This window comes from Anabrus simplex, chromosome 11 (assembly GCF_040414725.1).
Source record: "Anabrus simplex isolate iqAnaSimp1 chromosome 11, ASM4041472v1, whole genome shotgun sequence".
NCBI classification, from domain to species: domain Eukaryota; kingdom Metazoa; phylum Arthropoda; class Insecta; order Orthoptera; family Tettigoniidae; genus Anabrus; species Anabrus simplex.
The window spans coordinates 61,821,335-61,893,423 of record NC_090275.1 but is presented as its reverse complement, the minus strand read 5'-3'; the positions used below and the strand labels follow the sequence as shown (position 1 = coordinate 61,893,423).

The 72,089-nt window shown below is 39.6% G+C and overlaps 2 protein-coding genes across 2 annotated transcripts in view; one reads left to right on the top strand and one right to left on the bottom strand.

Moving 5' to 3' along the window:
* The window catches only part of LOC136883353 (cuticle protein 16.5), a 21,000-nt gene extending 17,282 nt beyond the window's left edge, over positions 1–3,718 (bottom strand). The window contains exon 1 of the mRNA XM_067155605.2: positions 3,679–3,718. Within this exon, the coding sequence (XP_067011706.2) occupies positions 3,679–3,690 (12 nt within the window). The 5' untranslated portion in view covers positions 3,691–3,718. The remainder of the gene's footprint in view (positions 1–3,678) is intronic.
* A 12,716-nt stretch (positions 3,719–16,434) lies between these two features.
* On the top strand, positions 16,435–60,529 carry LOC136883573 (breast cancer metastasis-suppressor 1-like protein). Its single transcript, XM_067155965.2, has 6 exons — positions 16,435–16,523; positions 16,618–16,929; positions 25,408–25,498; positions 31,153–31,360; positions 49,417–49,708; positions 60,149–60,529. Exons 2-6 carry the CDS (start codon positions 16,800–16,802, stop codon positions 60,157–60,159), a joined length of 732 nt encoding a protein of 243 aa, XP_067012066.1. The 5' UTR covers positions 16,435–16,523; positions 16,618–16,799; the 3' UTR covers positions 60,160–60,529.
* Positions 60,530–72,089: the final 11,560 nt, after the last annotated feature.

The window sequence follows — 72,089 nt, the reverse complement described above, 5'->3', positions numbered from 1 at the left end:
ACAAAGCATAACTGCAAACCCAACATCGAAAACTAGGTGAGCAGGAGCGTATTGCCAACCTTGACGCAAATAAAACACGCTCCCCAATTTCGTGCCTCTTTTTTTAAAGAAAAAAAAGGAAGCGGGGGTTATTCGCGTAAGTAAAATATATAGCTTACTGTAGTGCGCCTGGTGGCCATGATTGATAAGGCGTTGAAGTCTAAAAGGTCTGACACACCGTGGTTAGCCGGTTCGAGTCCCGTTGGTCGCATGGTAGAAGAGGTGGTGGTATACAATTTCTAATCACTAGATTGCGTGCCAAAAGCCTGGATTCAATTCCAAACATCTCCACAGTGCCCATGTGGAGTGAGAGCATGGTGATTCGTCCGTCGGATAGAGACGTTAAACCTTGAGCATACCCCTTGGTGCTATTCGACAGGAGTAGGCTATGTGCAGGCACCGGGTTTCACTCTCTCCCTTCCTAGTATTAGATATCACGTCATTCATTTCATCTCATTAACTCCTCTGATGAGGTTGACGTCAGGAAGGGCATCCGGTCATAAAAACCCGCGACGACAGATTCATCTCACCTCATACCCGATCCCGTAGAGAAACGAGACAAGGGTTGGACAAACAATCAGCTTTACTGTAAGTCGCACCGACACAGAAGGCGACGATAGGATAGGAAGGGACAAGGAGTGGGAAAGAAGCGACCGTGACCTTAATTCAGGTACAGTCCCAGCATTTTCCTGGCGTGAAAATGGGAAACTGCGGAAAACCATCTTCAGGGCTGCCGACGGTGGGGTTCAAATCCACTACCTCCCGAATGCAAGCTGATAGCTACGTGGCCCAAATCGCTCAGACAATTGCTTGGTACTCTAATTATTATTATTATTATTATTATTAGCCAGCCCTGTGTTGTAAAGGTAACGTGCCTGTCTCTTACTCCAAGGCCCTGAGTTCGTTTTCCAGCCAGTTCAAATATCTTAATTCTTGACTGAGAAACAGAACATAGTTCACTTGATACGAGACTGTCTCAACCCCCTGTGGGTGGGGGCGGTAGAATAACACCCACTGTATCTCCTGCCTGTCATAAGAGGCGACTTAAAGGGGCCCTAGCGTCTCTTGACTTGGGAGCGTGGGTTGGAGACCACGGGGCCGACAGCTGAGCCCTGGCATTGCTTTCACTTACTTGTGTCAGGCTTCTCACTTCCATCTATCCTACCAACAATAATGTTATTTGCTTTACGTCCCACTAACTATTTTTACGGTTTCGGAGACGATGAAGTGCCGCAATTTAGTCCCGCAGGAGTTCTTTTACGTGCCAGTAAATATATCGACACGAGTACCTTCAAAAACCACCAGACTGAGCCAGGATCGAACCTGCCAAGTTGGGGTCAGAAGGCAAGCACCTCAACCATCTGAACCACTCAGTCCGTCTTCTATCCTATCCAACCTCCCTTGGTCAACTCTTGTTCTTTTCCGCGCCGACGGTATTAGAGCACTCGACGCCCTTGCCTTTCTTTGGCCGATACCTTCATTTTTCGAAGTGTCTGATCACTTTCATTTTTCCTCTCTAGTTAATGTTAGGCCTATGCAGTGGCGAAGCATGAACTAAGTAAGGGGGTAGACAAAGATTTCTTTTATTTAAACTGTTTAAGTCATATTATTATATAGAATTTTGTTTTCGACGCATACATCTGTATTCAGTATTATATTAATGACTCTGAAAATAAGACAAACCCTATAACAACCTATAAGTTAATCTTGCGTGCACTTGCTTCATTTTAAATATAGACGAAATAGGCCGCAGGAGTTGTCAAATAACAACATACTTTTAGAATAAAAATAGCAATATATTTCATTGTTACCGGTATATAGATTTAATAAGAGAAATAAGAAATAAATAGTTCGTACAAGTCACCTTAAACAATGTTCTTGTAAATCCGCCTGTCCTTCATTCCCGCAAATATATCTATTACTCTCGTCTTGGAGTCAGGCGTCTTGCTAAGATTCCACAGAAATTTCTTCTCTATAGCTTGAGTTCCCAACTTAGACAGTCTCTGGTTGGTCATCCAATTCCTTAAATAGGAACGTTTTAATTCGTTTGAATGCACTCATGGCGCGTTCACTAGAAACTGACTTTAACGGAATATACAGCATCAAGTTAAGCAATTTTTTTCCGTATGCGTACTCTGGAGTACCTTATTAAGACTGGAAGCCAATAGTTGTTGGGGTTATAATACCGCAACTAATATTGGCGGGCAAGAAAATGCACGTACTTGAAGGGTTTTGATGCTGTCATTCATTTATTAGGTGTAAGTTTACTATACTTCGTATTTAAATATTATTCATTTATTTTTAGACGTGTCTTATAATAAAGTAAATTAATAACATTAAAAGCATGTCTAAGATGGTAGCCAATAAGAGCACCTTTATAAAAGAGATCCAAATACTAGCCAATGAGAGCAAGAAGAGACGCTGGTAAGTATGTCTACTGGGCGGAGACATCTCGCTATAGGAAAGTCATAGTTCCACAGTCAGCACCTACAGATAGCGTTAGTGTTGCTCTATCTGAAAGCTTTGAAAATCAGGGGGAAAATACACAGAATGGACAGCGTCTACTTTCGCCTACGTGCTTCGTGTAACTAACGCGAGCCTTAACATTGCCGAAGTGAGACGAAAATAATTAAAGCGGCGAATACAATAATGTCACGAATTTGGAAATAATTTAATGTTCTAAAAAGTAATTGAATTAACTAGACAATATTTCTTTCACAAAATGTTAAGGGTACACGCTGTCTACCCTGTCTCCCCTGATGCTTCGCCCCTGGGCCTATGTAGAGGATGGTTGTCTAGTTGTACTTCCTCTCAAAACAATAATCACCACCACCACGAGATATTCTCAGTTTCTTAGTTACAGGAAGAAGTGCACAGTGGAGTCGATGACCTTAGATGTTAGGCCCCTTTAAACAACAAGCATCATCATCATCATCATCATCATCAAGTGCACAGTGATAAGATGACGGTAATGACATAGATGAATACTGGTTGCCATGGTTACAATGGTGTCGGGAAATCGGCGATGCTAATTCAAGATAGAATCTTCTTCTTCTTTTCCTATTGCTTTTCCCACATCAGTTGGGTCGCGGGTGCGAACTGCGTCGCACATGTGGATTTGGCCCTGTTTTACGGCCGGATGACCTTCCTGACGCCAACCCCATATGGAGGGATGTAATCACTATTGCGTGTTTCTGTGGTGGTTGGTAGTTTGGTATGTTGTCTGAATATGAAAAGGAGAGTGTTGGGACGGACACAAATACTCAATCCTCAACAGAAGGGATTAAAAACCCCGACCCGGCTGGGAATCGAACCCGGGACCCTCTGAACTGAAGGCCAGTACGCTGACCATTCAGCCAACGAGTCGGACTAATTCCAGATAGAATCCCAGTCCAAAAACATATCCATGTTGTTAATCCTGGTCGAGCTGAGTAGTTCAGACGGCAGAGCGTTCGCCTTCTGAGATTAAGTTGGCGGGTTCGGTCCCCGCTGAGTTTAAGAGTATAGATATACGAGTGTATCAGAATGAACCAAAGTTCTAAAAACGCAAAGAAGGCAAAGGTTTGAATAAGGGTTCAGTAATACATTATAGAAACTAGTCTACTTAAGTTCAGATAAAGCAAATAGGTGCTTACTCACCAGAACTTTCATGGTGGAGAAGTGGAGGTATGAACTTGCGTTTGCGGTTCTCACAAGATGAAACTGTGCTTCGAAAGGGACTTGGATGGCTCTTATATACCAGTCTCCCTCACTCTGCCCACCCTATTGGGTACACCCACCACGCCGCCTTGACCGGTCACCGGCGACAGTATGATTTAACACCACATTTCTTACATATGGGAGGCAATTGGAACAACGAGTTTCCACACGGATGTAGCAATTCATCGATAGCAATCTCTTGACTTGGCTGGACCACTGCGGTATCCCGCTGAGAAACACAATGCCAGGTGCAGGAGTATCATTGCCACTTGTGTCAACTTAAATCTTGACTTCTTCCCATATCTTCAGACTGTTCAAGGTCTGGACAACAGGTCAGCAAGGTCTCGGTGTGTATACCGTACCTTTTAGATATCAGAGCTATATTTCACTTCAGAAATCTTTTTTTTTTTTTTTTTTTTTTTTTTTTTTTGCTAGTTGTTTTACGTCGCACCGACACAGATAGGTCTTACGGCGACGATGGGACAGGAAAGGGCTAGGAGTGTGAAGGAAGCGGCCGTGGCCTTAATTAAGGTACAGCCACAGCATTTACCTGGTGTGAAAATGGGAAACCACGGAAAACCTTTTTCAGTGCTGCCGACAGTGGGGTTCGAACCTACTATCTCCCGAATACTAAATACTGGCCGCACTTATACTCCGTACGGCTCTACTTCTAAATTGACGTTTTGGCAGATTTTGGCTCTGTCTGGTGGTTATGCGCTGAAGCATAGACATCCAACCAATCCCAATCTGCCATTCATATCGATTTATATTGGCAGAGCACGATCTCGAAACCTAGTTGCCAACTCTATTATTTATATTCACCACGTGGTTAACCTATCTCGCTCAGCGTCTATGGTATTCGGTACGGTTCGCAATCTTTTGCATTGTCCTTCAATATTTCGTGTGTTTTTTATATTGTTGGAGGGTTCTAGTGACTGAGATCAGTAGAGTGTTCCCTTTGTAGGCCATAACCTCCTTCCTGTGCCAGCCATTAGCCGTTAGTGACGTGTTATTTCCTCATTCTCTTTTATTGTTAATTATATATTCTCTTTTAGTGCCAGACATTGTTAGTAAGTGTAGTTTTTGTGAATTTGTTTTCAATACATATTCATTCGTTTTTCTGAGTACTGTATTACAATTTAAAAGGGCTGTTTACCGCGGTCATATTGCATCAGCTGTTCTCACAGGCGTAGCGCGCTGGCAACAGAGGAAAGGTGATGCTCATTTGTTTTGCGAAACTTCAATTTAGAAGTAAGGCCTGCGGAGTATAAGCGATTGCAGCTATCGAGCTCGGTACTTCAGAAATCACTGGCGAAAAGGAGCGCTGGCCTTCTGAACTTAACCTAGCAGGTTCGATCCTAGCTCAGGCCGGTGATGTTTGAAGGCGCTGAAATACGTCACTCTTGTCAGTAGATTTACTGGCACGTTAAAGAACTCCCGCATGACAACTCTCTGAAAACCGTCAAAGTAGTTAGTTGGATGTAAAACCATTATTATTATTTAATTATATACAATTCACAATTTTACAATCGGGTTTATGTACTTCTTCGGTACAATGTACATAGAAGAAGTACTATTCACAACATACACACACATGGGCGCCCGCAGGATCTTTTCCAGGGGGGGGGGGGGCACATTAACAATTTTCTTGAATATAAAAACCAATATAACGTCAGCAACATTAGATTGTTTACAGAAACTTCCAGTTATAACATATGCTAGATGACTGTCAGTAATTTCAGTTTATGAAATAATCTGGTATGATATTAAACAATTGAACATTAACATCTTTAGAATTCCAGGGGGGGGGGGCAAGTGCCCCCCCTTGCCCCCCCCCCCCTTGCGGGCGCCCATGTACACACATATATATGCTTCATACATACATACATACAATATTGAAAAATAAACTGGATAGATATTTATAGGGTACTAGCTGATGTACCCGTGCTTCGCTACGGGATTCTCAGAAAGACTGACTTTGTGGTTTTCCTAACTGAAATCAACATAGGTCATTACAAAAACGTAAGTATGAATGTAGCGATTAAAAGCAATGCTATCATATAAAATACTCGATCAAATGGAAAGCCGCACGTTTCATCACTTTTAACGAACAGAGCTGCGGTTAGACTGCGGTGCCAATCTAATAGTCCAAAGTTCCAGAGCTGGGATGACCAGGTCGCAGATTGCCATGAACACTCATCTGCCATTATTCCGCTAAATATGCACACTGTTCATTCCAATCAGTGCCTCAGAGTAGGGATTGAATAGCCCAAATGCTATGATGATCGTGTTACGTACCAGTAGTATCATAAAATTTATAAACCAGGGGAATGGCATGCTAAAGAAGAACGTTATCTAACTCCCCAGTTACTTCCCATCAATATTCAGGCAGGCTGTTACACTCTGTACGACAGGGCGAGTTGACCGTGTGGTTAGCGGTGCGCAGCTGTGAGCTTGCATCCGAGAGATAGTGCATTCGAAACCCATTGTCGGCAGCGCTGAAGATGGTATTCCGTGGTTTCCCACTTTCACACCAGTCAAATGCTGGGCCTGTACCTTAATTAAGGCCTAAGGCACTCCTAGCCCTTTCCTATCCCATCGTCGCCATAAAACCTATCTATGTCGGTGCGACGTAAATCAAATAAAAAATACTCTGTACGCAGCAGTAATCCTATCTACCGGAGATGAGGGGCAACAGAAGACACAAACAATGGTCAATGTAATGTTATTGTTGATCAATGTTATGAGCTTTCTATATTGTAGGCCTACACATTTAGTTTTCTTTCGACTCTGTGATTTGTAAAATATTTTATACCGTAAACTGTAGTTTCTTATTCTCCGACTTTACATACCGATTTTCATTAAATACTGTTTACCCATTTTCTCGTTACTCGGCGCTGATATGGACTTACTGTAGTAACAAAACTCCAAATTCATGAATATCTTTGTGATCATAGCCAGTGAGGTAACAATGTATTACCGGGCGAGTTGGCCGTGCGTGTAGAGGCGCGCGGCTGTGAGCTTGCATCCGGGAGATAGTAGGTTCGAATCCCACTATCGGCAGCCCTGAAGATGGTTTTCCGTGGTTTCCCATTTTCACGCCAGGCAAATGCTGGGGCTGTACCTTAATTAAGGCCACGGCCGCTTCCTTCCAACTCCTAGGCCTTTCCTATCCCATCGTCGCCATAAGACCTATCTGTGTCGGTGCGACGTAAAGCCCCTAGCAAAAAAAAAAAAAACAATGTATAAGACATGAATAATAGGAAATTTAATACTGTATAACCTTAGTTATGTAGCATTCATCGATTATACCTCTAATAAAAAATATTTGAGAATTACATTTTAGGCCTTCCCCTAAACTACCATTTCACTCAGCGTGAATAAAATAATTTACAGCCTAGACTATAGCGACTTATTTCCTGACTTTGCATACCGATTTTCGTCACGACAGGACTACTAATAACAATATTTGAGAATTAAATTTTAGGCCTTCCCCTAAACTACCATTTTTCTCAGCGTGAATACAATCATTGACAGCCTAGATTGTAGCAAATTATTCCCCAACTTTGCATACCCATTTTCTTTAAAATACGACCACTGATAGCATAAATAGTTGAGAATTCAATTTTAGGCCTTCCCCTAAACTACCATTTCAGTCAGCGTGAGTAAAATGTTTTATAGCCTAGATTATAGAGGCGCATCCCCCGACTTCACATACCGATTTTCATTAGACCACTAATAGCATAAATAGTTGAGAATTCAATTTTAGGCCTTCCCCTAAACTACCATTTCACTCAGCGCGAGTAAAATGATTTATAGCCTAGATTGTAGAGGCTCATCCCCCGACTTCACATACCGATTTTCATTAAATTCTCTTCAACCGTTTTCTCGTGATGCGTGTACATACATACATACATACATACATACATACATACATACATACAGACAGACAGACAGACAGACAGACAGACAGACAGACAGACAGAAATTACGGAAAAGTAAAAAGTGCATTTTCTTGTTACTATGGACATGACCGATACAGAAATACCATTATATTCAAATTCTGAGCAATGTACAGACAAAACTCTTATTTTATATATATAGATTTAGAATACATAAATATTCAAAATTATTCGTAGTACACGATTTTCGTTAGTCATCTGTATATGGTGGCCGGTTCATGTCAATAAACTTCCTTACCATATAGCAAATGGCTAGGATTGCTACTTTTTTGTAATTCTCTGTGGAGGGTGGAGATTAAGTGCTTCAATGCTCCTGTGTAGTGTCTTTGGTATAACACCATTACATCCAATCACTACCGTAATGATGATAACATTGTCGGTGTCCACATGGCTTTTATTTCTGCACTTAGATCTGTGTACTTGAATGTGATTATTGAAGGTTGTGAGGATTAGGGCAGGCTATGAGATTTACGAAACAGGTTTTCTTGTTTTTATCTACAAAAGGTATATCTGGTCCGTTACAGGTAATATTTTTATCAGTAATGATACTTCTATCCCAGTAAAGTTTCTAATTTTCACTATCTAAGACTGATTGGGGTTTCCTTCCAATATGCTGTAGTACAATGGATTAGGTTATTTGGTCGGGCTAATTTCTGATGAATAATTTTTGGAATTTGGTCATGTCTGTACTTGCAGTCTATATTTGTCATTAATCGACAACCTGCGGTTATGTTATTATTAATGTTATTATTATTATTATTATTATTATTATTATTATTATTATTATTATTATTATTATTATTATTATTATTATTATTATTATTATTATTATTGGTTGGATCCTCAACTGCTCCACCATTAGCTGTGATAGATGGCCTAGGCACCACTGAAAAGATGTACTAGGAAAATGAGGAGTGAGGTGGTATTCCGTTGCTTTCCTCACTGAGCCAGAAGTTGCTATTATATATCAGTCTGCCAATCCCACTGAAATGCATGCATTAACCGTCCCTATCAGCAACATTTTAACATCATTACTGCAGGGACTGACTGCATAAGGAATGACATTACTAGCATCGCTCATACTTCAGTCACTTTCATATTGTCAAAAAATAAAACAGATAATTATTATTATTAATATAGAGCCTGGGCTGCCGACAGTGGGGTTCGAATCCACTATCTCCCGGATGCAAGTTCACAGCTGCGCGCCCTTATCCACACGGACAACTCGCCCGGTCGTACCGAGTGTAAAACCTGCCTGAATATTGGCGGAAGGTAGCTGGGGAGTTAGATAACTTTCTTCTTTAGCATGGCATTTCTCTGGTTTATAAATGTTCTGATACTACTGGCACGTAACACACTGGTCCATCATAGCATGCAAGTTATTCAGTCCCTACTCTGAGGCACTGATTGGAATATGCAGTGTACATATTTAACGGAATAATTGCAGAGGAGTGTTCACGGCTGTCTGCGGCCTGGTCATTCCAGCTCTGGAACTATGGACTGTTAGATCGGCACCGTAGTACTCTTCGTTAAAAGTGAGAAAATTTGTGGTTTTTCATTTGATGGAGTATTTTATATGATGACATTGCTTTTAATCGCTACTGTCGTACTGACGTTTTTGTAATGAATGACCTATGTTGACTTCAGTTAAGAAAACCACTATGCCAGTCTTTCTGAGAATCCCGTAGCGAAGCACGGGTACATTAGCTAGTTTCATTATAAAAATGTGGGGTACTCTGTCGACCATGGGTGGGTCGTAAGAGAGGGGGGGGGGGGGGGGACACTTCCAGCAGTGCATTATTGTATTGATTGTCAACCGGTAGTTGTTTTCTCTTGTTGCCACGAAGATATGCAGCCAGTCTTCATGAGATAAAAAAAAAAAAAACAGGCGTAATCGGCTGAAAGTTTTCGTAAATAAAACGACAAAAATAAAATACGGTGGATTATACAGTAATTTAATTGGAAGTTAAAATTTTTGGGAACAACAGCTCTAGAACCAAAGAAATTGTGTTAAAGAAGAATATGTTGTTAGGGTGACAAACATAAAGCTGATAATTACAGGCCAGTCAGCTTGATATGTGTATTTTGTTAGTTCTGGGAAAGCGTTCTTTCTTATTATATTAGACACATTTGCTAAATTACTAACTGGTTTGATAGAAGGCAGTTCGGGTGTAGGCAAGGTTGTTTCCAGTGAAGCTCAACTTGTGGGATTCCAGCAAGATATAACAGATATTTTAGATTCAGGAGGTCAGTAATGGACTATATCGCTATTGGCCTATCTAAAGCTTTTGGACTAGACAAAATAGTGGTTGATAGAAAATAGAACTCGGAGAACTAGTGTAGGTGAATGTAATGATTAAGAGGAGGATCCCACAGGGCAGTATTATTGGACCTTATATATATATATGATATGAGTAAAGAACTGGAATCAGAGATAAGGCTATTTACAAATGATGTTATACTGTACAGAGTGCCGTAGTAGATGAGTTGCAGGACTGTGAGCAAATGCAGGGGGACTGTTGTCCTCTCCCCTCCCATAACTATGCACTGTTGAGATCGCCGATACATGTTCTGGAAACTTTGCAAGAAGGCTTCCTGTGGGATGGTGTTCAAAAACCTCGTCACGTTTCGTTGGATGTCAGGAATATCGTTAAATCTCTTTCCTTTCAAAGCGAGTTTGAGTCGTGGAATTAAGAAGAAGTCTGGAGGATTGAGATCTGACCTTTTTCCGACGGGGGGATCCCGGAGAACGCCATTCCATGCTTTGCCGTTTCGTTTCAGGGTCGTACCTGAGACACCTGATTTCATCCTCAGTGACGATGGAGTTCTAGAAATTTGGTGCCTCCTCCGCCGTTTCGATAAACTCCTGTGAAGCCTCTAAACGTGCCTGCTTCTGATCGCCAGTCAAGTGATGTGGCACAAGACGAGAACACGTTTTCCTCTTCCCTAATTTCTGGGTAATGATTTGTCGTATGGATTCACGGTTAATCTGCAGTTCATCCGATAGCATGCGCACAATTAATCGCCGATCGTTCGTGATTAATGTCCTCACCTTCTCAATGTTTTCGTCACTGACGGCGGTCGCCGGTCTTCCGCTACGGGGTTGTCAGGAACACTTTCTCGGCCTCCTCGAAAACGGGCGAACCACTCGTACACACACTTCAAGGACAGTGCTCGATCTTCATAAACACGTACCAGCATCGCATGCGTTTCTTTCGGTGTCTTTCCGAGCTTAAAACAAAACTGTACATTGATCTTTTGGCCGTTCATGTTCCTGTTCGCAGTTCAGAACCAACGCACTGAGCACGCGCTGTGGCAAACAGGTTTACACGGCACACACACGATGCTCAACTGAACAACGTTCGGAGCAGGTGGTCAAAACCTTGCTACTCAGGTGCAGCGTTGCGTGTCGCCAGTGTTGTCGGATCGACCGCTCTGACTTCATTCACCGAACTTTATTGTCACAGGTTGTATTATTCAATAGTATTGTTAAACGGACAGCAGACAATGGCATGAATGTAAATGGAATGAAAAGTCAAGTTGTTAGTTTTAAAAAGACGAAAAGTCCTCTCAGTTTTAATTATTCTGTTGATGTGGGTGACAGTACTGTACCTCATGGGGAACACAGAAATTACCTAGGTGTTAATATACGGAATGATCTTCCTTGTAGTAATCATATTAACGAGGTTGTTAAGAAAGGTTGCAGATCTCTTCACATGGTTATGAGAGTATTTAGGGGTTGTAGAAAGGCTGTAAAGAAGACGACGCAGGCCTATAAATCTGTGATAACACCGCAGTTAGAATATGGTTCCAGTGTACGAGTCCCACACTAGGACTACTTGATACGAGAACTAGAAAAAATTCAAAGGACGGTTTGTTCTGGGTGATTTCCGACAAAGGAGTAGGCCTAGTGTTACGAAAATGTCACAAACTTTGGGCTGGGAAGCAGCAGCGTAGCCAGGATTTCAGTTTTTTATGGGGGGGGGGGGGGGGACATTAAGGTAGTTCTTCATCCAGAATTTTATTTGAATAGGTGTCCAGACTTCCAGAGTTTAGGTGGTATAGAATACCGTACCTAAAAGGGAAATGAGTGTCCTTGGATCCAAGTAAGAGTGGTGGATTCGTGCGGATTCCAGAAGCTGATAATAATATACATTATATATAAGAGGCCTAATAAAAGTACATTAGTTAAAACTCCTGGGGTGTCTGGACTCCTTGCACTACAGCACCCCCGCCCCGCCAGTCTCTGTTATTCCCGTCCCAACATAGCTGCAGAATTTTATTTATTCTAGGTATAAGTGAAATGACTACAAGAATAAATAGTTTGAGTAAAGATGAAATATTCTGGTTTTAATATGGTAATAATAATTTCGAATGTTGGGGACAGCACAAACACCCAGCCCCAGGGCTACTGGTATTAACCAATGAAGGTTAAAATTCACGACCAGGCCGGGAATTGAACCCGGGACCCTCTGAACCGAAGGCTAGTATGCTGACCATTCAGCCAACGGGTCGGACAATAAATACGGTAATTTTATTATAATAATGGTATTGTGATAAGCTATAGGCTTAAAGAAGTGATATTTAATACAAATAATGTGGTAAAAAAATACACACACACAGCATATATATAGAATGTAAGGGGTAGAGATATTTTGTTAGTTGGTAAAAAATGTGCGTCCGCCTCTGTGATGTAGTGGTCAGTGTGATTAGCTGCCACCCCCAGAGGCCCGGGTTCGATTCCCGGCTCTGCCACGAAATTTGAGAAGTGGTACGAGGGCTAAAACGGGGTTCACTCAGCCTCAGGAGGTCAACTGAGTAGAGGTGGGTTCGATTCCCACCTCAACCATCCTGGAAGTGGTTTTCCGTGGTTTCCCACTTCTCCTTCAGGCAATGGTACCTAACTTAAGTCTACGGCCGCTTCCTTCCCTCTTCCGTGTCTATCCCTTCCAATCTCCCCATCCTCCCGCAAGGCCCCTGTTCAGCATAGCAGGTGAGGCCGCCTGGGCGAGGTACTGATCATCCTCCCCAGTTGTATCCCCCGACCCAGGGTCTGAAGCTCCAAGGCACTGCCCTTGAGGCGGTAGAGGTGAGATCCCTCGCTGAGTGAGAGGGAAAAAACCGACCCTGGAGAGTAAACAGTTAAAGAAGAAGAAGGTAAAGAGAAATACACATCACAACATATCCTAGGTATATAGAGTTTATCTTGTCCTATTAGTTTCCTTCGCAAGCCTGGGATACAGAATATAGTAGTATAAAGTTACAGTTTTGTGACGCTGATATTCGTATGTATAATTTTTATTAACGTACCAGAAACCAACGACATGGAGCTGTTGCCATTTCAACACCGTTTTAAGGACCACCGACCCAAGCCGGGATTTGAACCTGCGAACTCGGACTCAGAAGGACAGCGACTCAACCAACTGAGCCACATGAAAAGGTGGTGTTTGTGATTATTATTTTAAATAGATGCAGTTAGTATTTTTACAAAGGTTTTATGAGAAGCATTTATTAAGGCGTTCGTTTTCCAACTGCCCTAAATGCACGAGACGGACGGAAGAACTAGCTGAAAGCTAAAGAGCCTTGCAGGGATGTCACTTCCTTCTCTGTTTACTTTTCCAAACCAAACTCCATGGCGTAACAGCCCCGAAGGGCCATCGCCTACCAAGCGACCGCTGTTCAGCCCGAAGGCCTGCAGATTACGAGGTGTCGTGTGGTCAACACGACGAATCCTCTCCCCCCGTTATTCTTGGCTTTCTAGACAGGGGCCGCCATCTCACCGTCAGATAGCTCCTCAATTTTAAGTACGTGGGCTGAGTGTACCTCAAACCAGCCCTCAGATCCAGGTAAAAATCCCTGACCAGGCCGGGAATCGAACCCGGGGCCTCCGGTAAGAGGCAGGCAGGCTACCCCTTTACCGCGGGGCCGGCCGTTTACTTTTATTTCTCCTTATTTTAGATTTTGATTTACGGCATCCTGCATTCGATTCCCGGCACTGAGAGAGTTAAGAAAGGCATGGGATGGGGAAGATACACCCTTGTTTGTGGATGCAATAGATTTGGCCTTGAGTCTCCCGTAATCGAGATACCTACGACCTGGAAGGTAGTCACCTTTACGGAGCGTATTACCAAAGTGGTTCCTTTTTTTAAGCAAATTAAATGAAGATTCTACTTCTTCACAAACGAAGAGCGATATTATCAATTTTACGAACAGTTTCAATAATGCAGCCGGTTTATGTTAAGAGTACATAAGCTATGATTTCGATTGTTGGATATAATTACATGACAACAATCAAAACCATCAATATCTACTGAAGATCCGTCACAGCACTCGGTAGGAACCAAAGAGGGTAAGAACGGCTTTCTTTTCATAGTCACCGGGGGAGTTGGCCGTGCGGTTAAGGGCGCACAGCTGTGAGCTAGAATCCGGAAGATAGTGGGTTCGAACACCACTGTAGGCAGTTATAAAGATCATTTTCCGTGGTTTCCCATTTTCACACTAGGCAAATGCTGGGGCTGTACCTTAATTAAGGCGACACTCCGGAGGTAAAAATCGATATGTTGGTCATTTTGGTGAAATTTTTTTGACTGAAATTGAAAGGATTGGGTTTCTTTTTCATTGTCACGAAATTATTCCGCTGAATTCAAATAATTTATTACTGTAATAATGCTTTGTTTTCCAACTGTAATTTTACATTTAAATCCCATTTTTCTCCGATAATATTCTGCCAAATGTAACAAAACTTGTATGGTATATGTATCACAGCTGCGAATGAAAATTTTGACAGCAGAATTTTTCGAGTAGCAGGGATTTTTAAGTCCAAAATTTTAGGACATAAAAATTACACAAACTTTAGTACGATATCCTTAGCCTATATAAATTATGTACAGGAAAATCGATACGTAAAGCTTTTAAAGTATGTATTATCTACCTAATTACGAATTTACATTAACATGTTAATTAAATTTCATGAAGAAAATGGAATTTAAAATTTCAAAAGAAAAAAATTATCTTGGAAAAGCTATTAACTGTTCGTGATATCTCTACTTTTATGTAGGTAACATTCCCACAAAAAAATCGTGAAAATCCATGCTTTAGGTAAAAATATCTTTGTATCTCCGGAGTGTCGCCTTGAAGCCACGGCCGCTTGCTTCCCACCCCTAGCCCTTTCCTTTCCCATCGTCGCCATAAGATTCAGGAGGTCAAATGAACTGTATCGCGACTGACCTGTCTAAAGCATTTAATAGGGTGGTTCATGGGAGACTACTGGCAAAAATGAGTGCAAGTAGGCGAAGCTTTATCTGACCCTGTAATAATTAAGAGGGGAATTCCTCAAGGCAGTATTATTGGACTTTCATGTTTTCTTATATAGGCTATATATATAAATGATATGAGTAAACATGTGGAATCAGATAGTATTCTGTTATTCTGTACAGAGTAATAAATACGTTACAAGATTGTGAGCAACTGCAACGTGACCTCGATAATGTTGTGAGATGGACAGCAGGCGATGGTATGTTGATAAACGGGGTTAAAAGTCAGGTTGTGAGTTGCACAAATAAGAAAAGTCCTCTCACTGCGTTACTGTATTAATGGGGTGAAAATTCCTTTCGGAGATCATTGTTAAGTACTTAGGTGTTAATATAATATCTTCGTTGGGCTAATCACATACATGGGATTGTAAATAAAGGGTACATATCTCTGCACATGGTTCTGAAGGTGTTTAGGGGTTGTAGTAAGGATGTAAAGGAGAGGGCATGTAAGTTTCTGGTAAGGCCGCAACTAGTGTATGGTTCCAGTGTATGGGACCCTCACCAGGATTACTTGATCCAAGAACTGGAAAAAAGCTCGCTTTGTTCTGGGTGATTTCCGACAAAAGAGTAGCGTTACAAAAATGTTGTAAAGTTTGGACTGGGAAGAACTGAGAGAAAGAAGACGAGCTGCTCGACTAAGTGGTATGTTCCGAGCTGTCAGAGGAGAGATGGCGTGGAATGACATTAGTAGACGAATAAGTTTGAGTGGCGGCCTTAAAAGAAGGAAATATCACAATATGAAGATAAAGTTGGAATTCAAGAGGACAAATTGGGGCAAATATTAATTTATAGGAAGAGGAGTTAGAGATTGGAATAACTTACCAAAGGAAATGTTCAATAAATTTCCAATTTCTTTGAAATCGTTTAGGAAAAGGCTAGGAAAACAACAGATAGGGAATCTGCCACCTGGGCGACTGCCCTAAATGCAAATCAGTATTGATTGATTGATTGATAACCAACAAAACCACATTAACTCTCCATTGTTGTTAAGCCGACCATTCATACATGCCAACTTTGCGACAAACGATACCGCTGTTGTATACACGTTGAGCCAAATAACTTGAAATAACTGAGTTTCGTTATAATAATGTGGGTTCACTGTTGACCAAGAGCGGGGGACGGGAGGGCAATAATATTTCCAACAATGTATTATTGTATCGTTATTGTTTGTCTGAAAAGGAGATTACCGGTAGGCTACTTGCTTTGGAGAATTCACTTGTTGCCACGTAAATAAAGCGACCAAAAGATAATATGGTGCATAAAACTGTAATTTAATTGGAAGTTATATTTTTTTGGAAACGACAGCACTAGAACCAAAGTATTGTATTCAAGAAAAAAATTTGTAAAAATCATAATTTCATGCTGTTAAGTTGTTACACTGTGCAGGGGCTAATCTGGAGTGATGCTCTTTTGTTGCCTTGCTGGGATTGGGATCTTGGCATCATCGTTCGTTTACCTTTGAGGTTGTACTTGTTTACGATTTCTTTACATGATCCTTGTGTTTACTAACGTGAATAGTATGGCGAATGTAGCATTTGTATATAGTTGTGGAGTGTGCTTGTGTTAGTTTTGAGTGATTTAATCATACTCTTCATTATTTTCAGCACTAGTTGCCGTGTGGAGTCTGTAAACAATGACAAATGAGACTACTGGAAGGCTTGTCTTAAGCTTTCAGCCATGCGCGTGATATTTTTAGTGCAACAGTTGTGAAATGAGGTTATGTGTGTGTTCGATACCAGGCCACAAATTGTCTTGAAGTTCTGCTATTAAGTTTATTAATTGCAAGATGCCGGTAATCAAGGATGAGCGCGAGGACAGTGACGGGGAAGAGATGGAACATGAATCTGGTGAAAGTGATAAATCAAGTTGTACCAGCGACAGCAGCGATGCCGCTTCAGATTCTGATGACAGTTCGGGTCAGTATTTTGCAGTTTTAATTATATTTTTATGATAGGAATATCTACTATAAGCTTGGTTTGTACGACTGTACAGTCTAACTGCAACTCCAACATGGTTGTTTAGTTTCTCTCAATAATTGACAACTGAAGTTGTATTGTGTGATGTATTACGATCTAATATCACGACAACATAACTCGTATACTTAGTCGTCGTTACTCGTTTCCGAGTATTCAATTTCTACCTACAATTCACCAGCACTCTTACACATACATACCCCTTCTTTTGAATTCCAATGAATTGTGAACCCTTCATTAATGCCACATCCCTACAAGGAATGGGCTATATTGTAGTAATGTGACAGATACCACTACTGTATAGATCATTTCATTATTCTAGTCTTAAGTTCTTAAGAGCCAAGTTATGCTAAAACTTGCTTGTATGCCCACAATTTAAAGTAAGTTATTTGGAAATGTAATGTAAATCCTGCCTCGTATTACTTGTTTGAGATAATGTGGGAATGGCGTACGGTACAGTAGCTCCTCAGCGTGAAGTGCATAAGGTTACGCTTCGCTTCGCATGGCCTGTGGGCTATGAACATATCAGTGGTTATGAAGTATAGACTCTGTGTCTACACCTTAGTACTGTTTCCTCATAAAGGTTGGGGATACCAAAACAAAGACTGATCCCTGTAGGAAAATAAATTAAGCATTTGGTAAGATACTTTAACTTAATACAGAGGAGGGTTCAGTTGTGGTATGGAGTGTTTTATCAACAGTTGGTATCATGACGGATAATCGTGTGATGAAGTAGGGTAAGGTGCTAGAGAACATTAACCAAGCTCGGTAGCTGCAGTCGCTTAAGTGCGGCCAGTATCCAGTATTCGGGAGGTAGTGGGTTCGAACCCCACTGTCGGCAGCCCTGAAGATGGTTTTCCGTGGTTTCCTATTTTCACACCAGGCAAATGCTGGGGCTGTACCTTAACTAAGGCCACGGACACTTCCCACTCCTAGGCCTTTCCAGTCCCATCGTCGCCATAAGACATATCTGTGTCAATGCGACGTTTAAAAAAAAGAGAGAGAGAGAGAGAACATTCAGTGTGTACATCACTGCAGCATGCTCTTGAGGAGCTATTGTATAAGCCTGATGGTTTCAATTCCAAAACTAGCGACCCTCCAACCCACCCCTGGAAGTATATTTACTTTTATAAAATCTGACATTTCCAGTACCATTGCATCAACAGTTTCTGCCACTGGCTGAAATTCATAACAGAATGGTGCTGCTCCTAGAATTCAATACAGATATCATAGATGTTGAATTCCAGGATATTCTCAGGACAGTTTGACGGTTGGAGCCAGCCGTGAGGTCCAGCCCTGTCCAGTTTCCCGAATACAGAGGCGTAAAGCTATGGTAGAGCTGTGGCCACCCCTCCTCTGCTCGGTTGGCCGGTCGGAGTGCAGAGCTGTTGGACCATGGACCAGTCATGGCCACTTGTGGGCTGAGACCCACTCTGCATCCACCGACGAGTTGGGCAGAATAATGTATAACTTATAGCCTATATGAAGCGCCTTCAAAAAGTAAGTTACGTTTGATATGAGAAGTCAGGGAATGTTTATTGAGCTATGCAATACAATGCAAAGTTAGTCAGATACACCACACTATTTTCGCCATTAATAACCTAGTCTGTCAAGACTTGTTGGAACCAGTCATTCATTTCTCTGATGATAAAATCCGTTCCTTGGTCTTGGCACCATTGGAGAACTGCTGTTTGAAGTTGTTCATCATTGGTAAATCTTGTTCTGCCCAGAAGCCCATTTGCCTGCATGACTTCAGATATAGAACAGCCCATTTGTCTGGTACCGGCAGTCTCGCCGCGATCAAAAATGTTGAGATTTTGTGTTTTACATGACCTGTGCTCATCTACAGTGTGTCTCAAAATAATGTACTAACACTTAGAAGGACTGTAAGGTCATTATTTGTGAACATGGAGATAAGTCTGAGGGCTTGAATTACATAAGATACATGTAATTACACAACTACTACGATTTAGTCGTAATAATTACGAATCACCCATCACAATTACGTCTTTACGAATCAGAGTGTATGAAGTGTTCAAAAGGATACACAGGAAATACCAATTACAGATTGAATTCTTGGAATATTATTTTCAGATTTCTCAGTAACAATTTATATACCTTTCCTGCACCTCGTTTAAGAATATTTCGAGTTTTCACGCGCCGTACGCAGTGTGTGCCGGTGTATGCTTCCAGTAACTTACCTGAAATATGGGCACCTGTGAAGTGGTTGTCTTTGTTTGTCACATGACCAGACTTCCATGCAAGTATGCAAGTTCTTTTGTCTTTGTTTTGGCGGCAAGTTGGTGACAAACTCTGTTTCATTGTGCTTGTGGATACTGTGCGCGTGACTGTTGAAGAAGTATTCATTGTGATTTTGGTTGCCACATTTACATATATTGCTCTTCTAGGATATATGCTAATCGTGTGTTACAAAATGCGAAAGTGTGAATTAATGAAACAATTTCTTGTGCAGAAAAATATGTGTGATGACGTTACTGTGATTAGTGATGCTAGTAATAAACCAAAAATAGTTCAAAAATTTAGGGAGGAATACTCGAAAGAATGGCCCTGTTTGCTGTTTACTTAAAATCTCATTCACACTGTTGTATACAAGAAACTTGGTATATAAGGCACAACATAAAAGTTTATTGTTTCAACACATTCATACAATATGTAGGCCTACATGAAATAGAATGAAACTTTTCTTGAAGCTTGTTGAGTTGCACACGTTTAATGTTAATATAAGGTAGTAGGCTGAGGGCCTGTATGATATTTACATACGTAAGAATTGGGATTCCTATATACATTCAATCTTGTCTTGATGAGACAGTCTGTTCAAATGAGAGAATGTTCTTGATAGTCGAAAACTATCGGTCATGTATAATAAGAAGTGTAACTTGTAGAGAGAGTTCGTATTAGCAGAATGCTAAGAGGTGGCGTATAACTTGCAGGGAACTTGCGTCTAGTGTTCATATATAGCAGAATGCTATGATTGGAGTCGGAGCACTGTAGGGTACTTGAATGAGTAGCAGAATGCTTGGATGGGTACTTGACGTGGCTAAGGGATGCAGGATGAATGAGGCAATGTCCAGAGGTGAAGCCTCACGGCCAGGAATCAGTCCACGTATTCAGAACACATTTTTTAAGAGGGTGCCTCTGTGTCTGACTTGCTGTGTAGTCTGGTCGTTGGACACTGTAGGAGTCCTGGAGATGCGAGAAACGTTGCTCCTTTTATAGCGCTGGCTGACGTCACCGACGATCACGTCAGCACACTGCAGTCTGCCTCGTGGTCTCTGGAAACATCCATGTGTCGGGCGGGCTGCGGAGATTGTATGCGCGGAAGACACACACAACACACACGTGTTTTGTAGTGTGTGTAGCCGCGATTTTTCAGTTGCGCATGGTGAGGAAGAACAGAGCCTCTGTGGCTCAGACGGCAGCGCACCGGCCTCTTACCGCTGGGTTCCGTGGTTCAAATCCTGATCTCTCCATGTGAGATTTGTGTTGGACAAAGCGGAGGCGGGACAGGGTTTTCTCCGGGTAATCCGGTTTTCCCTGTCAAATTTCATTCCAGCAACACTCTCCAATATCATTTCATTCCATTCCATCATTGCCCCAGAGGAGTGCGACAGGCTTCGGCAGCCGGCACAATTCCTATCCTCGCCGCTAGATGGGGGCTTCATTCATTCCACCCCTGAGCCTGTCAAATGACTGAAAACAGGCTGTGTATTTTCATTTTTATGGTGAGGAAGAACAAGACTGAGTTCTGTGCTAATATGAACACCGAACTGTTAAGTGCTCTTTTAGTGCAGAGGATCCACATGATATCAAAAGGAAAAGCATGTCACCAGTGTATGTTTACCAAACAGCAACTACAAACTGCTAAGGGAGCAACTACAGTACTCAAAAAAAAAAAAAAATGATTCTTCAACCTCCACTCAGATATGTACTGCAAATCATCTTTTACTTTAGCAGGTAAGAATCATACATTCGTTATATGCCAGTCTTTGAATATCTGGTTGAATTGTATGTTGTTCATTGATTTTTCAATCATATGTAAGTTAGTAAGATCTCGAAAAAAAAAAAATTATACGGTCCCGCGTCCGCCACCCCCCCTCCCGTGCCTGAACAGGTGCATTACGACTTGCCTTTCTAGAAAGTTGGCATCTCTGATTACAGAATCATGTTCGCAAATGTTAAAATTGATCACCATTCCTGTCCGGACAATGCTGATAACAGGAACCAATGGATTCATAAACGTCACGAAACAGTACATTTGGAATTTCGTGACCTTGTCTTTCAGTTTCCAATTTCAGTACATCAGCTGTTTTTGGTTTTGTGTGATGAGCCCTGTCCTTGACGCATCCCCATAAAAAGAAGTCTATTGGCATAAGGTCTGGGGAACGTGTAGCGTATTCAGCACAACCCCTTCGTCCAATCCATGTGTTTGGATAAGCTGCATCGAGATGAGCTCTTACATCGCGATGGTAGTGGGGAGGTGCTCCATCATTCTGAAAGTAAATATAGTTGTCATCATCAAACGTCTCTTCAGTGTGTGGACCAACGGACTCCTGCAGCAAGGTTAGGTATCTTGTCACCATTTACTGGTCCGTTGGAAAAAAAAAAAAATGGTCTATGATGCTATGATGTTCAATGCTGATATCGCACACCACACTGTTACCCCTGGTAAGTTTACATAATATTCAACTGTAACATGAGGATTTTCAGGACCCCAGTATGTACAATTATGGCGATTAATTGAGCCATTTAATTTAAAGGTGACCTCATCGCTCCAGACAATTTTGTGTGGAAACCCTGCATCTTGTGCACGTTTTGCTGAGTACCATTTACTGAACTGAACTCTCCGATCCGGATTGTCTTCATTGAGAGCATGGATTCGTGTTGGAATGTAACATTTGCAGCATAGACACTTCACAATGCGATGGACGCTATTTTTGAGAGGTGTGTCTCCCAAGCTGTTAGTTGTAGAGATTTCTTTGGGGTTCGAATTAGGGTTTCCCGCACCTGCTCTTCATTTCGAGGGCTGGTGGATGTCTGTGGTCGTCCAGAACGCTTCTTGTTGATGCTGTGAATGGTTCCATGTGGTTCACATTTAGCTCTGATGCGAGCAATTGTCCGGTGCGTTGGTGGCGGTTTATCAAACTCCCTTCTGAACCGTCTTTGCACTTCCATGGCGTTGTCGGTTTTCCAATAACATTTAAGGACAAAGTTTCTCTCTTCAAAGCTTCAAGTTGATCTCCTGCCATGCTGTTACATTAGTTACACCTGAAAACAAAAACAAAACATCAGCATGACTTTGTGGTCATTCGGAGTGTTTTTCCAAAACAGCAGCTAAGGTCTCTAATTTAGTTGGTCATTATTTTACATAATTGCTTTGGTCCAAATGATGTGCACAGCCAATGACCGTATTGAATCTGATCTTCAACAGCTCAGTGACTATGCCAGGGCTGGACACATCAGGAATAAGTTAGGAGTCAGGCATCAAAATTAAATTCACCTGCTTACCTTTATAACTCGGTATTAACCAGTTCGATTTCACCACCTTAGTAGTCATTGCTGCTTCATTCTTATTTACTCCTCCAACAGATCTATAACCCTCTGCTGATTTTGTTTCTTCAAAATCTTCTAGACCCGGGCCATTCATATTGATCAACATTAGGTGATTCATGCAGTCTGTTTACAGTGAGGATCTCACCTTATTTTCGAGGAGTCACAGATCAAATTCATTTTTATATGAAGCTGTTGACCTTAACCTAAATGCAGCAGTGTTCAGTTTTCTGAGAAAATGGAGCATCCGTCCGCCCGCCCGCCCAGCGACAACAATCTCGAAAAAAAGGAATATTCAAGATTTTTTTTTAAGTCATACTAAAATATTGTACAGTACATGTTTGTAAACTGAATGTGTTGAATGAAAATTTGGTGCTGCCCTAATTTTGAGCTAAAGTTATTAAACTAATGATTCTGCTGATCAGCATTTTACTTCAAAACGTCGTGTTACAGCTGTTTTCGCTGTACGCCTTAACCTATATCGTAGTAAGAGGTACCGCCCGATAGTCCGGCATTTTCGGTAATCCGGCACCGGGCCTGTCCCGAACGTGCCGGACTGTCTGACTTCTACTGTACAAACAGCTGATTCACGGCATACAACTTGAACGGAAATGTATATACTGAAATATAAGTCCAGAATCATGTTTCTTTAGCAACATGCATAACTCGCATAAGACTAACAATGGCACATAGCATATTTAGGATAAGGCTATAAGAATAAACAGATCAATGCTTGAAGAGATAAAACACCAGAAAATAAAATGAAATTTCTACTTACCATCTAGAAGAGCTCACGTTGCTAATCGATTCACTTTCTCCTAAGGAAGGAAAACTCCAACGTAGGGAAAACACCACTCATTTCTGTGTCACTACTGGCATTGTCATCGTCTGTTAAGGTTTCACTCTCACCTGACCGTAACAAGATAATAACGCCTTCAACTTAATCGTCTGTGATACTTTCCCTATCCCAAGCTTCACTTATCTCGGATTGTGTCTCACAACCTTGCTTCAGTCTTCCGCACTTACACGGCCCTTGGCCTCCCAAAGAAGTCTTTCAACTTCTGAAACTGTGAAGAGTTGGTTATTTGCACCTTCATATTCTCCCACTTATTCCCAAATCAGTTTTATGAAATTAAAATGGCAATGGTATAGTGAAAGTTGAACAACTCTATGCCCATGCCTCCTGGCTATTTCATCCACCACGTAAACTGGGTACTAGGGCTTGTTTTGTGTTTCACAAGATGCATGAGATCGCTCCTTTCCCATGTGATCACGAACCGAAATATTGTGCTCCTTCAACCATTCAATCAAATTATTTGTCATTGTTGGTGCTTTGTCAAGAATGACCGGTGAACTGACAAAGAACGTGAAAAGAACTGAGCACAATACAGCACACAGCCGATAACACGTGGTTATAGTAAACAACAGATCGACAACGCTGGTAACCGGAACTAGAGTCTAACGCGCTCTATCGGAGTGATCGGCTGCCTATGATTGGCTGTTTATTAATTCACTTAGCCTCCGCCGAAAGGCAGCGCTCAAATGTCAAGTCAAAACTCACAAGAACTGACCTATACTTGAAGAAAGACATATTATGGTAACAGTATTATGCTTGAAAAATAAACAATTTAATTTAGTTCATTTAATTAATCACATCATTCTGAAATGCATCTAGTGATGTCTTGAGACAGTGTCCTGGTCTACGTTTTTCAGAAGTACACACCACTTCAGAAGATGTATTATGATCCAATGGATACTTTTTTTTTTTGCTACACTTTTTGCAGTTGTCTTACCTACTTTTAAAGCATCACAAACTCGATCCACCACTTTTGTAACAGGAATAAGTGGCCTATCATTATCATGCTTCTCAAAATATTCACATAGCTGGTATGAAAATTCACGGCTTTGGCTCTTGTAACAACTGATTTTTTCTTAATAGTTTCCGATGAACCACTGGCCTTGTCACAATAACAAAAAAAATTGGTTTACACTCACCGTAAACACATGTATTTCATGCATGCTAGAGTGCAACTGAGGCCACGTGTTTCCCTTGAAACAAGTGGCAGCACTGCACCAGCAATAGACGGGACCCATGGTGACATGAACAGTGATTGTTGCTTGCTATTAAGTCTTAAATCTCTCGCGCCAGTGACGCCAGGCATTGCAAACTGTGACAATTATTCTGCCACTAGCAGAACTCTTAATATTATTTGCAGTAAAATAACTGAATTAAACAATAACATCAAATCGACATAGGGTGTTGGTTTCAGTGATTTAATATTAAAATCATACGGCATAATGTAATTCATAATAGCGTTTTCAAAGTTATATCTACAGTTTCAAATCACCACAGATTTTCTTTTCTTTACATCCCAGTCTGTCAGGACCGGACAGTGGGCAGCTTGACTATAGAGACATAACTTCCCTTTAAAAATTTTAAGTTGAATTGCCAAAAATATGTGTTTGTTACATCAAATCGATTGCAACATTAAATTTCATTTTGGGTTCCATATTGACATTTAATATTGATGAACTTATTTCTTAAAAAGGAGAATTTATTGCAAAGTTTCACCTATTCAGTACTTAATTAATACATCAGATTGACTTATGAGATGACTGATATATAAATATGTGAGTGAATGGTCAGTTATTATTAGACTTATGCCTGTTATAAGTAGGCATGTATTAACTTAGGGTTAGTTTCAGAATGTTGTTTCTCTGACTGTTATCATCATATTACGTTTGTTCATTTTTCATTATCAGAAACTTTTTGTTTTAGGATTTATTTATAATTTTGATTTTTTTTAAAAACTCTGTTCACTTCTTAATATTACCTCCATTTTTCTCTCATAGAAATGGATGAGGAGGAATGTGAAAGAAGAAGAGCAGAATGTGTGGAAAATCTACTTGATCTGGAACGGCAGTTTACCGTTCTTCGTGAACAGTAAGTATAATTTATGTGTCAGAGGTAATGTAACGAATAATTACTCAGCTATTAAATGAGGAGACCATATTTCTGTTGTGGTGGTTGTGGTTTTAAGAGGAAGTACAACTACTCTTAACACTAACTAGAAGAAAAATAAAAGGTTGCATGAAATAAATTGCCAGTGATTAATTATAACTATTTTGTGAGAAGTCCTCCTTAGTAGTATTTTAGTATTCATAAGGTGAACTTCTCTGAAAATATTTATGACTAAGATTGAAGGTATCGGCAAAAAAGGAGGGGCCAAGAAGGAAATGACAGTGAAGGACTCCCTAGGCCTTGCGAACCTAATACTGTCGGGATTGGAAGAGAACAAGAGTTGACTAATGGAGATCATTTAGGAAAGATGACAGTGAAAAGCCTGGCACAAGCAAGTGGAAGCAATGACAGACTTATCTATAGCCTCTGGGGTCCCTTTCTGGTCATCTCTCTGTTATGGATATGGTCTCGTATAGTCAGTACAAATTCTCATACCCATTGCTGATTAATTATAATGATAATTTTTATTTTCAATAAATTGCATCACTGCAAGCTCATAGCGGAGAGAATTTGATCTTATTCCATTGACAGCAACAAGGTTGCTCTGTTATGACTTGAATGGGATAGAGCAGGGCTCGCGAAGTTTTCTCTTACGTAGGCACCAGTTCTGAAAACCAGGTGCCACAATAATAAAAATACAGTGTGAGGCCTACATGTTTTGGCTTTAAATTATAGTTATTGATATAAAAAGTACAAACTTCACATAGTGTACAGGCTGTCCTTCGATGATTACAGCAAACAAAGGCAATCTAAGTGAAGTTCTATAAAGCATCCATGTGTTTTGTGCGCTTAATGTCCATACACATGTCATGTAGTTTGAGAACTGAAATGCCACAATCTTTCACTGTTTCGGATGAATCTGTAATGATGGGCCATTTATGTTACGGGGGGAAGGCGTTCAATATATAATGCAACACATTTTATTTCTCAGCCAATTTCGGTTTTTAAGAAATTGGAATTTTGTTTGGGACATCTTTGAATATTCCCGTTTCATCTTGTTTCATTAATTTCTGAAGGGTGGCAGCGCTATAACTAGCCTTCAAAATGGCATCTGTAACAGATGTGCGCACCAGCAGAGAGCAGTTATTGAGTTTCTTTTGACTGAAAACCAGGGCTGGCATCATTGATACTCATAGGCGCTTGTAGAATGTCTACGGAGACCTGACAGTGGATAAAAGCACGGTGAGTCATTGGGCGAGGCATGTTTCATCATCACTCTGAAGGAGTTATTCGGTTTGATGTCCTCCCTCGTGGTGAAACAATCAATTCTGAAGTCACTACCAAAGGGTAGAGAAGGGTCCACCTAATCAATACCATAAGCTTGTATATTGTCTTATAAAACTGGGACTAGTTTCGACCCCACAGATTTTGGGTCATCTTCAGCCACGCTACAATTGGAAGACATATGCACACATATAACCAATAATTGTTTAACGCATTGGAGACCGTGTCTTAAGGTGGCATACTGGCAGGCAGACTGCCATATTTTGAAGGTTTTAAAAAAAACTGTAGAAAATAGTAGGTAGGTTGCAGTTATAACACGTATACACTATCAAAAAATTAAAAGTGTCTATTCTACAGATTAAAAGTATTCATTAAGATCTATTGAATAGGTTTCACATTACACATTTTCCAACGGTATGCCTTTTGCAGCAAAAAAAAAAAAAAAAAAGTCCAACAACAAAGTCTTACTTTACTAAGGTGAAAAATGAGAGTATCCTCCTAATTCAATACAATAAATATTCCGTCATTAGACGGAGTAAACAAATTCAAACATGTTTTGGCTCATTTGAGCCATCTTCAGTGAAAAATGAGGGGAGTTTGAAATAATTTACATAATATAAGTTGAAAAAATGCTAAAAAACATAATGAAGGAGCAAATGAAAAAACAAACAAAAGAGAGCCTAGACGGAAACAAAATTAGCACAAATGTACAATATTTACATCAATATGCGGAGCAAAAAACAACTCACTGCGACAAAATTCAGCGAGGTGTTAATTTAAAATAATAATTGAAACTAAAAACTGTGTTAACCTAAGAAAACAAAGGAATGAAAAAACAAATGATGTAGATGGAAATGAACAATAGTAGCACATGGTGAGGTTGTGAACCTCATAATTTACAAAATATTGTTTAGTAACAATAACAAAACAGGTTGAAATCACTGTCGAAAATCATCCTTGTAGAAACCCATCACATTAAATTGGTCAGGAGGGGAGCGGGAGCAAACATTTTTGAGAAACCAAGCCTGATATAACGTGCAGGCGAAAAGCCTGTGACAAGGAAAAAACACCAATGAAATTGAAAGCTTTGGAAACAGCAGCATTCTCAATATCTTCTCAATCTAACGGTCCCTTTCTTGATTATTGTTCCATAATGTTGGCTGGTGTCTTGCCTTATTATAAAGGGTCAGAAGGGCCGCGATATAAAATTGAGAAGCTGTGTTAGGTAGAAGACAGATGCATAGTAAACTGTAAGTGTTACACATAATGAGCTAGAGTGTGAAGTAGCTTGAATCATTCAGGGACACAAAGTGCTACAGAATACATTGGATACCACCAGCATGTCTCTCTTCTCATTACTTTCCCATTTTCTGCTTTTCCTTTATCTGCACAGGCTTTGCAAGTGCATCCAAATCACCAAAAGTACCTGGCTAATGCGAATCAGTCCCTGCCTTTCAATTATCATCGCTAGTGCCACTTTGTTCTAAACGATTCTCCAGTCATATGAAGATCATGAAACGTTAGCTAAATAAACTACAAAGTGCAAAATCACACCTGGGTGGAATATGATAGAATAGGTTATAAGTACCGTATTTACGCGAATAATCCCCGCACCCTAACTTTAGGAAGGCTGATTTTGAAAAAAAAAATGTCAACATTGACTCAAATAAAACCCGCACCCCAATTTCCTGCCTCAATTTTTTTTAAATGTGCGTGTATTATTCGCGTAAATACGGTACCTTCATCACTAACAGGGTCTAGGTCTGAATCATCTACCTCTTCTGAACTACTGTCACAAAAAAATCTCTTCTAAAATCCCTACAATTCCACTTTCATTCAATGATACAATTATGATAGCAGAAACAAAACACAGTCTAAACACTTCGCACGATGTAAACAAAACTCTGAAAGCGCGCACCTTGAGCAGCTGAAAGCAAGGTTGGAAGCATGGAGTGTAGAAGCGAACTTGAGCAAAAATAAGCTGCTACAAGTTTGAGAAAACAACGACAGAGGACAAGAACGCACGGTATAGCTGTTATAAAAGTTCTTTAAAGTGGTATGTATAGTTTCCGCCTGATCATCGCCCTGGCTGTGTTGACAATATAACAAATACGCGGGCCCGAGTTAGCCTGGGACGCGGTCAGTCTGCGCTGTTACCCCACCCTGATACACACTTGGGCTTGGTCTCCAATGTGTTGAACACTTTGGTATGCCACAATTTACAATCTTAATTTAAAACATTGATAAAGTCCAAACAACACATCTAAACTTGAAACTAAATGACACATCAAATGACACAACTGCAGTACTCAAGTTAGAAAGGAGAATAGTGAAGACTTCTTTAAATAAAAACTATCAAGTAAGCGGAGTCTGGAGAGACTAGCTTCCAATGAGACAGTTTATGAAGAAATAGAACCTGTGACTAGCACAATGAAAAAGAAACAAATATCATTCTTAGACCATCTAATACTGTCACCAGAAAATAGAATCAGCAGAAAAATAATATAAAAATTATGGAAGAGTAAGAGTAAGAATAATATTAGATGGATCACAGAGAGTTGCATATTCTTCTTCTTCTTTTATGACCACATAGGATCAATTTAGTCAGTCCGTCGTTAAGGTCTCTTTGAAGGGATTGTTCAGGCTTTGTGGTCCTCCCAGTACTTCTTCAGATGCTCCGATCTTCGTGCCCTTTCCTCAGTTGAAAATGTGCGTGTTGTTGGTTTGTTTTGTGTAAGGGTAAAGCGGAGGTTTGTATTCTTGAGTTTTGTATTCAATTTTATCTTATTTGTGGTGTCTTCTGTTGTAAGGCCTATGAGTTGCATATTACAATAGAAGATTTAAAATACAAAACCAATACATTCAAAATATTGAAAGATAAACACACTAGACTACAGACAAAAATCAACAAGCAGAGAATAGGAAGAGTGATTCCAGAAGCAGAAAAAAAAATTACATTCAGAAAAGATGAAACAGTGTTGGGCTGACAAAAAGAAGAAAAACTTCCATGAACCTGACTAAGTAGTCCTATGTTGGCTAAAAAATTAAAATAAATTAATAAACTATACCTTCTCTCACAAAAAGCACTTGATGCAAATAACACTAGCACGATACAAAGCAACTTGTCTAAGTCGTAAATCTGTCTTCTTTTTTTTTTTAATATGCAAATTTGCAGTTGCCTCCAATCGGCGCAGTAAGTCCGCTTCATGGCTCATAATAGAAAGAATGTTTTCCCAGACGTTACATGCAATACATGTAATTATCCACTTTAATCTTGTACACTTGGGCTGCTACAGCATATCTCCATTCATTTGGTGTACTTCCTTCATGCAAACAGTAATCAGATAAGTACTTCGGATATGGTACTATATCTCAACTCATTCTCTTTAGCATATACCCAGAATCAATTCCAGCTATTTTCTGGCTTTCAATTTTTGTATATAACTTATCTGCATTTCTCCCATGTGCATCATTATTGTAGAAACTATATGGAGTGATTTGCTTTCATATGTAACATCCTTGGTTATACTGATGAGCCAGTAACGTTTATATTTATACCTTTATTTCTCCCATACCAATCTTATTCTGTTACCTTTATTGACCCACAATCAACCCAGAAATTAGCGGCATGATCTCTCAACGAGTGAACCCAGCATACGTCACAGTCCTGTAGCCAAGCACACTAATTCAAACATGCAAATTGTAACGCTTTCCGTAGGTCGCAGAAACTAATTTCCGAAACAAGTGTTTTTGTTACTCTTCGCTCATTTAACGTGTGTGTGCAAAATGTACTCAGGATTGTTAATGTTCCTTGTGTTTGATGCATGCTAATTCAAACATGCAAATTTTTGACGCTTTCTCTAGGTTGCACTAGCTAATTTCTGAAACAAATGTTTTGGCCGTAGTGTTACTCTTGGCTCTATTAATATGTGTGCAAAACTTACACAAGATCGGCCATTGCCCGGTACACGAACGTTCCTTGTGAGTGGTAGCTGTATTTGTTAGATTTTTGAAAAGATTGTCAGTACAGTTTAATATAATTCTATGCTTCTTTTATAGCATACATTTATCAAAACATATGAGAATACCTTTAATAGGCAATAAGTAAAAGAAAATATTGTGGATAATTGGCAATTTTCAATAATCTACAGACATCCATGCATTAATTACGATCACAAATTATTATGAATGTACTGTACTTGAATTTGATAATTTTCAAGAGTCTCATTTCATTTTACGAGGCTAGCCTGAGAATACTGACAATAACTTGTAACTTCCTTGTAAATTTCATGAGAACTCCCTCTGAGATTTCTATGAAATTTCATAAGTACGCCTTTGTTTTTCCTTATGAGACTGTACCGGGAACGAATCACACAAGTTGAGACCAAGTTAGAGGAGGTTCAAGCTGGTATCGCTCAGGAATGGTTACAACCCTTGAAGGAGCTGGAAGAAAACATGCACATACGTGTTGAAGTGGCTGGAATCCTCAGAAATCTACGTCTCACCAATATTAGGAACCGATTTGAGGCTGAAGAGCTTGCATCATTACAAAATTACGAGGTAACACTAATTTAATACATTTCATTACATAGAATGAGATTGTACAGTATTATTGTTTGTAATAGATGATTATGTTTGTGTATTTGTTTCTGCATCCAGATTTCACCTTGAAATTATAATTCAAATTTGAGAAGTTAATATGAACTGTATTTGTACTTATGTTCATCTTAAAAATGTAGAAAGCAGACAGTAAATTAAGCTCGATGAGGTCAAAATACAGAGAAAGAGCAAGTTACCTAGGGAAGAACGTGAAACATGCCTAACAGATGAGAGCCGAAAAAAGAAATATTTCAACTTTATATCTCCGTATGTTGGAATGGAATAAGTCATAATAATAATAATAATAATAATAGTTTTCCATTAAAGTACTTTTACGTTTTTCAGAGATGACAGGGGCCAGAAATTGGTAAATCTACTGACATTAGCCTGTTGTGTTAGAGCATCTTCAAATATTGCAGTACTGAGCTGAAAGCAAATCCACATACTTTGGTCAGAATGTCAGCGCTGTCCTGTCTGAACCTTTAAGGCCGTTGAAGTAGAGCCTTGCATGCAATGATGCTACAGATGGCCAAGTGTTCTGGACGAGAAAATACCAAGAAAGTAATAACCGAAACATGATATATTTTCAAAGAATTCTTTCTTTCTTTCTTTCTTACTATTCAACAGTCAAAATCTCATGCTGGCAGTTAAGGTGGTTAATATATTACCATCAGTTAAAAGGGCCTACTTTTAGGCACCACAGTCCCACGGGCACAGACAGCTCGTTCACCCACTAATGAATAGCTACAAGCTCAGAATGCAAAGTCAGGCAAGTACAATCGTGGAAAAGCATCTGTGTAGCTACTCTGTGTTGTAGAACATTTTGGGACCACTTTCCTGACACTGATCTGCATAACAGGCTTGCAGTTTGTAAAATGGTGAACAAATTCAAAACTACAGGAAAAAAATAAGTTGAAGGTGTCATGTTTTAACAGAGGACAAACTTGATGATATCCATGGTCGATTAGAACATATGCCTCTTAATTCTCTCTTTCTCTAAGTTGGCACAGCAAACAGGAGTCAACTATGGGTCAGCACAGAGAGTGACAAATTACTGAAATTTCATCCACGCAAAACAACAAAACTACATGCCTTAACAGCATGGAACCGCGGAGGAGAAGTTTCACTTGGTTTCTCAAGTCCATACCTGGCAGCATTATCAACCCACAGCAGTAAGTGGTGCATGCTTGAGACCATGGTGCAGCTGCAGGCAGGCACAAATAAAATTATGACTCTGTACCACGTGGTTGATTACAAGTTTAGAAAAATAGGTCGACTGTGTGTATTGTCCCTGATGTTCTTGCCTGGGTTCTATAGCTCTTACGGAATCTGTGCTTTTCCCTTATCCAGCTCGATATATTTCTGTGGGGTAATATAACTCTTTCATTCTCATTCCCAGTCTTGTGATTCAGGAAAAATGCTAGACTTAACAAAAACTTGCTCCTAAACTCACATCATAAAAAAAAAAATACACATATAGGGATCACTTCTCTACATGGTGTCCTGCCTTTGAAACACATTTTCTCCATCAGGTTGGTAAGTTTTTGATGCCGTCCTAATAGAAAGAAGCGGGACGTGTGCAGAGCCAGTTGCGCACAAACTCTTCTTCACTTGCATCATCATCGAACCTCTGTTCTAGGTCTTGTTTGAGAGGTCCAAAAAAAAAAATAGTGGTCACAGGGCGATAAATCTGGACTGAGGGTGTTCCAGAGGTGTCCAGTGAATTTCCTCCAGTTTTTCCTGCGTTAAAGTGAGGTGGATTTTCCACAGCTTCTCTTCCTGCCACAAATTTTTTAGCCCACTCATACACTTGGATCTGCAAGTGTGTTTCTTCCCCAAACTGTGCGGGGAGCCGTCTCAAAATTTCGGAAGGTTTGGTGCCCTTTTTGCGAGAAATTTTATGATGATGTATTGCGCAAGAGACGTGTGCACCTCGTGCTCACTCTTGGCATACTGAAACAGCCCAGCTTTCCACCATCTTTCGCGTGTGCAAACCCCTTCTTCAGACACCCCTACCAACATCCTGGCAAAGCCCTGCCTCAGAATTAAATTAACAGCAGCGGTTCATTCAAATTCCAGTTTATATTTGATCCACCTTCGTATATCTTCTCTGAGCAATCAATTTTTCAAGCTTAGTTCACGAACTATTAAAGGAAGAAATGGACTTTGGTAAGCTGTGAATAGAATTATCATGTTACTCGGAAGTAGCATTTTTCTAAAATTGAAATTTGCAAAATATTTCTATAAACATAGCCCACAATTTTCAAACTTTAATATGGCTCAGGTGAAGGAAACAGCATAACTTTGATACTGACATGTAATATTGTTCATGTTGTCTGTAAATGATCCCATATTTATTGCATCAACCAAAAAGAAAAAATACTCATATAGAGATCACTTTCCTCCATAGATATTTTGAATATCTTAACTACTTCTTCCTATGCTGTCATACAGTGGTTCCTGTTGCCCTAGTTCTGTAACTTTCTCATCTTATCCATTTGTGTTACTCCTATTCTACTTCTCAAAAATTTCATCTCAATGGCTTCGATCCTGCTTTTACCCCTTCCCCTCATTACAAAGTTTCTGAAGCGTATGTCAGTATTGGGTTGGGGGACATTTTTACTCCATACTAAGCTAATGTTTTGAGAAATGTTTCTGTTTGTCTCCACTGCTCACTTATTTCCTAATAATGCCAGGTTGAGTATAGCTCAGGCAGTAGAGCACCAGCCTTCTGAGCTCAAGTTGGCAGGTTTGATTCCAGCTCAGTCCAGTGGTATTTGAAGGTGCTTATCTACATCAGCCTCATGTCGGTAGATTTACTAGCACGTATAAAAACCTCATGCAGGACAAAATTCCAGCACGTTGGCATCTGAAAACCGTCAGAGAAGTTAGTGGGACGTAAAATAAATAACATTAAATTAATTATTTTCTTATAGTTTCTTCCATTTTACTGTACTAAGGTTCCTAGTTATCTGAAGCTCTCCACCTTTCTCAGATGTTTCCCACCATTCGCTATTCCTTTTGTTGGTCTAACCTTCTTCCTAGTCGTAAGCATCATCTCACTCTTCTTTATACTTAATTTCTTGCCATATTCTTATACTATTTCATACCATTTAATCATATTAGTTTTGAAATTAGAATAGAAAGTTTTTAGTGATAAGAATATACTTTCTAGATAAATAAATACAATTACCTTTGTGTAACCATCCAAACTTATTCAACTGCTCAAGGTTAAGACAAACACAAATGCCCAGTCTGGGAGCCGGAGAAATTAACCAGATGCGGCTAAAAACTAGGAATCAAATGTAAGACCCTCCGAACTGAAGGCCACTTCTTGTACCGTTCAACTCTGGAGCTGGAGATTTTGAATGTCTTAACAATGTTCAGCGTTATTTTCTGTTACTTTGTTGAATGTAGTGATGGTAGTGGTGGTGATTATTGGTGATTTTTTTTTTTTTTAGAGGACGTATAACTGGGCAACCATCCTCTGTTAACACTAATCAGAGGGGAAAATTGGAAGGGTCTGGCACTTCGAAAAACGAAGGTAGCAGTCAAAGAAAGACAAGGTCCACGTAGGGCATGAAAATGAAAGACTCCCTAGGCCTCTACACCTCATACCGTCGGGGTCATAAAAGAACAAGAGTTGACTAGAGGAGGTTACACATAACTATGTAAATTACAGAAAATACATATATAAAAGGAATATACTATTCTATTAAAAAATCAAAAATGACTAAGCTAAAAAGATTTGGAGAACATATAATGAAGAAAGAAAACAAAGTTTAACAAATAAAATAGAATAAAATAAATCTGGAGCATAAAGGTAAAAAGAAAGAGAGAAAGTCATAATGAAAAAGTAAGATGCAAACTGAAAAATATAAGCAGTGCATAAAGAGAACACAATACGTAATAAAGTAATGGAAATATAAGTGTGGCCATAAAAAGTGATCTGTGTACATGAGTTAAAAGATAAATATTATGTACATTTGCATTATAATAATAACCTAATATTAATTGAAAGAAACAACAGTGTTCTTCAGCTGTACAGTAAAATGGCGAAGTTACTAGCCTACCTATCACAAACACACAACCTATCATACATGATCAGTCACACGAAACAATCAACGGTATTCAACAGCTAATCTCTACATGCAGTCTTAAATTTTGATATTGAGTTAGAGTTCCTGACAGCAGCTGGAAGTTAATTCCAAAGTTATGACCCAGCCACAATGAAGGATCTATTATACATTGAAGAGTGGTTGACGGGAATAGCGAGGGAAGTGCCGGATCTCGTGTTACAATTATGGAATGGAATTTTGAAGAAATTGTTTGGGTAGATTTTCCTTCAGAGTTCGATATATCAGCATAAGTATGTGGAACTTCTGTCGCCTCTCGGGTTTCAGCCAGGAAAGAGCTGTGTAGCTAGCGGTTATGTGAGCATCATAACTCAAGTTAAAAGCAAATCGAAGACCAGAGTTCAAGGCTCAGTGAAGTTTCATAGTTTGTTCAAGGGTCGCATCAACGAGGACAATGTCGCAGTAGTCAAGTATTGGTAGTATCAAAGTTTGAAGACGTTTTATCTTTATGTCATGTGGCAGAATATCCTTCAGTCATTTCAGAGGGTGTAGCATCGCGTACATCTTTATACCTGTATTTCTTACGTGTGCAGACCAATCAAGAGTTTCAGTCAGGGTCATACCTAGGTTCCTTACTGAACGGGATCACGGTTGCATTTAATGTCACCGGAGGAGTAGCATAATTTGTATACACAACGTTTAATAATTTCTGAGAATCGATTATGATTGATTGAGTTTTTTGGGGGTTTAGGAGGAGAGAATTTCACTGGTGTCGGGAGTTAATATATCTTATTGCGTTTGATGCATCATTTACTGTATAATCTTGAATACCGCCCGCCACCGAATAAGACCCACACCCTTATTTTTGAAAGAACAAAATTTTAAAAAAAAGTGAAGTAAAAATTATTTACAATTTTTACTAACACACATCAAATAATTAGAAAATACAAATAAAAGTAAACAAACATTTCCAGAACGATATCGAACGAGTTCAACCATCTTCATCATAATCAGTACCAACTTCGGAACTTTCATCACCATCACCTTCCCACAAAATGTCGTCATCGCTGCCATCCATAGCATTAGAAATGCTACATTTCCTGAAGCTCTTCCGTATGAGGTCTCCAGGGATACGATTCCATGCCATCAAAATCATTTGGAATTCATGTTGATACTCCAAGAACGTGCATGAGACTGACGCCAAGCGCGGAAGTAGCGTTCAGCTGATCTTCCGGGCGTTGAATGCGACCAGTTGGCGTTAGTGTGTGATTATCAGCCACCATCCATTCTGTATAGAGATGTTTCATTGCTGCTTAAAATGGACGGTTCGCGCAGACATCCAGCGACTGTAGCATAGACGTCATCCCGCCCGGAATGACTGCTAGGTCGGTTTTCCCATCCTTGATATGTTTCTTCACAGTGTCTGTTGTGTAGCCACGGTAACTGTCAAGAACAAGCAAGCTCTTTTGTCCCAGTAATGCACCAGGGCGACATTGCCAGACACACTTTACCCAGTCTTCCACAAGTGAACTGTCCATCCAGCCGGAGCTCTGAAATCTGACGATAACACCAGCGGGTAGATTTTTAGGAAGCGACTTTCGCTTGAGAACAATGTACGGTGGCAATTTGATTCCATCGGCGAGAATACACATTACCGTACACCGTTGATTTTTATTACCACCTGTTCTAAGGTAACACTTATCGCACCCTTAACATTCACAGTCCTGTCCACTGGCAATTCAAAGTAGACTGGCATGTCTGATCTGCATTGGCAATTTGTGAAAGCAAATATGCATTTTCATTCCGCAACCAAATTATGCGACACTGAAACGACAATAACTTCTCATCGTAGGCACCAGGAAGACGCTGTGAAATTGAGGTACGCCTTCGTACGCTCAACCCATTTCTTTTATAAAAATTACAAACCCATCCTCGGCTTGCCTTAAATCCTTTCGATGAAAGTTCCTTTGCAATCTCTAATGCCTTTAACTGACACATTTCGGTTGACACACCATATCCCAATTCCTGCCTTTCTGTCACATATTTATAAAGTTTTTTTTTTTTTTTTCCAATTTCTGGAAACTGTACACTCAGTCCACGATAAGCTCTACGATTACCACTACATGTTAATAGCACATTTTTCTTCTTTCCCGAATAGCGAATACACGACTTGTCAATATCATATTTCCTACCGGCAGCACGATTTCCAATAATTTCCGTTTCCTGAACTATTTTCAGTTTCTCACTCTCAGTAAAAGATCGGAAACGCTGTGTGGAATTCATGTTGATACTGCGAAAACGTGCATGAGACTGCCCCAAGTGCGGAAGTAGCATATACTGAGAGCAGAGAGAGCAGCCAAGCTGCGCCGGCTGTGATGCCCGATTTGCGCGCATTCGGAAAGATAAATTTCCCAAAATGTTAAATAAGACCCGCACCCAATTTTGGAAGTGATATTTTTGAAAAAACAGTACAGGTGGTATTCAAGATTATATGGTATATTAATGTGGCAGTAAATTTGGAGGTTGTCAGCACAGAGGTGATATCTATTATACTATACTTTATTTTAAAGGAAATGTCATTAATATAGAGGACAAACAAAAGAGGACCAAGAACCCAGCGTCGCCACTGTGAAGCAGTATCTTATGCTATAACACGATTTCTAAGGTATGTGGTGGAAAATTTTAAAGCAACATTACCAAAAACGATTCGAGTTTTTTCAACAATATCTGGATGTTTATCATGTCAAAAGCACTGCTGAAGTCGGAGAGTGTGAGTATTGTCACTCGTCTTTCGTTCATTGCTTGTGTGACGTCCTCAGTCACTTTGAGTAAGGCAGTTGCTGTGCTATGATTAGGCAACGAATTAATGGACCTGTAGAAGTAAATTCATTTAAAGAACGGAAGCACAAGCAAGTAACTGTGACAGAATTCTTCTGCTTTCCTCCTTGATGAAGGGTAAAGATCACAAAGATCAGTGGGTATAATGTAGTCTGGCTCCTTGGCTGAATGGTCAGCAATGTGGCCTTCAGTTCAGAACGCCCTGGGTTTGATTTCCGGCTGGGCTGGAGATTTGAACTGTGTATGGTCAATTTTTCTGAACAGACCTTGCTACTATCCAACATAGAAACATGCAATAGTGATTACATCTGGGTTGTCATCAGGAAGGGCATCCGCTCATAAAACTGGACAAATTCCACACAAGTACCAACTCCAAGAGGAAAATGGACATAATGTAGGTGTGATTGAAAATTACCATTACCCACAGCAGCTCTTTATAAAACATGAATCAATTAGCATCCCATTTCTTCTTCTAAGGAGGGGCCGATGACCTTCGATGTTAGACCCGTTTAAACAACAATCATTATCATCTTGTAAGGAACTGGTAAATGAAAAATTGCTTGCTCTAAGGAAACTCCATACAAAATTTAGACAGAAATTCAGTTCCATGAAACATTGACAGTGCTCATATTTACAGGAAACAGAATCTTGAGCTGTTCACTTATTGTATTTCCAGTAATAGAAATAAATAAAATTTGGAATGTTTCACAGAGGGACCTTATCAAGTCATGGTCTCCTCATATAGATGTCAGAAAATAGTTGCATAAACTTATGTAATATTTGAGTTTCCACTACGTCAACAAGTAAGTTATCTATTTTTAGAGTAAATGGTAAATCACTGGGCTTAATAATAAACACAATGTGTACATATGATTATAAAAATGTAGAAATTGACTGTCAGTACAAGGTTTCATCTTTTGCATAATGAGAAAAGGGTAGTGTTCTTTGTGTGCAGTTGAACAGATGGTGCAGTGAACATTGTGAGCCGCAGATTTTACAAACACAGTCGCTGGATGCCTGATGAAAACCTTTCTTATTACAAATACGGTGATGAAAACCGTGAATTGCTCCTCCCGTGTAGAAGTGACGTGGCTCAAAATTGGCTGCTTTCCATTCATCATTGTTTATGGCAGGAGTATTAAATAATTCTGGGTGTATTTCTGCAGGTTTTTGGAGTCATTCATTTAGGAACGTTTTGGTAACTGGGGTTAGTATCAGATTATATGTTGTCTTCAGATCTTCTATGAAGGAGGATACTCCTGCTAGCTGGCATACAAGTCAATTCGGTGAAAACTTTGAAGTGCAGAGTGCTCTTTTTATGTATCTGACCTTAGTTCTGTGTAAAGTTTCCAGTTTTGTGTATGAAATGTATGACCATGTTACTTCAGTATCATACAATGCTACTGGTGCAACTTTCAGCTTGAATAATGACATTGCTGTTCCTAGTGAAAGGGATTTGAGATTGCTAATCTCTATTCCAGCCTTTATCTGAGTCACTCTTCTACAGTATCTTCATTGTGCCTTGTGAAAGTGAATCCAGTGACTTGTGAGAGTCACCACTAAATATTTGAAAGATTTGACTATTTCAATTGTTTGGTTTCCACAGGTAAATGTATCCATTGATGACAGTTTTCCTCCTTTCCAGAACTTCATGACCTTCGTCTTACTCTGGTTTATATGCATGTCATTCTTTTGAGACCAGTCCACTAGTCTATTAAGTGCTTCCTGTAATGAGCTCAGTGTAACCATATCATCTGCATGTAAGTACTTATTCACGTCTCCAGTAACTACCTTTTGTATTACGTCATGTGTGATCATGAAGTAAGTATAAATAACTACCTAATTGATACTTTATTAATTCCTCAGGCAAAATTGAATAAAATTAAAACTTACAGGACATGTTTCGACCACTTAGTGGTCCTCTTCAGCTGTATAAATAAAGAACTGAAAAGAAAAACATTGACAATAAGCACAAATAAAAGTTCTTTGGAGACTCCTTTGATAAAAATGGAGGTCATCAGAATAGGTCATCTTGCCTCTCGTTCTTGTTTGGAAAAGATGTTTATTCTGCGCTGTCTAGAGGGTCTGTCTTTGAGCGCGACCTGGTGAAGTAATTGAATAATTTAGACCCAAACATAAAATTTACAGCTGAAGAAGAAGAGAAAGGCATACTCAATTTTCTGGATATCCAAACAATTCGTAAAGACAACCATTTCCAATTTAAAATATACAGGAAACCCACTTTTACCCCGACTACAATCAAAAGTGATTCTTTACATCCCATCTCGCAAAAGAAACCAGCTTATTATAGTTTCGTCAACAGAGCCTTTGAAATTCCGCTAACAGAAACAGACAAAAAAAAGGAACTTCCTTTCATTCGCCAACAGGCTCTACATAATGGTTTCAGTTTGAAATTCATCAATAAAATCATCACTAAATGCAAATACCAACAACAAATTAAATTTAAACAGCATTCAGAAAAAGAAAAAGGATACGTAAAATTCACCTTTAATAACCCGAAGATTTACGAAATCACCAACTTATTCAAGAAACACAATACCAAGGTAGCCTTCCCTACAAACAACAACACGAAACATAGATTCTTTAGTCATAATAAAGCTAATAAACTTAAAGATGACGAATTCCAGGAATCGGGTATTTATAAGCTGACTTGTGCTCAATGTAAAAAAACTTACGTGGGACAATCTGGAAGGAACTTCCCAATTAGATATCAAGAACACGTCAATGCTGAAAGATACAAAAGATTCTCTGCCATGGGATCCCATATGAAAGGGTCCAACCACAAATTCACCAATATAAAACAGGACCTTCAAATTATCTGTATGATTAATAAAGGTAATCTTATGAACAACCTGGAAAACATCCACATCGTTCTTGATAAATTGGAAAACGGTGAAGAGAATCTCAACGAAAACAACGAGCATAAAAACATCTTATATGAGAATATTAGCAAATACTTAGAATGGGTAGACATGAAACAGACTAGACGAACAAGAGATATAATCAAACACGACATCGCAGAAGCACAGTCCAATCTCCCTCCTCCCTCACATGTTATTTTAGATGACGATAAAACTCTACTTCCCTTCTCTCCAGAGCTTTCCATGAACTGTCAAACTGTATCACATCGTTACTTCACCAGGTCGCGCTCAAAGACAGACCCTCTAGACAGCGCAGAATAAACATCTTTTCCAAACAAGAACGAGAGGCAAGATGACCTATTCTGATGACCTCCATTTTTATCAAAGGAGTCTCCAAAGAACTTTTATTTGTGCTTATTGTCAATGTTTTTCTTTTCAGTTCTTTATTTATACAGCTGAAGAGGACCACTAAGTGGTCGAAACATGTCCTGTAAGTTTTAATTTTATTCAATTTTGCCTGAGGCATTAATAAAGTATCGATTAGGTGGTTATTTATACTTACTTCTTGATTAAACATCGATACGGTCATGAAATGGACAACTTGTAATGTGTGATCATGTCAAATATTATGGGGCTCAGGGGGTCACTTTGTAGTACACCATTCGTTTGTATGATCAGTACTGAAGATGATACCAGATCACTCATGCTTTAACCAACATATCTTAATCTTCTCTGAAAACTTTCTACTTGAGCCCCTGCAGATCTCTGGATACTATGCATTACATGCCTTAGCAGAACCGTCTTGACAAGGTAGACCCTCTGGTGGGGTATCATGCTTCTATAAACCATCCCTGGGACAGGCGAGAAAAATATGCTTAAATAATGCAGTTACAACCCATTTACAGGACATCACAATTATAGGATTATAATCTTTGGCCTAAAATGACAGTTGCAGAAGTGATTTAATGTATTGTGAATATCCTTAAGCATGTAGACCCTGCAAATCCGACGGTAATGGCAGGCGATTTTAGCTATCGATTAGATAAGCCAAATTACAAGTGCCAAGTCCTGGAATTGATAGAATGTTTCAAGGTTGTCAAGAAAACAGATCACCTCACTTATATAGCACACAACGGGAGCAGCATCATCGATCTGTTTTTGTACTGTGGTGACATGATAACTGTGCAGACACATTCTCTCCTAACCACAAATTCCTGGGCAATAATCAGAAAGCCTCTCCCAGTAAAAGTAGTTTTTCAAGTACACAAAGGATCACCGAGCAGGAACCGAATGTAGTGCAAAGATGAATCTCAAGAGCATTGAACATTGTGACTTTCAACCCTACATTCGATCATGAACGGGTGATAATTCATATAAGGGCTAGTCAGATTGATAAAGCATTAGGCATACTTCAAGTGTGTCTTCTAATTAATGCAGTTAAGCTACCCTCTAAAAGGAAAAGCAAACCTTCATTTGGTATAGAATGCTATACAGCGAGAAATAAGGTTCTTCAAGTGCTATATACTTTTAGGAACTCAACAAACTCAGAAAACAGAGAGCATATACACGGGAGAGAATGACATACGCTATTATACTCCACACTAAGAAAAATGAATTTGCACAAAGGGTAAGTCAGCGACTTAATGGAAGAATCCTGGACTTGGAATAACATGTACCGTACGAAAGGTACAAACGATAAGATACCTAGGTAAATAAAGCCAAGGATAAAAGAGGCTAGATCACAGTTACTCTATATAACTTTGTACAAAGAATCAAAAGTTGACCAAGGGAAAAAGGAAAGATGGGAGGAGAATTGTCAATGTTTAGTGGACTCAATATAGGAGAAATGTTTGATAGAACTATTATAGAGAGTGAGTTCAGCATTGAAGAAGAGTATATTGAAACTGAAGATGTGCTACATCAAGTGTATGATGGAAAATGAGTGAAATAATTGCAGGAGTATGGACTTGCCATATAATGGAGTCACAGAAGGAAGATGCTATCTATGAATCTTTATTAGGGGAGTTTCTTGGTGAGAAAACCTTGTTTGCCGGGCTGAGTGGCTCAGACGGTTAAGGCGCTGGCCTTCTGACCCCAACTTGGCAGGTTCGGTCCTGGCTCAGTCCGGTGGTATTTGAAGGTGCTCACATACGTCAGCCTCGTGTCGGTAGATTTACTGGCACGTAAAAGAACTCCTGCGGGACTAAATTCCGGCACCTCGGCGTCTCTGAAAACCGTAAAAGAGTAGTTAGTGGGACGTAAAACAAATAACATTATTATTAGAAAACCTTGTTCAAAGTTATTTTTTAAACATTTAATATCCTAGGTAAATAAGTGCTATGTAGGTCCCTCTGTCAGGATCTCAGATCTGGAGATGAAGCTGGCTCAAATCAGTTGTCCACCTGTGACCACAAAAATAAGTTTTTTTTACGCAAGTGTTATTTCAAGAAGGAATGACATCAGTATGCTCGTTGGGAAGAAAGGCCACTGGTGAGCCTACATTTCATTTGAAAACACTAGAGACCTATGTTTGTTAAAGGTACTTTGACATATTTTACTTGTACCTGAACATCATCAGTGATAAGTGATATCTTTTGGCAGAACACATAATCTACCAGACAACATGGGTTGTTCAAAAATGTTTGATAACCTGAGACATTCTTTATAATTTCTTCTTGGCCATCAAAGTCGCCCAATTTCAATCCGAATTAGCAACCTTGGAGCAGCACCAAGTTATTTACATCTATACTAGTCTCATAATATAGAGCCATTCAAAGAACTACTATTAATACAATGGCTTCAGATCTTAGTGAATGCATTTAGAAATCTTGTAAAGCCCTTCTCTGCCATGAAAAGAACAATATGAAGAATGTAAATCATTAACTGTGTGTGTTAGTAAAGATTAATGATGATGATTCTGTTTTAAGGGGCCTAGCATCTATGTCATCAGTCCCTCAGTAAAGATTACAGTAAATTAATATTCTCTCCCACATTCATAATTCATTTCAATCTACTTAATGATGTACCAGTGTGCTTTTTCATTCATAAATGGTTATATAGAATGGCTTCTTTCAAAGTGATTGTGATGTAAGGCGAACGAGCTATGTGATCACCATCTGGTCTCAGTCCTGAACCATCATTCCATCTATGGGTTCAATAGCTGTGTCAGTTCATATAGTGAAAAGTTATTTCAAAAGGTGAAACCATCTTTATTAAACTATTACTGCAGCGGTTTAGTCATCATAAATGTGAATCTATTACGTAATTGAAGCCTGCAATTGAACGCCGTTATATTGAAATGTAACTATATGACTATTTTTCTCCATTTCATTCCTTTTAATCTCAACTGAAATCTATGAATCAAGATTCTGTTATTTTGCTTGACAGCCAGAAATTGTAAAACAAGGTGAGTTTAATCCAAAATCTGTATCCTTGTTATTAACAGAGAGTTTTATTTTCATATGCTTAATTGACTTTTGTATTTTAAATCATTGGCACCTAGGAGAAGATGAAGGATAGTTGTAACTAGTTTAAGAATAACAGTCTTACTAAAAAATGGTGTATAACTTTTATACAAGGTTTATACACCATTTATATGCAATTTGTTACTAATAGACTTGTATAACCCTCCTATACATCTGTTATAGTTATTCACTGAATTGCTTATACAGACCAGGACCCTTGTATGAGCATTGTATAGCAGTTGCTTGATGAAAAAGAAATGACTGATCAGTTTATTTTAGTGGTATTTACTGTCTGCAGTAATATGATCATGTTAAATTATCTGACTTATCCATTAAATACACATTTAAAGAATGGAAAATAATGTAGATTATCTACACGATATTTGTAACACAGAAGGCATAGAACATTTAGAGCTTATGGAGACTGGACTTGTTCATAAAATAAAACAATTCAAGAGCCAGAGTGGCCCATTTCTCCTAGATGACGAAAGTTTAAAAATGAAATATATGTTTACGGAAGAGTATGCTCAAATTGTCATTATCACAGGCAGAAATGACTATGAAAGATCCTACAGATGGCTCTATATCTTGCGAACTTCAGGTTGTCACAGCACTTTGGACATAAATGTGGAATGAGGTTAGTAATTATAATCAGTGACATAATAATTACAAGTGAGACTACTATACCGCTGAAATATGCTTATTACCGTTCTTGTTTATTCGAGCATTCTATTCTATTCGTGCTACCATGTGACTTCTCGAAAGGTTTTGCTCCTAGATAATCAGCAAAAGCGATCATAAAGGTGGTGAATGTGAAGAAATACGCCAGTGAACTGTAGGAAGAGACTTCTATGGCTTGGAACGAGTGTATATGTGCAGTATAGTAATACAGTGCTTATACCACATTTATTAATAAGAATGTCCTCGGACACTCCCAGTTCTAAAAGCCATACGCCATTTCCATTTCATTTGTAAGAAAAATATGCAATGCTTATACGAGGTTTATTCAGTATGTAACTATAAAAGTGTTAAACAACAGTATAAGGATTTTTTTATTAGTAAGTCTGTAAAGGTATTGGGTTGGGAGACCTGATGGCCTTAGCTAGCTTGTTGCTACCTTCTCACCAAAGTGGCTATGGTTTGAATCCCAGTTAGTGTAGATGAACTTCTGAAAATCATAAGTCACATCTCACTGATTATGATAAAAATGTTTAATAAACAGGGAAAACTGAACTTACTTAAAAAAAGAAATAAAAAAATAAGGAAATCAGATGAGGAGTATTTATCGTACCAAAAAGTACAAGGAAGATTCATCTTTGAATTCCTTGGTTATCCACTTCTCACCCATTATGAACCCCTATGGGATGAAACTTTACCAAGAGGAACTCATGTCTGCTCGTTACGGAAGTCCTGAATAAAGACTGATTCGATGCAGCCAGTGTAAGTTAGGAAAGAAAGGAAAAAAAAAGATACGATCTGCTTTTCTCCTGCTATCTTAATAAATATCACCTCATGAACCTTGAAGTTGTGGGACTTACGGTTGGAGCTTGGGGTATGATTTCATCTTTCTTCATCAAATTCTGCATCAAACTCAGAATCAACAAAGATGTCATCCATACAGTTGCCTTCACATTATTGTAAAGGGATCTTTCAGGATATTGAGACATCACATACATTCAACCTCTTAATGCACTCAATGTGCTGCTAATCGCAAATCTTTCTCTCTGATAAATACATTACTGTATATTATTTCTTTTATTCATATCTGCTGTAGGCTATTAATTTATACACTTGCTGTAATATTATGGATCTTTGTGATTATCTGTAATTTCAGGGTTATTAATAGAAAGAAAAAAAGAAAAGAAGAAAAAACAAAAGCAGTGGATGTATGTTTGGTAGAATGAATAATTTGATTGCCGTTTTCATAACTAGTTATCAAGAAAAACATAACTATTCTTACCTCCAGCTCAAAAAAAAAAAAAAAAAAAATTGGCAAAGGACAGCAGGGAAAATATGAAAAATAATGGCATTAAATTATCAGTTTCTAAATGGACTTGATCACTTCTTCAGTGTAGGATTTAAAAAATTAACTAGTGAAAAGAACTATACTGTAAATGTAGTGATTTCAGGACGTACTGCCATTATTTTTACCAGTGTAATAATAATCTCTGCATGTTATAAAATAAAATCTCCATATGTGTCTGTCTGTAGCTGGCACATCACTGGAGCAAGTCCAGCGCTTTAAGTATCTCGGCTGCGTACTTGATTACAGCTCGAACAATACTGTTGAAATTAGGTCCCAGATTGAACAGGCAAGAACCGCTTTGAATATGATGATGATGATGATGATGCTTGTTGTTTAAAGGGGCCTAACATCTAGGTCATCGGCCCCTGAAAGGACTGCTTTCAAGACAAAGAGTAAAATCCTTTGTAACAGGGACTTTAATATTAATATCCATCTTTGTTTACTTTCGTGTTACATATTCTCTGTATTACTATATGACCCTATCACGGAGAACAGCATTTTGATCCTTCGAGATGTGGTGTTGCTGATGCTTGTTCAGAATATTATGGGTTGATAGAATACATATCATTGAAGTATTTCAACACCTGGACAACGAGATAGAGGTCATGTTCAAATTCAAACTGAAGAAATTAGAGTACTTTGACCATATTCAGAATGATGTGTAGAGGCTCCTTCAGCTTATTTTACAAGGTAAAATTGAAGGAAGGATAACTAGGGGAAAAAGCAGAATATCTTGGCTATGAAATCTATGAGAATGATATGGACTTGGTACACCCCATACTTTTCCGACTTGCTGAGAATACGAATTAGATCACCCTTATGACAGTGACATCCAACGAGAGTGTGGTAGAAGAAGATGATGCTTGTTGTTTTAAGGGGCCTAACATCGAAGGTCATCGGCCCAGGTAGAAGAAGAAGAAGAATGTGTCTGTCTATGTTTGTTCAGACTAATCTTAGAGCCACCAAACAGATTTTGATGCAGTTTTCATGATTGAATAGGTTCAAGGAAGGTTTAGGTATATAATAAATATAAATCTACAACAAAAGGTCGGCAAGGAGTGGCAATTTTAGTGAAGAAAGTCAAAGAGAAAATGACCGTCCAAGCACTTTCTTGGCTTATATTGCCTAAACCATCAACAGTACACCCCTAATATTTATGGAAGAAATGTTGAACTTAAAAGATAGTCCTCAATAAGCATTTTTATATTATAGTTTTTAGTAAAAAGTTCATCCTTTAAATTAGAAAATATATTTTGATATTAATCACATAAGCCTTGAAATGAAAATCCTCAGCCTGTTTCCAGTCATTTGACCAGGGCAGGAATGGAATGAATAAAGCCCTCTTCTAGCAGCGAGGAAAGGAATTGTGCCGGCTTGCAAAGCTTGTCACACTCCTCTGGGGCAATGATTAATGCCTGACAGATGGAATGAAATGATATTGGAGTGTGTCGCTGGAATGAAAGATGACAGGGAAAACAGGTGTACTTGAAGAAGAACCTGTCCCGCCTCCGCTTTGTCTGGCACAAATCTCACACCTCATGGAGTGACTGGGATTTGAACCGTGGAACCTAGTGGTGAGGGTCCGATGCACTGCCGCCTGAGCCACAGAGGCTTTATTAATCATATACACCTCATCAAAATAAATGATTTATTAATAAGAAAAAAAATACTTTTGCGTGAATGGCTTACATATTGCTCTGCAGGAAGGAGCAAGCTAACAGACAGGCAGGCGGAAGGGCCTTGGAGAGACGCTTCACTGAACTAAGTTACATGTTGTACATACATCAGCAAGAAAACAACTAATGTTGCCCACAAGGAAATCACCATAAATTCAAAATTGCTCCCAAGTGAAACTGGAGTGGGTTGCTTGTGTGGTATAAAATGCAGTAACTTTTACATTATAACTTGTTTCTATATGCTGTAGGTATCAGTAGTAGTTATAAATAGCATTATAAGATACTCAGTTAAAGTATGATATCAAACACTAACATATTGGTATGTACAGACTTCGGAATTACATATATCCTCACGGACACAGCGAAGGGCTTACGTCTGCCTTATCCATGTGCCTTAGGGAACAGCAAGTTGCCACTCCATGCTCTAGATCATCATAGTTCCTACAACAGTGAAATTGCCTACTCACAAAATCGTATTCTTTTTGTAGGTTGTTTTCCTATACCAACAAACTGTAGATACCATAATATAATTGCGTACTGGAGATGTACAATGCTACACATCATTTGGAGTAGCTTCTCCCTACACTGTGTTCTTTGCAGGAATTAACCAGTTGCAGTGCATAAGAGCTTGTCAATATCGTACTGATAATGTTGCATGTCAAGTCTGACAATGTAATTATTGACAGTATTGCATAATATGCTTCTTCTCCATTGTGAAATTTCAAAATCTTGGAAATAGAAAGGAACAAATTTCATTTACTTTGCTTTTCAGAACTCTTCTCAAATAAATTGTACATAAAAATTACTTGTATGGTGATTTTTGAAGCCCACATTTTTAAGGCAACTCGTTTTTAAGGATAAATTTGCAGAAATAGGTTAATAAATCAGAAAAAAATTATTGATACTGAAACTTCAGTATTGTTTTAATGCTTATTCCATTCACCTGAATGTACAATATGAAGGACCTCAGTAAAATAAAATTGTGATCGTTTTTCAGAATAATTTAAAAGGTTTCACTTGATGAAGTAGCACATAAAATTTTAACATGCCAATAGAGCGAGAAATGCCTGCTGTGGGATAACATAAATGGTGAGCTGGAGGACAAAATCAGACGTCTGGAGGAAGATCGCAATAACGTCGATATCAACGCCGACTTGTGGTTTGAACAAAGCTATGGCAGCAAGATGATGCGACGGGGAAAATCGTCTGACTTGCTCAGTTCAGGCCGTCGTAAACCTGTTACTGTCACAGGGCCTTACATCGTTTACATGCTGAGAGATGCTGAAATTCTTGAAGATTGGACTGCTATCAAAAAGGCCTTGTCTGTATCCAAGAGGAAATCAGATTGTAAGTTTTTATCACAAATGTGTCTCAGGTTTAGATCAAAGCATGTCTTGCATTATTAATCCCCTGCTGTGAGTTGTCCTATATTTTTGTGGCTTATCACTAATGTACTCTACTTACTGCTTTTGACACCTTATCATACCAAAGCTAAAATCATGAAGGTACAATATTGATCTTTCCTGTCTAAGTGCCATTTCTGAATTAGTAGTGCTTTTTAGTGATCTTTTTTGTATGTATATCTGTATCCGATCAACAACAGTTCTCCAAAACCTAGCAGGAGATATGTATGGCTTCATTACTGGTTTGCACAGTATTGTGTATACACCCATTTGCAAAGAAAATCAGTCACCATTGATCTGCATTTAGGGCTCTCACCCAGGTGACTGATTCCCTATCAGTTCTGTACCTAGTCTGTTCTTAAATGTTTTCAAAGAAATTGGAAATTTATCAAACATCTCATTTAAAAAATTATTCCAATCCCTTATTCCTCTTTCTATAAACAGTTATTTGCCCCAATTTGTCCTCTTGAGTTCCAGCTTTATCTTAATTTTATGTTTTTTTTTTTTTTTTTTTTTTTTTTTTTTTTTTTTTTTTTTTTTTTTTTTTTTTTTTAAGAACTCTGTTCATTCTTATTCATCTGCTAATGTCATTCCACACTATCTCTCCATTGCAACACATTTTCATAAGACTATTCTTTTGTTGGAAATCACCCAGAACAAATCATGCTGCTTTCATTATATCTTTTCCAGTTCTCAAATCAGATAATTCTGGTGAGGGTCCCGTACACTAAAATCATACTCTAATTGGGGTGTTACCAGTGACCCCTAAATACCCTCATAACCACCCTTATTTACAAGCATGTTTATGTGATTATATCAATGAAGATCTTTCCCGTTATTAACATCTGGGTACTTACAGTGATCCCCATGAGTTACTGTCACCCCACTAACACTAATTGAAACTGAGGGGACTTTTCTGTCGGTGAACCTTACAACTTGACTTTTCATCCTGTTTACCATTGTCCACTGTCCATTGCACAACTTTGTGTAGGTCTTTCTGCAGTTGCTCACAGTCCTGTAACTTATTTACTACTTCTTACAGTGTAACATCATCTGCAGAAAGCTTTATCTGTGATTCCAGTTCCTCACTCGTATCATTTATATGTACACTGACTGACAGAGCAAATGCAACACCAAGAAGGAGTGGTTCGAAAGGGATGAAAGTTGGGGAAAAAACAGAGACGGCACGGATGAATAATTGATGTTTATTTCAAACCGATATGCAGGTTACACGATGCGCACGGCATCGACTCAGTAGGATGTAGGACCACCGCGAGCGGCGATGCACGCAGAAACACGTCGAGGTACAGAGTCAATAAGAGTGCGGATGGTGTCCTGAGGGATGGTTCTCCATTCTCTGTCAACCATTTGCCACAGTTGGTCGTCCGTACGAGGCTGGGGCAGAGTTTGCAAACGGCGTCCAATGAGATCCCACACGTGTTCGATTGGTGAGAGATCCGGAGAGTACGCTGGCCACGGAAGCATCTGTACACCTCGTAGAGCCTGTTGAGAGATGCGAGCAGTGTGTGGGCGGGCATTATCCTGCTGAAACAGAGCATTGGGCAGCCCCTGAAGGTACGAGAGTGCCACCGGCCGCAGCACATGCTGCACGTAGCGGTGGACATTTAACGTGCCTTGAATACGCACTAGAGGTGACGTGGAATCATACGCAATAGCAATAGCGCCCCAAACCATGATGCCGCGTTGTCTAGCGGTAGGGCGCTCCACAGTTACTGCCGGATTTGACCTTTCTCCACGCCGACGCCACACTCGTCTGCGGTGACTATCACTGGCAGAACAGAAGCGTGACTCATCGGAGAACACGACGTTCCGCCATTCCCTCATCTAAGTCGCTCTAGCCCGGCACCATGCCATGCCAGGCATGCACGTCTATGCTGTGGAGTCAATGGTAGTCTTCTGAGCGGACGCCGGGAGTGCAGGCCTCCTTCAACCAATCGACGGGAAATTGTTCTGGTCGATATTGGAACAGCCAGGGTGTCTTGCACATGCTGAAGAATGGCGGTTGACGTGGCGTGCGGGGCTGCCACCGCTTGGCGGCGGATGCGCCGATCCTCGCGTGCTGACGTCACTCGGGCTGCGCCTGGACCCCTCGCACGTGCCACATGTCCCTGCGCCAACCATCTTCGCCACAGGCGCTGCACCGTGGACACATCCCTATGGGTATCGGCTGCGATTTGACGAAGCGACCAACCTGCCCTTCTCAGCCCGATCACCATACCCCTCGTAAAGTCGTCTGTCTGCTGGAAATGCCTCCGTTGACGGCGGCCTGGCATTCTTAGCTATACACGTGTCCTGTGGCACACGACAACACGTTCTACAATGACTGTCGGCTGAGAAATCACGGTACGAAGTGGGCCATTCGCCAACGCCGTGTCCCATTTATCGTTCGCTACGTGCGCAGCACAGCGGCGCATTTCACATCATGAGCATACCTCAGTGACGTCAGTCTACCCTGCAATTGGCATAAAGTTCTGACCACTCCTTCTTGGTGTTGCATTTGCTCTGTCAGTCAGTGTATATAAGAAAAAACAGATGTCAAATAACACTGTCATGCGGGGCCCCCCTCTTAATCATTACAGGACCAGATAATGCTTCGCCTAAAATTACACGTCCTGAAGGATACATCACAGGGTCATATAAGTGGGTACAGGCAGAAGACATTGTGGTATAAAGAAAACATCAAAACCTGTTACAGTGTAACACACTCTCGCTGGATGCACTTATTACGATGATGAACTACCCATAGCACAGAGATAGACATTGATACAGTCAGGCAAGGAGGTATGCAGATACCGAATAATCTTCTCAGGAAGATCCTGCCACAGCTGGTGCAACTGACCCTCCAGATCTGCTGTAATTGCTGCCGGTTGAAGTTCCGTCCAATCTGGTCCCCTATATTCTCGATGGGCGAAAGTTGTGGAGACCTTGCTGGCCAAGGAAGCATGTTAACTTCATTAAGGCAGACCAGAAATACCCTGCTGTGTAAGGCTGGGTATTATCCTGCTGGAGAACGGGGATGTTAGCTGTACTAGAGGGAAGCACACACAGTAAGGAACTGGAATCACAAAGAAACAAGACATGGTTCCATCCGCATTAACAGAAATCTACAGCTGGACACAATATTATTTGCATATAACTTAGTGCTGTTACCTCAGAAGATGATTTACAGCGTTCAATGTATAACCTTAACCTAGTGTCAGAAAAGTACTCAATGGAAATATACCCTGAGAAAACTAAGATAAAGGCTTTCTTTGGCAAGGAACCAGTAAGAAGCAAGATCTGCTTAAATAACAACATTTTGGAAAGAGTAAATGATTTTAAATACTTCAGCTACAAACTGTCTTTCTTTGAAGAACCGGACATACCCGAGGAAGTCTCCAAATTCAACAGATGTTTGGGAATCATCAATACAGTTTTTAGACCATCATTAATTCAAAATCACACCCGTACAAGTATGTACAAAACCTTGGCAAGACCTGTACTTTGCTATGGAAGTGAAGCTTAGACCCTTAGGAAATGTGATGAGAGAAGAATAACTACACCTGAAATGAAATACATGCAGCGAACAGCAGGAGTCACTAAGTGGGAACACAAAAGGAATACAGAAGTGCTAAATGACCTTAAAAGCAGACCTATATCGGAATACATCTATGAATACCAGTGAAATTGGCTAGAACACCTAAACAGGATGGACAAAAGCAGGATCCTCAAAGCAGTCATAAACTACGAGGTCTCTGGGACGCCCTAGGAAGAGATGGCGTGAAGATGTAAATCTTTTGTATAGACGGTAACAACTCTTCTATAGGACTAATACATGAAAGGATGATGATGATTGCCGCACCATTAGGGTTCCTTCAGTCATCACCAGTAGGGAGTAACAGTTGTAGGAAATGGCATTCCGTACCATGACGCCTCGAGGGTGGTGTACCGCTTTTCAGTGAAGCGTGGATCACTGCACTGGCCAGTACATCTCCAGACTCAAATTTGGCGGTTGTCTGTATCCAGACAGGACTCTGATTCGGCGCTAAACACTACTCATCACCAAATCCACAAGCTACCCTGCAGCCCATTCCTGGTGGAAGTTCAGACGTGTTCGGCGATGCTCAGGTCATAATAGTAGATGTCATGAGGGATGCCAGGACAATAGATCCCGCTCTGCTAGCCGCCTGGACATGGGTGTATGCCTAGCTGCCATCACCTTTCTCTAGATGTTGTTCAGCAATGCAGGTGGATTGCTTACAGCCTGTCACACAATGAAACAATGCTTCCTGCTGGTGATCCAATGGGGTTGACCCAAGCCTTTTCAATTTCTATCTGAACCCTCACGTTCCCACTGTGTTCAGCACCAATGCACAGTGTAGTCGGAATGGTTCAAGTGGTGATCAATTTGCCAAAATGTCCAGTCTCTCTCACATGGTCCAACAGTGCGGCTTTACTCAAACTCATGGTTGAAGGTTTGTTGAATGTCGTATTGGAGCATGCTGTGTGTTTACTCAACTAAACTCTGTGGGTGACTCTGCTACTGAGGCCTTAAATCTGTGAATGAGTGAGGGACACACTTCCATGCAAGCGATCAGCATTAAACACAAATGGGACACATATCAGCCTGTGACAATACTTTGTGGTAGCCTTCATTATACTCCCCTAATTCATTCATAGTGCACATTCTTTTTTTTTTTTTTATGAGTGTAGTTACTGTATAGATCTGGCATCTGGACACAATCCTTACAGTTTCATCAACATCAGTGACATCAGCTGGTTTCACATGTTTAGACACACCCCATACTGGTGCGTTATATTCTGAGGCAGGCACGTACATTGCCAAGGCTGAGTTCTTAACATCTGGAGATTGGTTTCCCTGTTCCTATTAGAGCTTCCTGATGAACTCAGTTGATCCATTGTTTCCTTCTTACATTTTAGGGGCAGTAACATGCAGTTCCTAGAGGAACAGAAAAAGCCTCAACCTCACTAAAAATAAGAATACGAAGTCATGAATGGCAAGTATGAAATACTCTAATAATACAAGAGTCAGAAAACCTTCACCAACATCTTCAGAGAATTGAGCAAGCCAGGAGAATTTTAACTGGGAATTTGAAGGAGGAGTTAGAATTTGATGGGATACTGCATTCTACACAATCTCTCACGAGTTGTGAGGCTTAAGGGCTAAATTTAGTCACTTAGATTCTTAGTGCGAAGTTACAGAAGTGTGACATTATATTAAAATTTATTGATAGTTTGTAAGATACCCTTTCTGTTTTTTAATTTGAAAAAGAAATCGCTGCTTTTTTTAATGTTAGGAGTTTTACTCAAAAGGACATTTTACACATTCATGGTTTTAGCTTTGGTATAATGGCCTGTCATATCTATACGAACCAGTCAACGAAGGATGTTAAAAGCAAATTAAGAATAATGGGCTTCTATTTTCTTTGGTAGAGAGTGCATGGATTTAAGGCTTTTTCTAGATGATACTGTACATTTGAGGCATTCCATCCTAAACAGCATGCTCACAAAACGCAGGTGCTTACTAATAAAATGAAAATTTTTACATGTTCTGTGGACCAAATAATAAACTGCAAGTTTTTATTTTGACCATTTGACAATGATTAAGGTAGCTTGTACACCTATTGGATATAAGCAGACCCTGCTTCATCAGGGGATTAATGCTTGAAGAGAAAGATTCATCAGGATTTTTCAATAATACTTCATTTTAATTTGAATGTGAACACATTTATGTTTGCTATTTCTAAGTGGCAGGTGAAGTATCAACATGAAAAAAACTAAACGAATTCCATATTGCATATTAGCTCTGGCAAAAGAAACTCGTTTGTACGGATTTGTGCTCGCATTCCAAATGTATTTAAAAGATGTGTACTTGAGCATTCCACAAGCAGTTCTGCCATTTGTTGTATTTTGTAACCACTTGGAAGATGATATTTGATTGCTTCATTCGGTTAAATTCATTTGCAGGCAATTGAAGCATTATCTTTTTGAGTTTCAGATATGGAGGAACAAATGTTGCATGTTTACCAAGTAAATAGAGGGTAAATATAGCAGAGACATATAAATGAATTTGCGAAGTGTATATAGAGAGTGACGTTGGTGATTCAGTACTTTGGAGGTGGTTTCTAGTCTATTCTTGCGAAGTATTGGTGGTGAAAGAAATGGACCTATTTGTGCTGAACATTCTGAGTATATTTAACTGGTGTATCTTGGAGTGTTTCCATAAGCATTTCTGCTCTCTGTTTTATTTTGTAACTGCTTGAAAGATGTGGTGGTGGCAAAGGAAGTTATGGCTGGTGGGATTCTAAGCCACTTTTAATTTTGAACTACTCTCACACAGTCAGATACAGTAATAAATTTAGGTATATACTGCAAGCAAAAATTGCAAAACTTAAACCAAAACATTTAGCAGAAGAAGCCAGAATTGACAACCTTAACGGCATTGCTTTTCATCAAGATAATGCAAGGCCTCACATGTCTTTAGTCATGAGCAAGAGGGTCAGAATGAGTGTTGATTTCAACAAGACAGTGCAAAGCCTCACATCATCAGCAATAGGGATAGGATGAGAATAGCTGGGATATCATAAATTTCTAAGATACTGATCAGACCTTGGGACATACAAGTTTCACTTGCTTTGTTCTTATAGCTTTCTTCAAATGGAAAATCACATAGTTTGCCTTGAAAAGTGACTTTGTAATTTCAGTGATGTCAGAAAATACGTAAACAATTGCCTCAGGTAATAAATGAATTGACAAATTAGAAGTTTAGATTTTAAAGGAGCTTTACATTTAATTGGTCACTTGGTAGGTCAAGACCCTTCAAGAACTGTAGTGCCATGGGGTTTGGGTTTGGTTTTTACATTTAATTAAACCAGAAGCGACTTATGCTTGTGAAACATTATTTAAACTCAATACTAGATCAACAACAGAACGCTTACAAGTTGATTGAAGGATACTCAGGACGATCATAAACAAGAAACATGAGGTGGATGGACAGTGGAGATTGTTGCCAAATGAGGTTATCTATCGGGAAAGTGAGTCCATCACAGACACGATGAGAAAAAAGGAGAATTGCCCTTTTTTGTCATATATTTCGACTAAGTGATAACAGAGTTTTAAAACAATTATTTAATTACTTTTGGAATAGTAAATCAAAAAACAATTGGTTTAAAGAAGTTCAAAGTGATTAGGAGGAGTTGAATATTACCATGCAAACCATAGAAAACAGGGGCGAGAAAAGTATTTTGAAGAATAAATGCATCAGGCTTCCTCTGACCACTGTACAGAGGAAACAATATGTTATAACGGATGCGGAGAGGGCAGCCAGGTCAACCAGACTCAAGACTTTTTGGGAGAAGAAAAGGAAGACAAATTTGTTGTATTCTGATTTAAGTGCTCCAATGTGGGCGTAAACTCTGTAAATAAATACACAGTGCAACGTTTTAGACGAGTAGGTTTTCAAAATAGGAAAAAGAATTGTGAAGAGAGAGGGCTAAACTTTCATATCTTGAAAACAAACTCAATAAACAAATCAGAAGTTGGAGAGTTATAACTGTACACTACTGTAATAAATATGTGCGGCACAATGTTTGCGTGTTCTTCAGTGTCTATGCACATAGTTCCCACCTTGTCCTTTCTTCTGTATATGTCGCATTTTGCAACCAGGCTGGTATCTGCAAGAAAAAAAATGGTTGGCATTACTTTTGCCCCAACCTTCGTATTAGGGCTTGATAAAGGGAGGTTGGCCAGGGAATTTGAAAATGGGCGGGGGGGGGGGGGGTTGAGATGATTATTGTTTTCAGTGGAAGTACAACTGGGCAACCATCCTCTATAAGAGAAAAAAAATGGAAGGGTTCCGACACTTCGAAAAATGAAGGTATCGGACAAAGGAAGACAAGGGCCATGGAAGGCGAGAAAATGAAAGATTCTGGCCTTGAGTACTCTAATACTGGCGGGTTCGGAAAAGAACAACAGTTGACCAAGCGAGGTCGGATAGGATAGATGGAAGTGAGGAGTCTATCACAAGTAAGTGGAAGCAATGCCAGGACTCAGCTAAGGGCCCCGTGGTCACCAACCCACGCTCCGAAGTACAGAGCCCCTGGGGCCCCTATGAGTCGCCTCTTACGTCAGGCAGGGGATACCGTGGGTGTTATTCTACTGCCCCCACCCACAAGGTGAGAAAGGGAAAGAAGCCAATGAAAAAGACACCTTAGGCCTTACAAACCTAATACCATCAGGGTCTCAAGACAACAAGAGTTGAAAGACCGAGCTCGATAGCTGCAGTCGCTTAAGTGCGGCCAGTATCCAGTATTCAGGAGATAGTGGGTTCGAACCCCACTGTCGGCAGCCCTGAAAATGGTTTTTCGTGGTTTCCCATTTTCACACCAGGCAAATGCTGGGGCTGTACCTTAATTAAGGCCACGGCCGCTTCCTTCCCACTCCTAGCCCTTTCCTGTTCCATCGTCGCCATAAGACCTATCTGTGTCGGTGCGACGTAGAGCAACTAGCAAGAAGAAGAGTTGAAAGATGAAAGCAAGGAGCCTGACTCGAGTAAGTGGAAGTAATGACAGACTCATTCAGGGAACCCGTTGTCACTAATCCACGCTCCTAAGATGAAAGCCCCCCGTGGGTGTCTTTTAGACACCTTTACGACAGGCAGAGGATACCATGGATGTATTTTACCTTCTCCACGAACAGGTGATGGGGTAGCTGGTACATTTAAATGGAAACAATGTTAGGGTCAACTAACACCCCTTGGTAATCACATGCATTTGATTTCTGACTCCCTGAGAAGGTAATGGGAGGTGGGAGAAACACCTCATAAAGCTGATACTGTTGGGTTGACAAGAGACCAAAGGTTGACCTTAAGGGATTACACAGAAAATATTTCTAGAGAATCATGTGAGATTCAGCTTAGTGCCTCATGTTTTTGAGTCATAGTGGTGGGGGTAATTATTGTTTTAAGAGGAAGTGCAGCTGGGCAACCATCCTCTGTTAACATTGTCATGATCCTCCTCCTTTCCCCTTATCTAGTTCCTGCCATACATATAGGCTATTATTACGGTAGGGTCGCCTCTCCCAGACACATTTTGTACCTACTGCCAAGTGTAACTTTACGCCGTTTCGCAGGAGTACAGTAGCCTTTTGCACCTCCTTGACCAAAGTACAGACATTGCTGTCGAGAAAGTTCTTTGATTTTATCTGCTGTTGGGACTTGGGTCCCCTTCTATCATCCCAATCGTTGACCCTGTTCTCCTTTCTGATGAATTTATGTATCATTTCCTACATAAAGAAGGGCTCCTTCACCCCTCCCCCCCCTTTGGGTGTGAATTTTGGTAATGGCTACTTGATCCTTGGCCAGACAGTTGCAGGTAGTACCGTCTACTGTCACATATGGTAGCAGGATGATCAAGACAATGGAATGGGTCCAACACTTCGAAAAATGATGGTATCGGCAAAAGAAAGACAAGGGCCACGAAGGGCGTGAAAATGAAAGATTCCCTAGGATTCGCAAACCTAATACCTTCAGGGTCAGAAAAGAACAAGAGTTGACCAAGGGAGGTCAGACAAGATAGATGAAAGTGAGGAGCGTGGCACAAGTAAGTGGAAGCAATGCCAGGACTCAGCTAAGGGCTCCGTGGTTCCCAACCCATGCTCCCAAGTTAAGAGTCGCTGGGGCCCCCTTTAGTCACCTCTTACGACAGACAGGGAATGTTGTGGGTGTTATTCTATCGCCCTCACCTACAGAAGTTTTCTTAGTCATATCTCTTAAAGTATTTAAACTTGGGGTTCATCCCCTCTTTTCCCCCTCTACTCATGCTGTCTTTTTTGGATACAGTTTGTGTGGGGTTGCAAAGGTGATAGTGATTATTATTTTAAGAGGAAGTACAACTGGCCACAGTAGAGGAAAAATTGAATAAAGACGAGGGCTATGAAGGGCATGAAAATGAAAAGATTCCCTAGGCCTTGCTAACCAAATACCGTTGGGGTCAGAAGGGAACAAAAATTGACCAAGGAGGATCAGATAGGAAAGATCAAAGTGAAGTGGAAGCAATGTTATACTTATCTAGTGGACCTGTGGTCACCACCAATGCTCTCAAGTTGAGAGGGTTTCAGTCACCTCTTATGACAGGCAGTGGATACCCTGGAGGTATTCTGCCACCTGATCCACAGGGTATGGGGCATGGAAGTACTGTGTATTTTAACTTCTTTGAGCTTAGGATTTCCTACAAAAGAATTTAACTCTTAAAGAAATGGGACACTTTTCTCTTCTTTCACTGCACCTTTGGCAGTGAAGTTACCAGCTTGTATTCTAAACATTATTCTGTGAATTTAAAAGTATAAAATACTTTTCTTTTTTCAGTACACATCTGAACAAGACAAGGTGCAACAATAAGCTGTTACTGATGGAGTATCTGCCTGACAGGTCTGATGCAGAGTTGCAGTCAGAGGATTCCAGGATAAACTTCAACAGATCATGAATGAGTATTCATTAATGCTAGGCTATATAAAGCTAAGTGTACTTAGCTGAAGCTGTGGTATTTCATCTTCTGAATATGACTAACTATTGTGATCACATTCTGTGTGAATAGTATTGTACTTTGGAATCTGTTTTCTGTATACTGACTAGGGTTATCTGAATAAACTTATCCTTTGTTTGTTTCATGGAAATGTTTTTGGGAATGTTTACATTTAAGAAGAGGGCTGTTGATTAGTTACGTACTTTAACACGTTGACTGCCGGAGTGGTTTTCTCGTGAGGCCATGGGGGTACAAAATACTGCTGACAGATGTTGATATATGACTTTACCTGATGGGCTGACGGACCTTGAGCTTTTGACTTTGCTACACTAGCGTACCACTGCGGCCTCGCAGCAATCCTGGTGTGCTTGTTTTTCACATTGTAGTTCTTATTTTTGAAATATTTCAAAGTCAATTTGTTAAAGCACTTTTTGTCTTCCAAAACAAAATAGATCAGCTTGAAATGGACACTACTTACCAGAATTCTCAGACTGAAGGATTAGCGTCATTATCCTCCGAGTTTGTGAAGAAAACGGCTTCAAGTTTTATAAATAAACTCTCATATAACTTGTAAAATAACATAGAAATATCTTGCAGGTGATGGTTTTTCACACATGCCCTACTGTTGAACTATGAGTACCTTGGGATTTGTAGTATTAAACGCTAGTAACCAATCATGGCACAGTCTGTTGGCTACAATGAGTACTTCTTGTACCGCTGACCATCTACCCAAAACTGTACAGTAAACTTTTCTGTGGGGCTACGGTGGTACCTCGGGATGCTAGGAATTTTTGTTGTATTTAGTACATATATTGAACACTTTAGTGAAATATCATTTGGAATATTGTTTTACTTTTGATATGCACAGTAGAAAGAAAGTTTTGCCACCACCGGGACATTTCTTGCTATGTGTTCTGGCAGGCAACGTGTTAATAATTAAGGTAGCTCTCTAGTAGACAAATATCTGGTCTAAAATGTGGATTTATGCTGCTGTCACTGAAAAATAGGGTGATAGTTACTCTACTTTCCTCTTTGGGCTGGTTCTACCATCTCCTGGTAAACTGCATGGTAGGTACACAGGATATATACTTCCTGGAGGTGTAAATCCCTTCACATTTTGCTTTGCATATTACCACATCAAGCAAGCTGCCAGGAGCTACACACTGATATACAAGGGTAGGCTAGACTGATTTTCAGCAAATTCCCACTTACAGTTAAGTTGCTGTCTGTTGTCACAGGAATGAGCTCATTTCCATCGTCCTCTTTTCCTATTCTTGCATCAACTGAGTATCACCAGCATGGCTAACCGAAAGTGTGATTTAACCATAGGAAACTGTGAAGCAGATTTATTATTATGTATTATGTTAATTCACAAGGACATAGTCAAAAATAAAAGAACGGATTCTGTAATAAGATGGTCGGAGAAGAATGGTCGAGAATTCAATGGAAGGCTATAAAATTGTGGAAGATTCACTTAATTTCAAAACCTTGAATAGTTACGATACTGCATAAATAGCCCTTCTCAGTACCAAGGCAGCCTACAGAGACAGCATTTGGATAATTTTTAGATATTTCTCAAATTTAACAATCATGACAATACACTGTGGAACTACATAACCTTCACAGCACTACAAGTAAGTTTGGGGCTCGAGAAAGTAATTCGTATTTAGACCCCTCAAACATAAATCTATTCTGTACAAATCAGATCAGCATTTCTGTATCTTGTTCTTATCTATTCACTGAGCTGAACTAGGTTGTTGCCTAATTGGTACTGGTTCATCTATGTTGTCGTCATAATCAACGAAAAGGTGCAGTGACATCTAGGGATCAGAACCTGCAAACGTAAAAGTTTTGTTATACAGCACCGATCGTTGTTACAATGTTAAGTTTTCAACAACATAACTGAACTAACTTAAATTGTATGCAACATAAAATACAGGTACCGTAGTGCTCCCGGTAATTCAAGGTAATTGGGTCTGACACTACCTCGAATTACAGAAAACTTAGATTACACGGAAATAAATCTAAATTTAAAAAACCACGCGAATAAAATATTTAATGAGTACAAAGACATTTAAACAGTTCAGTACATAACTTTTTTTTTAGATATAGCTAGCATTGCCAAATTTTAAACAAATACTAAGTTAATGTAAATTGTAAAAAAATTATCCAAACTCTTTTGTTTCAAAGTAGAACCCTCATTTTTGAGCAGCAATGTTGCACCATCTCCTAAGAAGTATAGTGTCATTTGGCATATTTTCCGCCTACTGTTCGACATAATCTAGTGCGGGATCTTGCACTGCCAAACTCATGGTGTGGGTCATCACTGATACAATTTCTTCAGCTCTTCTTCAGCGTTACCGTCTTCAGCAGGTTTGGTTATCATTTCAACAATTGAAACATCAGTTAGGGTTAGGAGTTGCGCACAGGTGTACACACGCACACTGCTGTTTTACAGTAATGGTGAACATGCCACTGATTTATTTTTAGTGACTGTTGCTGGGTGGGGTTATTTTTCTGACAGGAAGTCATAAATCTGATGGATACAAGACCTCAATTAGTGAGGCGCAAACAAAGAAACAGCCTGTGGACTACTCAAAAATCAGCCTAAAGGTCTGTAGTAGTGGTATGGGGGACTACCCTGCTGATAGCACAACCTGGAAGTAGTTGAACAGAAATAACTATTTACACTGGCATTAATTTACCCATTAGTTTATCAGTTGGTAGTGGAACTGGCCCTTAATCTGTTAGCAATAATAAAAAGTTTGTCTGGTCAGAATTTTTTATAAGAACACAAACACTGTCAGGTGATTATTTTAATATTGTTTTAGGGCTTAAATGTTATTCAATTATGCTAATCTTGAGTCCAGAACTTTTTGTGGTAAGCTTTCAATATTGCATATTGGTCCTAATAAGCTGGTTACAGAAGAGAATGTTCCACATTTTATGTTTTTTGTCAAAATATTTGATCTGTCAGGACCTTTTAAAAATATTTCTGATATAATAGGTATAGTGTGTGGCCTCTGTAGAAGCCTGGTGCAGGTCTTCTGAGTTGAAACCTTGTAGGTGACCTGCACGACTGTGAGGATGGAGCCCTACTTGAGTTGAGTTCCAATGTTCAGGACAGCCCCCGAGCCAGAAGAATTAGGCATAGATATCAAGGATAATTTAATAAAAAACCACCTATTCAATATTTTCCACAAAGTCCTAACGTCATCTTCAATACGGAACAATAATGAGAGTTGTTACTTGTAACCAGAAGAATTACACAAGGAAAGTTAAAATTCCCAGTCCTGCCAGTAATTGAACCCAGGACCCCCTTGAACCAGAGGTCAGCAAGCTGTCTAACCATGGAGTTGTTCAATAGTACTAATAAAGGATCAATATTTGAGTATTATACCTGTGAAGCTCCATAACTTCTTTTATAAATATTGATCCAAACATTCCCAATTTCTTTATTGTTGAAATTTATTATAAACAGAGGTTATGAAGAATTCTAATTTTCAAAATTATTCACTAAAGAAAATACTGTATGTTAATTTGATATTGTTTTTAAAACCTGTATTAAGAGCCTGAATATCTTTGTTGCTGTAAAAATATATGTAAATTTTGTGAAATGCTTTCATCAGTAAACATTTTGTGATCAGTAATCATTAAAAATCTTCAGTGACTGTGTTAAAAAGTCTTGCATTCATGTCTGTTTCCCACCCCATCCTGATGCTCTATGAACTAACGTTGAAAAAGTCTGATCACTTTCGGCATCCGAGGATACAGTATCCCTTCTTCTGTCTGTAATGTCTGTCTTGGATCCACTACACTTTAAATCAACATCTTTATCATTATCTATCTGGCAACAAAGTTAATGAAATACAAGTGAAAAATATTTGGTGTCTCAGAACTAATTTCCCATATTTTCCTGTCAGCTGGTGAAATGTCACATAGTGGCAGCTGGCATCCTTGGTCACAGGAATTTGCCTGAGGATTTGAAAGGTAAAAGTGAAGTTTTATGCATGTTGTAGATACTTAGCTATATATTCAGGTATATAGGGATTTTAAGTTTATTACCTGCATATTTGCATGGCTTTAAAACCCAACATATCTTAGGTTTTTAATAAGAGGCTAAGAGACCTGTCGTAGTTAGAATAAGCTGCCTCAGTGGATCAATTGTAGGATGTCCAACTCATGATTTCAAGTTCATGGATTTGATCTCGGCTGAGGTAGTCTTATGTTTTATGGGCAATCAATAATCTTGGCACTCCATGTTATTGTTTTTAACATGTTAAAGATCTGTGGTGGTGCAGTTTCGTGTCGCCCGATAAAATTAAGTCAACGCACAAGGAAACCCTTCTAACTGTAAGTCTCCGATCTGACTGAGATTTGGTACGATGACTTCAGGAGAAATGCTTTATTCAGCCATATCAAAACTAGATGCCCAGTTGTGTATGTAGCACCTGTTTTGGATTGTGGAAGTTAGCTCATTTAAGCACCGCATCGACTGGAGTGAGTGGCGGGAAACAGGTAGAGGTGGGGAAGCATATGTGTGCGAGAAAGAGCGTGACACATGAACTGGCCGGCCGCCCCGCCTAAATCTAAAAACAAAATGCCCATACTGGCAACACTTATGTTGACTATGGGGAGCCTGATGGCCTTCAAAATGTTGCATTGGATTTCATGTTTAAGCAAGTATATAAAAAAGGCTGGGTGAGTTTGTTCTCAGGATTCAAACAAGAAAAAATTCCTATCCTAACTATAATAAAAAAATTCATTTTATGGCTTGTTGCCATTTAGGTCGGCCTTAGTTACAGAGTATACAAAGTTTTTTTTTTTTTCAGTTATCGTGTTATTCATGTGTCACAATGCATTCTGTGTGTACTATGTATGCTGGGTAATGCATGTTAGGGTAGGTATTCTGTCGTGCAATAACAGTTATTTTGGAAAGCATGCATGAACGATTGTGAAAGGCCGATTTGATCATCTATGTGTGGTAGCAGATTTTCAATCTGACCAAGATTGGCCAGATGGGTTAGTCCAATGCTCCTTTTCGTGAGCACAGTCGAGTGTTTGTGATTTAACCGAGTGCTGTAAACATCACTTGCCTAACATGGTAAAAAGTCTGTCGGTGGGTTCGAATCCCACTGTTGGCAGCTCTGAAGATGGTTTTCAGTGGTTTCCCATTTTCACACCAGGCAAATGCTGGGGCTGTACTTTAAGGCCACGGCTGCTTCCTTGCCACTCCTAGCCCTTTCCTCTCCCATCGTCGCCATAAGACCTATCTGTGTCGGTGCGACATAAAGAGAAATTTATAACGAAGGAGAAAAAGCTATTAGAATGTCTGTGAACTATCACAAAGCTGGAAAAGTGTTTTCACGAGTTCTGTAAGATGGTTCCACAAAACATACACACAGTAATTTGCATACAAATTTGTTTTCTGTTCCATCTATTCAATAAAATTGATTTTGTGTTGTTAGAAATTCATATTACTACAACACTAATCAAAACGGACATGTTTTGCTCGGTTTCCAAGCATCCTCAGCCTTTGTAACTTATCTGAAGTGTGTTTTTTTTTTTTTTTTGCTAGGGGCTTTACGTCGCACCGACACAGATAGGTCTTATGGCGACGATGGGATAGGAAAGGCCTAGGAGTTGGAAGGAAGCGGCCGTGGCCTTAATTAAGGTACAGCCCCAGCATTTGCCTGTTGTGAAAATGGGAAACCACGGAAAACCATCTTCAGGGCTGCCGATAGTGGGATTCGAACCTACTATCTCCCGGATGCAAGCTCACAGCCGCGCGCCTCTACGCGCACGGCCAACTCGCCCGGTATATCTCAAGGTTAAGACCTGTCATTGTTAATTTGCTTATAACTAATATGTACTTAATTATGATTCTAAAAACTAAGTGGTAAAATACGTGAACATAGGCATTTGTAAACAAAATGGACAGTTTAACAATTTAAAATGACAGTGCTATAATTGGGATATATATTGATTCTAATGACACTGACGTCCAGAACACAGTAATATCTTAACGGTAATGAGATTTGGCTAAAATTCTCAAGTTCTTTGTTTTTTTTTTTAAACAATTGTTAGTTGACTTGTATTAAAATTTTGAGTCATAAATTCTGTTAAAACTCAATAGTGTCTAAAGCTTAAAGTCTTAATATGCGTGTCAAAGAGGTTGGAAATATTCTGCATCATATATTGGTTTGAGGCATGCTTCGGTAATTTATTAGTTGTAGACGGTAAAAATGCAACTTGTTGGTAGTTTCCTCGAACTGGTCTTGATTTGACGAGCAGATTTTACATTGGAAGCAGTTCTTTTTTTTTTTTTTTTGAGAGCTTGGTCAAAAGGGATGTCAATCTGAGAATCTTGAAATGTTGATATGTTTTCCTCTTTCACAGTATTTAAATGATGGTGCGTCCCTTTGACTGCTACTACCATCCCTCGCGGTGCTTGTTACATTGTATTGAATAGGTGTAATAGAAAATAAAATTGTATGCAAATTATAGCAAATTTCAATACAGGTCTAAACATGAGAATAGTTATATGTAATACACACAGTAGTCGACGTAGGAGGGATTTAATTTCGTGTGGCTATTTCTAGCCGAGTGCAGCCCTGGTAAGGCAGACCCTCCGATGAGGGTGGGCGGCATCTGCCCTGTGTAGGTAACTGTGTGTTATTATGGTGGAGGATAGTGTTGTGTGTGGTGTGTGAGTTGCAGTGATGTTGGGGACAGCACAGACACCCAACACCCAGGCCAATGGAATTAACCAATGAAGGTTAAAATCCCAGACCCGGCTGGGAATCGAACCCAGTATGCAGACCATTAAGCCAACAAGTTGGACATAGGAGTGGTGAAAGTTTCAGTTATGTTCACCATCAGAGCAGATGGCTAATGTTTCATTGTCAAGTCACACTCGACAAACATTAAATTTAGGGAGCCACTTTCCTCAGTGGATTGAAGAATTACAATGTGTATAAAAAATTAGAAGGTATACAGCATTGAATATACAATATGGTCCACTACTGTTTGACTTTGGTTCTTACCTTAGAGGAAGATAACTTTAAATAATATTATCTGCAAATTTTAGTGAATGGCAACATGACTATTCTCAATTAGCAAGTCGAATGCATCAGTAATGTCCTCCATGTCTAGCTTTTCCAATGCTATCGCTGCCATATTGCTCAATTAAGTGCTGGTTATGAGTGTGTGAGTGTGGTGACAAGCACGGATGGTCATTAAATAACACCAAACTGGCCTGCTCATTCATTTTCTTTGCTTAAAGATGTCAAGTGTGCATTAGAAGGTGGATAATGAGCAAAAATTGTAGTTTCATTTCTTAATTGTTTGGAAGAGTGGAAGTTAAAGGCTTCCATTACCTCATAACATTGAAATTAGTCACCTTTGCCCCTAGGAATCAACCTGGTTTCTCATTTTTTATGTGGGCTGAGTGAAACTCTAGGCCAAAAGTAAAAATCTTGTTTCTAAATTTTTGTCTACTGGGAACTGAACCCATCCTGGGTGAACTACCTTCGCTAGGCAGCCCCTGTTCTGTTAATAGTACTTGCAAAACTACTGATACCACATTTAGTAAATTTCTTCAGTCTTTCGTGGATAGAACGTAAAATTATCCACCAAAGCCTGTGACCACCTGTTGGAATCTCTTTCATATTGCCAGACAACTCTCAACAGGCTTTCCATTCAGTTATGAATGGGAAATGAGAGTGCATCTCTGTGCTCAAAGTCATGCGGATGACACACATCTCACAAGATTTCTTGATAAGAGAAAGCATGCTTCTAATGTCACACGGTACACTGAGAATAACACCGTGGCTGACTAGACATACACCCTTTCTAAAACAAAGTCATCTCCGTATAGGCCATGAAGTTCCTTAGATGGGTGGAAGGTAAAGGCTTCCACTATCCGTAACATCAGCACTTGATTGGGTAGAGTTGTTAGCTCTACGCCCGGCCACCTTTGCCCCCAGTAATTAACCTGGTACTCATTTTTTGTGTAGACTGAATTAGCCTACGGGCCATGTGTATCTCCAGAAGTGAAAATCTTGTTTCTTAAAATCTTAAGATTTCCTGACATGGAATCAAACCCACGTCCTTCTGGCCGAACCATGCATGCCTTTACTGCCTTGGCCAGGCAGTCCCTATATACTCTGTCTGCTTGTAATTTATTGAATGTAATATTTTTGGCATACATTTGTGGCTACCAAGAGAAAGTCAAGGATGTAGTATTTCACAAAATCCTTGTATAAAGTGCAATGTAATATTTATTCCCAACGTAGTAGTTTCAGAAGCAAAAATATATATGGCACAATTCACCATTTGAAGAGCCATGAGAAATTTCAAGGCAGTCAAGCACTGGCTAGTAGCTCTGCTCCACGAACCTACTACGCTGGCGTAGCAGGGGGAGAGGTGATACTGCCACATAGCGTGTCCCAGGTGGTGGATAGGGGGTTCCTAACCGGCTTGCCGGCGGACTTGAGGGAAATAAAATACATCTCGCGGACCAAACACACAACCCCCTGTGGGTGGGGGATGCAGATGAAGAATACACCTATGGTATCCACTGCCTGCCCTAAGAGGCAACTAAGGGATGATCAAATTAGAATTATGATACTATTTGTGATTGGTGCCACCACGCAGGGAACACCATGGGTCACTTTTACTTGTGCGTAGTACCACTATGTTAGGTACACAATAGGTTTGTGATTAGTAGCGACAGTGTGTGCTCAGGATGCATTTTAGAGTACCTGTGATTCCTACCACTATATGAGCGACACCATGGTTCTGCCTTGCCTATGATTAGTACCCACTATGTGAGGAACATCACGGGATAGTGCGAGTCCCTGTGGTCAGTCCACTTACGTGAAGAACACCATAGGTTTGCATTGCCTGTAAATAGAGGCACAATATGCGAACCACCAGAGGTCTGTGTTACATGTGCGCATTACATTACCTGTGAGTAGTACCATAATGTGTGGAATATTGCGAATTTACGCTACTTTTGATTAGTACCGCAACATGACAAATACCATGGTTTCACTTTCCTAGTGATAAGTACCATTATGAGGGGTCGACGACCTTGATTTTGGACCCGTTTAGACTATAAGCAACATCGATTCAATATTGTGCTTTAGAAGCAGTCCCTTGGTCAGTAATATTATTGTTTAATGCTAGTTTCTGGGAATGTGGGGCATTGCAGGTCGGATCCACTGATTGTTTTAACTTCATATCCATCCATTCTTTCTTTGTTCTCACGTTTTGAATTCTGGTCACTGGAGGATTATAGATTTTTAATTGTCCTTACATTTTGTCTCATTTCGTGCCATTAGGGGCCGGTAACCTATATGTTATCATTATTTATAAGTTTCTTTTCCATGTTGATTGGTTACACGTATATGGACAAGAAAGAAATTCCACCTATCAATACTAATTTATTGTAGACTTACATCAGTACCGGTTTCGACTGTATACAGTCATCGACAGTTGACAGATAACAATATTACATCCATTAGGCATTGGTACATGTTACAAAGATGTCGTCATCCATTAGCGCATCCGAATGTCTAATGGGGTTGTGGGTTAGATGTTACAGTCATGTCATTTGCTATTATGTGAGGTTAAAATTGTTTCTGAGATTAAAATATGGTGGTGAAAAGCTTACCTAGACTTAGAATAAATTGTACATGCACATTAAACACATTAAAAACATTGAAAACATGTATGTAAAAACCACTTGTTGAATTTGAAAGTTCATGCCTTGCATGTTCTTTCTTCAGGCTTCCTCATTGGGGTCTTGTGCACCTATGTTTATGTTGATTGATTTTGAGCTCGTAAACAGTTCTTGAGGATGTTCTATTTGACTAAGTAATGTATTCATATGTGCTTGTAATGAAAACCCAAGTCATTGAATGATTAAATATTGTGGGTAGAGATGATATGTAGCTCAGCTGTTGACGTGTTTTAATAAATTTTGAAGCAGATTATAAAGTCTTGATTTTTAGATTTGGTTGAATATAGGTTTTTGGTGATGACCTCTTTCCTGTCTACATCTGTGTATTGGAGCTGTAGTTATCTATGAAAGATAAACTAGTATGAGTAAAGTGTAAGTTTGAAGGAATGCCTGAAGTTGTGTGCGAAAGTAAATAGGTACTTACTGCAGTCGTTGTGGTTGGGTGGCATTCTGTTTAGGAGCTCGTTGCACACTGCTGCGTGTACGTCTAGGACTTATGTTCGCTGTAGTGAGGAGTATGGATGGAGGCAAAATAGAACCAAAAAAATCTGGTTAAAAGAAGAAATTAAATTCTTATATCGCAAGAAACAACACCTCAATAATGAACTATATCTAACACATCTTAAGGTATCCGATGAGCTCCCGTATAGCTACTGGAACTATTTTCAGCAAATTAAAAAAAAATATGTTTTAGCCATCAAGAAACAGAACACATTAAACAAGAAACTAGAATCACTAAAACAACCATGTAAACTGAAATCCCACACAAAAATTCTTCAACCCACCCCAACAAAGACTCCAAACACAGATGCCATTCACTTGTGAAAAATCTCACACAAACCGTATTTGATGAAACAGAAATGGCTATGTTAAGCAAGGGCCCCAAACACAACTGGGGTAATACATCATCCTTCCAAAACATCGTAACTACCATCACCAAAACAGAACACGATATACAGAAAATCCCATACGATTTACGAGAAGAGGTCAGACATCAAATCAGCAAAAGGATCCCGCAATATATCAATAACATTCACAACAACAACCGAAATAACAATACTACCAATAGATCGCGCTTAAAGAAACTCAAAAACAAAATAAAACAGAACAATTTACTAATAACGAAAGCCGACAAAGGCAACACCACTGTCATTATGGACAAGAACGAATACATAACGTAGACCAAAGAATGTTTCCAAGACAACACCTTTTTAATCAAACATAAAGATCCAACCAACAACATACAAAGAAACCTCAAAAGTCTACTTAAGAACACACACTTTCTTCTTACCGATACAGAATCCGCAAAACTCATAACAATGAACCCTCAACTACCAACCGCAAAAGCCTACCCTAAAATACATAAAGAAAACACCCATGAGACCAATCATAAATTACAGAGCTAGCCCAACCTATAAACTTTCGCAGTTCATTCATAAATTCCTTAAAAGCATTACTCATTTTTAGCAAACAAGACTACAAAACTCAATAGAATTTTGCAATGGAACTAAAGAATTAAAAATTGAACAACACCATACTCTTGCTTCATTTGATATAACAAACATGTATCCAAACATTCCCACTAAACAAACAATTGAAATAATCAAATCCAACCTTAAAAACTATAGCAATACGAGCACCCTAGAAATAGAATAATTCATGAATTTACTTGAATTTGCCATCAATGACAACTATTTTAAATTCCATGATACCATATACCAGCAACAAGGCCTACCTATGGGACCCCCGGCCTCTGGGATACTAGCAGAAATTTATATAGATCACGTAGAATATACATCAGTCAATAAAATTGAAAACATATTCTTCTGGTGCACATTTGTTGACAATATTTTTGTAATTATCGACAACAGATCCACCGACGCAAACACCTTATTAGACAAACTCAACACAATGGACCCCCAGATAAAATTCACTAAAGAGACTGAAAATAACTGCACCTTAAATTACTTGGACCTAACAATAACCAGACATGAAAACCATTTATCTTACAAAATCTACAGAAAACCCACACATAC

What these genes read in the sequence shown, in the direction of transcription:
- LOC136883573 (XM_067155965.2), top strand. Translation starts at nt 16,800, where the DNA reads ATGCCGGTAATCAAGGATGAGCGCGAGGACAGTGACGGGGAAGAGATG. An exon ending in AGATTCTGATGACAGTTCGG is followed by an intron (nt 16,930 to 25,407) that starts GTCAGTATTTTG and finishes TTTCTCTCATAG; the next exon opens with AAATGGATGAGGAGGAATGT. An exon ending in TTTACCGTTCTTCGTGAACA is followed by an intron (nt 25,499 to 31,152) that starts GTAAGTATAATT and finishes TTTCCTTATGAG; the next exon opens with ACTGTACCGGGAACGAATCA.